The sequence below is a fragment of the Eumetopias jubatus genome, unplaced genomic scaffold (assembly GCF_037043125.1).
Source record: "Eumetopias jubatus isolate StellerSeaLion01/CBP00866 unplaced genomic scaffold, mEumJub1_p1.0 scaffold_5, whole genome shotgun sequence".
Lineage (NCBI taxonomy): Eukaryota > Metazoa > Chordata > Mammalia > Carnivora > Otariidae > Eumetopias > Eumetopias jubatus.
This window is the reverse complement of record NW_028274811.1, coordinates 128447599-128519277: the sequence shown is the minus strand read 5'-3', so window position 1 is coordinate 128519277 and position 71679 is coordinate 128447599. Positions and strand designations below refer to the sequence as shown.

At 43.0% G+C, this 71679-nt stretch overlaps 1 protein-coding gene and 2 pseudogenes across 2 annotated transcripts; 2 read left to right on the top strand and 1 right to left on the bottom strand.

Annotated features, from left to right (window-relative positions):
• Window positions 1-5951: 5951 nt before the first annotated feature.
• On the bottom strand, window positions 5952-9381 carry LOC114204748 (large ribosomal subunit protein eL21 pseudogene; annotated as a pseudogene).
• Window positions 9382-20852: 11471 nt separating this feature from the next.
• SUB1 (SUB1 regulator of transcription) lies at window positions 20853-37662 on the top strand. 2 transcript variants are annotated; one of them, XM_088023527.1, is made up of 5 exons: window positions 20853-20924; window positions 23666-23738; window positions 25604-25723; window positions 32798-32906; window positions 34617-37662. In XM_088023527.1, the coding sequence occupies exons 2-5, from the start codon at window positions 23667-23669 to the stop codon at window positions 34694-34696; spliced, it is 381 nt and encodes a 126-aa protein (XP_087879653.1). In that variant the 5' UTR covers window positions 20853-20924; window position 23666; the 3' UTR covers window positions 34697-37662. The 2 variants fall into 2 exon arrangements, with proteins under 2 accessions (XP_087879653.1, XP_027953837.1); XM_028098036.2 differs by having other exon boundaries at window positions 20863-20945.
• Window positions 37663-56299: 18637 nt separating this feature from the next.
• Window positions 56300-56742, top strand: LOC114204843 (COX assembly mitochondrial protein homolog pseudogene; annotated as a pseudogene).
• Window positions 56743-71679: the final 14937 nt, after the last annotated feature.

Here is a 71679-nt window from a genome sequence, read left to right as displayed (position 1 = left end):
GATGGATATGGCAGGAGAGATGGGATGCCAGGACCTGAATGCTGGCCTGTTGACAAGTCTGATTCATGTTTATTCTAGGATTGGGTTGTTGTTTAGTGCCTACACTGAATATCTATCTATCTATCATCATCTATCATCTCCAGGTTCCTCACATTGCCACTGAAGTAATTTTTGGCCTAGACCCATTTGAAGGGTCTAGCCAACACTCCTTTTTTTAAAAATTTTATTTATTTATTTGACAGAGAGACACAGCGAGAGAGGGAACACAAGCAGGGGGAGTGGGAGAGGGAGAAGCAGGCTTCCCACGGAGCAGGGAGCCTGATGTGGGGCTCGATCCCAGGTCCCTGGGATCACGACCTGAGCCGAAGGCAGACGCTTAACGACTGAGCCACCCAGGTGCCCCTAGCCAACACTCCTAACTTTGAACTAGTGACAAAACCCAGCAAGCCTTCATAGAGGGGAAGGAAATTGTGGACTCCAGGAGGAGTTATAGTTTTATTTAGCTATTTTTATTTATTTGAGACAAGAGAAAGAGCACAAACAGGAAGAAGGATCAGAGGGAGAGGGAGAAGCAGACTCCCCACTGAGCAGGGAGCCTGATGTGGGGCTCGATCCCAGGACCCTCGGATCATGACCCAAGCCAAAGGCAGACATTTAACTGACTGAGCCATCCAGGTGCCCCGGGAGTTATAGTTTTAGAACAAACATGAACAAGATGAGAATGGGGAAGGCATGTGGCAGGCAGAACCTACCATTTATCCAGTTGGGTTCTCCAAGTCTAGACCATTGCAGAGGGGCTCCCTGGAGGCAGTTGCCTATACCTCTGCTCTGATTCAAGCCCTATTGAATCCAGTTCTATTCCACTAGGTGGGAATTTAAGACTACAGCGATGTATTACCCTCCATAATATGGGTGGGCCTCATCCAATCAGTTGAAAGCCTTAAGAGCAAAAAACAGAGGTTCCCCAAGGAAGAGGGAATTCTGCGTCCCATCTGCCTTTGCACTCAAGACTGCAACATGAGCTCTTCCCTGGATCTCCAGCCTGCCTTGCCGATTTCAGACTTTCTAGCCTCCACAATCATGTGAGCCGTTTCCTTAAAATCTCTCTCTCTCTCACTCTATCTCTTGCTATGTGTGTGTGCATGCATGCGTGCATGTGCACACACACACACACATCCTATTGGTTGTGTTTCTTTTGGAGAACCTTGACTAATAGAACTAACCCAATGTCCAAAAATATATGGCTCTGTGCTCCTATAATTTGGTGTTAGGGTGGAATTTACAGCTGGTGGGGGTAGCTCAGCTCTCAGGCCCCATCTTACTGGGGACAACGCTGTAGGAAAAACCAACAGGAGGCACAGAAGGAAATACAGTGCACGTTGACAGCCCAGTTTAAACAGTACACAGAATCCTTAAAGCAGCTTGTTTCGAAAGAACCTTTTATTAAAATGAAAATCATGGTCTTTTTTCTGATTATAGCTCTTTGTCTATTTATCTTTCTGATGCAGTTTGTTTTTCCCACTCTGGTGAGGAGTCTGCAAGATAGCAGGCCCCCGTCCCCAGGCTTATTCATGGGGGAACAGTCCAGGCAAGGTCCATCTCTGTTCTCTAGCAGAGCTCATCACCCCACCAGCTGTACAGAAGACAGCAGGGAAAGCGCAGGGAAGGTACTTTACGGATGCTCAGAGGCCGGCTTGAAGTGGTTGAAATGGACGTTCTGGGAGGAGAGAGCTGCAGAGGCAGCTGCAGGCAGAAGCAGTAAGGGAGGGCGGGGGCTAGAAGCAGGAGAGAAGACAGGCCTGGAAAGCCTGGCCTCCTTTCAGTGATGCCCTTCCCTTAAAATCCAGGACACAGAGTGCAGGAGCTGCAGAGGGGGACAATCCTGACTGGCGATTTCTCTCCAGGCGTCCTGCACATCCCCTCCCATGACAGAGGTAGTGCGGGGCCTATTATCCCTGGGGCCATCATGGATGCCAGATACACAAGAAATGACGCTAATCACTTTCCTGCCTCATTGTGGGCGTCCTGAGAGATGCTGTGTGTGGAAGCACGCAGCTGTACCAACAACACCCGTTTTACTATGACCTTTGGTACCTGGAGAAAACGAGCTCCTCTAGCCAGATTGCCGTGCCAAATGGAATAAGACCTATATTCGCTATCTATTTGCTTTTCTATACATAGATAAATATTTATAATTATATATATAAATTCCCTGCATTATAAATTTTAAAAGGTTATTAGTTGGGGCGCCTGGGTGGCTCAGTAGGTTAAGCGTCTACCTTCAACTCAGGTCGAAGGGTCCTGGGATTGAGTCTAGCGTTGGGCTCCCCTGCTTCTTCCTCTGCCCCCTGCCCCCACCTTGTGTTTTTTCTCTCTCTCTCAAATAAAGAAGTAAAATCTTTTTTAAAAAAAGGTTATTAGTTGTAGCTATTGGCATCATTTTCAGACAAGAGGGAAGGAAGAGGGAACATTTGTAGGTGAGTTTTGTGGATGGAGATGTGTGTGGTGCCTGGAAGTCTCTGTGAGGGGCACAGCAGGGCCCCTAGCTCCCTCCTCCTACACAGCCTCAGGGGTCCCACATAACATATAAAATATATCATTGTAATATACTTTTGGATATAACTTTAGGTTGACTAGAATAATGAGTTACTGTGATATGTCATCTTCTTATTCAGAATTCAGGAGAATGAATGTCCCACGATGGGAAAATTGCTTTGATTAAGTCAGCTGAGGCACTGACAGCCCCCAAAAGCAGCTGTTCTCAGATGGGGACTATTCTGCCTCCTGGAGGCTATTGGGCAATCTTTAGAGCTGTTTTTCGGTTGTCATGACTGGGGGAGAGGTGTCCTTGGCATCCAGTAGAGGCCAGGGATGCTGCTAAGCCTTTTACAATGCACAGAAGAGCCCCACCACAGAGAATTACTCCACCCCGTAGGCAATAGGGTCGGGGTTGAGAAACTCTGCCCAAGGGCCAATCAGCAATCCTTCAGGCCGGCCCCTCTTCTCAATCTTTGTGGGCAACAGGGACATCGCTGGCTTCTGTCTTTCTCCTGCATTTTTGGACCCCTTTGTCCTTTCTCTGGGATAGCCTCCTCAAGAGAAGCTACATGTTCTTAAAAGTAATGAAAACAAACAGTCCTGTGTAGACTTGGATAACATCAACCCTTAGTTCTTCTTCGACTTGCTTTGTTTTACCAGCACGTTAACAGGTGGGGCATGCAGGGGCAGCCCACATGATGAAGGTCACACAGAGGCTTGAGGGCCTGGCCTCCGACATACCTCCCTTGGTCCCCAAAGAAACCTGCTTGAGGCCAGGCAGACCCCGGTGCAGGAAGGGATCCTGCAGGCAGGGGCCTCCTTTTGCATTTTTAAGGGACTTGAACTTTGAGGGAAGTTAACCTAAAGCAAATGGCGGGAGCCATTCAGCTTCTGTTTGAGGGGTCCCCTGTGGGGAGGAATGCCTTGTTTCAGCACAATTGTCTAGACTCAGAAATTAAAGTGTTTGTAGGGGGCCACGGTAGGAGGAAGGCTGATAAAGTATACAGCTTAAAAGGCCCTACTTGACCTTGTTCAGGTGTATGCCTCAAGGCCCAAGCAAGCCTTGCTTATCTAGAAGCTCCCCAGGCCTGGGTTTAGGGGAGGAGAAGGCAAGGGGCCTAGGGCACTAAATCCACCGAGGCATTCCCTCTCGGGTCCTGTGAGTTCAGGGGCACAGCAGGACTGACTTGAGAGTGTTCCAGCTTCTTCTCCTGCCTCCCCTAGTCCGGGCCTCTGGGTCCCCTGCCTTCAGAGGGGCCGGAGCTGCTTCCGCTGCTGAAAAGTGTATAGCAGGGTACAAAATGCGAGTAAGCAGACATCCTCAGGGGCCTGAGTGATCTTGAATCTCCTTTTGTCCAGCTTTGGAGATAAACCCCAGCAGTCTTTTGGTCTCAGATTCTTCCTTCTAGTTCTGACCCAGCCTATTCTTAGTCCAGATTATTTTACTTGGTTCCCTAAAATGTCTGTATTATTTTTTCATTTCCAAATCACTTATGCTCCTCTTTCTTTCTTTTTTTTTTTTTAAAGATTTTATTTATTCATTCGAGAGAGACAGAGCGAGAGCTAGAGAAAGCACACACGTTCGGGGGGGGGGTGAGTGGGTTGGGTGGAGGGAGTGGGGGAGGGGCAGAGGCAGAGGAACAAGCAGGCTCCCCACTGAGCAGGGAGCCTGACTCCGCTCGGACTCAATCCCAGGACCCCGGGACCATGACCTGAGCCGAAGGCAGACACCAAACCGACTGAGCCACCCAGGCACCCCTATGCTCCCCTCTCTGATTATCCAAGCAGTATCTCTCTTTGACCTGAATTCCTATGGTTCTTTGTGAGCTCTCTTAAAATTCTTTTTTAATTAAGAACAATTTGTTGTTGAAGTATACTTGACATACAGTCTTATATTAGTTTTGGGTGTACAACGTACTGATTCAACAATTCTACACACAGTGCTGACCACAATAAGTGTCATCTCCATCTGTCACCATGCAATGTCATGACAATATTACTGACTATATTCTCTATGCTGTACTTTTCATCTTCATGACTTATTTATTTTCAACCAGAAGCTTGTACCTCTTAATCTCCTTCATCTATTTTACCTAGCCCCCTTCCTGTGGCGAGACTAGCTTGTTCTCTGTATTTAAGAGTCTGTTTGTTTTTTGGTTTGTTTGTTTAGATTCTACATATTAATTTTGCTCTTTATTCAAGGCACTTGCCAATGCTGTCATCCTTTTTTTCTTGCACTTATTAATTTATGACTTACCATTCCTGGCAGGCTGAATAATGGCCACTAAGAATATCCACCTCCTAATCCCTGGAACCTGTGAAGGTACCTCATGTGGCAAGAAGGACTTTGCCATTGTGATTCAGCTTGGGATCTGGAAATGGGGAGGTTTTCCTGGATTATCCGGATAGGTTGCAAGTGGGATGACAAGGATCCTTGCAGAATTGATTATAGCAGGAGATGTGATATTGCAGGGACTCGAGGAGGGGGCCAGGGGCCAAGCTCCGTGGACGGCCTTCCGAAGCTAGAGGCCAGTACGACCAGGAAACATATTCTCCTTTCCAAACTTCCAAAAGGAAAGATACCTGCCAACACCTTGCACTGAAGCTCAGTGGGAATGATTTCACTCTTGGCCTCCAGAACTGTAAGAGAATAAATCTGTGTTGCTGTGTCACCTAGTTTGTGGTTATTTGTTACAGCAGCAATAGGGAACTAGTGCGCTACCCTTGTATTCTGGTAAATAGTATGCATGTTTTTCCAGACTATATGTCTACAAAGGAGTCAGCGTGGTTTGGGATTAAGAGTCATGGCTCTGGGACAATCAAACCTGGGTCCAAATTCTGGCTGCCCCTTGCAGTGGACATTTGCCAATGTTTTGTCTGCTCAGGTTTTTTGAACTTTCTTCCTATGTGAGGCAGACCGCGTGACCTAATGTTCTTTTTCCACTTTCCATTACCAACAGAACTCCGATTTTGTACGGGGGTAAGTGTGACTATCTTAATCACATTTCACGCTCTCCTCTGAAGCTACAGTAGCCGCTGACAGTTCTTGCCTTGTGGTCATTTCTGGGAGGGGCTTCAGAGGAAGCTCTTTAAAAGGAGATTAATTCTGACTGGCATGCACCTTTGTCTTTTGACTTACCCTTTTTTCTCAGAAGCCCACATGCTAAGGATGGTGGAATGGAAAGGTAGACATATCTGGGGTCCCTAATAGAATCCTGGAAACAGGGTTCCAGCCCTGCTCTGCACACTTCCAGGCTTCTTACTTTGTGGGAAGAATAAGCCCTTTATTTGGGGAAGCCACTGTTTTTTGTTTGTTTTTGCTTTAAATATTTCTTTGGGGGAGGAGGCACCACACTTCTCAAATAAGAGAAATATTTCACAGTCTAGAGGTCTTTTATTTCTTTTTGCACTAATCATGCCATAAATTCATAGGGAATGTGTTCCAGCAGCTCAGGCTCTTTTCTGTTGCTTCTCACAGAGCGTGCTTCTTGGGTGGAGCAGCCTGGCCTTTCAGTTGAACCCAAGTACCTTCTCTTTGGCTTCCTTCTTTTTCTGTTCATTTTCCTTCAGACGCTTCAGCAAACTCTCTTTGCTCTTAGAGTGCTTAATATGCTCACTACGTACATCAATTCTCTTGGCAAGGCTCCTGCCCTTCACTTGTTTGTTTACAGCAATGCCAACAGCACGCTGGGAACCACTGTAGACTCTTCCAGTTTTGCCATGGTAACGTTTGTGGGGCATTCCCTTTTTGAACAGTGCTCATTCCCTTGATGTCCACAATATCACCTTTCTCATAAATTTTCGTGTATGTGGCTAAAGGAACAACTCTATGTTTTCCAGAAGGCCTAGAGAACATATAGCCGGAACCCTTCCTCTTTTCTTCCTGTTGGTCATCTTGGGGCGTTCCTGGAAGACGGCGGATCTGGCTGAAAGGCTAAGCCACTGGTTTCTTGAGTCCTCTTTTACATTAACCCTGTGATTTATCATTTGTTCCACTCTGTAGAACTTAGCCATTTCTATCTTTGATTCTAGTATATTCTAGTCCATTGTACACCACTTAGGATGAGTGGTGCTAGTGTCATAGCAGACAAAACTCAAGTTCGCTGTGGCTTTGTGCAATAGAAGCTTATTTGTTGTTCACAGGAAGCCCTTTCTGGTGTGCATTGTCATTCAGGGAACTAGGCTCTCACCATCTCATAGTTCTTTACTGCCTAATCTCCCCAGAGTGGTTTTCCCATGTGCACAGCTAAGAACTTGGACAGATATAGCTACTCATCAGATTGAGCTGTAAGAAACTGATGATGTTTGAACACAAAATTAGCCTACAAAATGGCAGTTTCACATGATTCGGCCTAATTTTACATGTGTGATTTTATTTTATTTTATTTTTTTAATTTTTATTTCAATTCAATTAACATATAATGTATTATTGGTTTCAGAGGTAGAGGTCAGTGATTCATCAGTCTTATATAATACCCAATGCTCTTTACATCACGTGCCCTCCTTAATGTCCATCACCCAGTTACCCTCTCCCCCCAGTCTCCTCCCCTCCAGCAACTTTCAGTTCTACATGTGTGATTTTAAGCAAGAGACTCTAAATCCATTTCCTCAGCTGCAAAATGGGGTACTAATACTCCCTCTCTCTAGGGAGGTTATCCAGATTAAATAAGAGGATGAATGCAAAGGACTCAGGAAAGGCTCTAACACGTAGTAGGTGGCTCAAAGGGCTAATGCTTAGCACAGGATCTCTGGCACATACTAGCTCCTCTTTAACTATCTTTAAAGAAATTGAGATGCAATTCACATACCATAAAATTCACCCTTTTAATGAAAACTCACATCAACGTGGTTGGAACTGGAGGGGATTATGCTAAGTGAAATAAGTCAATCAGAGAAAGACAATTATCATACGGTTTCACTCATATGTGGAGTTTAAGAAACAGCACGGAGGACCATAGATACGGGAAGGGAGGGAAAACTAAATGGGACGTCATCAGAGGGAGAAAAGCCATGAGAGACTCTTAAATATAGGAAACAAACAGAGTTGCTGGAGGGGAGGTGGGATGGGGTAACTGGGTGATGGACATTAAGTAGGGTATGTGATATGATGAGCACTGGGTTTTATATGCAACTGATAAATTATTGAACATTACATCTGAAACGAATGATGAGTACTATATGTTGGCTAATTGAATTTAAATTAAAAATTTTATTTTATTTTTATTTATTTATTTTTTAGAAGATTTTATTTATTTATTTGAAAGAGAGAGAGCACACAGAGGGAGAGGGAGAAGCAGACTCCCTGCAGAGCAGAGAGCCCGACACAGGACTCGATCCCAGGACCCTGAGAGCATGACCTGAGCTGAAGACAGATGCTTAACCGACTGAGCCATCCAGGTGCCAAAAAAAAATATTTTTTTTTAAAACTCCCCCTTTTAAAGTGTACCATTCAGTGGGTTTTAGTGTATTCACAAAGTTGTACAACAATCACCACTAATTCCAGAACATTTTCACAGCCCGCAAAAGAAACTTCATAACCAATTAGCAGTCACTTTAATTATCTTTTAACTGCTAGCTCTGGAATCAGTCATCTTTTTTCTTTAATATTATTATTTATTTACTTGCTTTTAATTGAAGTGTAGTGGACGCACAATGTCACATTAGTTTCAGGTGTACAACATAGTGATTCGATAACTCTAGATGCTATGCCATGCTCAACACAGGTGTAGCTCCCATCTGTCACCATACAAGATTATTAGAATACCACTGACTGTGTCCCTATGCTGTGCCTTTTATCCCTGTGACTTTATTCATTTCATAATTGGAATCAATTATCTTTTGAAAGAATAAACTTTGCTGAGACTACCCTGCTGAGAGGACTCACTCAGTATTTATTAATTTTATTGGCATGTCCTATAGAGTTAAAGAAACATTCCTTGTTTATTCAGCGACAACTGATAACCCAATTTAATGTGCGTGCGCATGTGTGTGTTACATGTAATCACAGACATCTCACACTGAAGCTCAGGAAATCAGATTCTCCCACGCCAGAATAATAAAAAAGACAGAAATAAGAACAACAAACAATGTTGGTAACAATCCTGGCTGTGTTTTTAGGAAGACATAAGGAAGGCTTTGTGAGGCTCTGAGGCTTATGGGGACCTCCATGTCCAGGTCTGGGAGAGAATCACGGGGGAGACTAGAAGGAAGAGCTCGGGTTGCTGTGTTCTTCTCCCATGCAATGACCTTCTTCTTTCCCTTCCCGGTGGCAGCCACTGCAGCTCCTGGAGCCTCAAGAGAAGAAACAGAACCAGTGTTTAGGAGGGTGCCTCGAAAGCTCCTCAATTGTATTTAATCTTTTATTTCAGAGCATTTTATTATTTATTTATTTATTTATTTATTTATTTAAATTTATTTATTTGACAGAGAGAGACACAGCGAGAGAGGGAACACAGGCAGGGGGAGTGGGAGAGGGAGAAGCAGGCTTCCTGTGGAGCAGGGAGTCTGATGCGGGGCTCGATCCCAGGACCCCGGGATCATGACCTGAGCCGAAGGCAGATGGTTAACAACTGAGCCACCCAGGCGCCCCCAGAGCATTTTATAAATAGCACTCTTTTGGGCACACACAACGAAGGGCAAGTCAAAGTGAAAATAGTCCTTCTTTGTAGCCAAGAATGTCTACGTTCCACACCTGTCAGATTGGACAGGATGTGTCACCGGGAGAGTTTGCCTGATTCGGTGCAGGCACAGCTGTAGAAGCAGATGCATTTTTGCCTGCTTTACATTCTTAAAGAAAGGTCATCCTGGAAAACAACCCACTTCAGTATTTACATTACTCGGCATGGTGGATGGTTTCAATAGCTAATCACTGTACTATATTTATTTTGGAGACGGTTCATTGCTCTGATTTCGAAACAGCCCTGCCGTTGCACCTGCTGTGGCTACCAGCACATTGTTCCGGCTCGGGTCCTTCCTTAAAAGTTATGAGCTGTCACCTCAGAAGGAATAAGAAATACTGTGCCACTGTGTTAAAATTAAAATAGTTTCATTATTTTAATTTCTGCTGCCTAGGAATGAACAGACAGATACAAGAGAGAAACTTTTAAATGTGAATGTGACCCATTCAGTGGCAAAGCATTTAAAAAAATGAATAATCAAGATAAAACTTGCAGACTAAACAAAGCAACAAAAGTGAAATCAAAATATCAAAATAACCCATGGTGGGGTCCCGTCAGCTGGTTACGCAGTTGTCTGGAATCTCAGGGAATATTTAGTTTGACTGCTGACAGAGCAGGAAACTGAGACCCAGAGAGGTGAAATGACTTGCCCCAGCACTATTCCGGTTGATATCACTATTGGTCTCTGGACTTGGCTCTTTAGCATTCTTTCTATTACTCTATACAGCTCCCCATGTATCAATTCTGAGTGACAATAACACGGAGTTTGGGGACCTGTAGTTCTTACCTTGAGTTCAGCCAGCCTAACATTTCTACTTGGCTTATGAAGTCTGGAGCAACCCTGAGTAGACTGGGGAGTCAGATGGCCACCAGAACCACTGTTGAAAGCATGGACTATGGGTTATGCTTGATATTTGGGATGCAGGCAACTGAGATCAAACTCCAGGACCTCTACTCACCAGCTGTGTGAGGCTGGTGTCCCCAGGTTGCCTTAGCAAATGACTGGCTGGCTTGAAGCAACCGAAATTTATTCTCTCACAGTTCTGGAACCAGAAGTCCAAAATCAAGGTGTCAGAGGCATCATGCTACCTCTGACGGCTTCAGGGAAGAATAGCTCCTCACCCCTTCCTAGCTTCTGGGCCTTCCAGCAATCTGGTGGCTGTTGGCTTGGAGACACTTCATTCCAGTCTCTGCCTAGGTCGTCACATGGCTCTCTTCTCCATGTCTCTGTAGCCAAATCTCCTCTTTCCTCTTAGAAAGACACCAGTTATTGGATTTACAGCCCACTCTAATTTAGTATGATCTCATCTTAACTTGATTATTTGTGCAAAGACCCTATTTCCAAATGAGGGCACATTCACAGGTACTAGGAGTAAACCAGCAAACCAGCCTTAGGTCAGAATACCAAAGAATTGATAAAAATTGCATAAATGACCTGAATAAATGTAAATTTGTGTAGAGTGTTTAAAACAGGCAAGTTTTATTACAAAACTACTGGAGAAGACATGTTTGATTTCATAGAAGACATATCTCGTTTTATTTTTAAAAATCTTTAAAAAGATTTTTGTTTACTTATTTCAGAGAGAGAGAGCACAAGCAAGGGGAGCAAGAGAGGGAGAAGCAGACTCCCCGCTGAGCAGGGAGCCTGATGCGGGGCTCGATTCCAGGATGCTGGGATCATAACCTGAGCTAAAGGCAGACACTTAACCCACTGAACCACCCAGGCACCGCAGACATATCTTGTTTTAAAAAAAGATCTAGATCTTTAGAGCAGAGACATTAGTAATCTGAGAATATACTTTTGCAGAATCTAATGGGATAAGGGGTCTCCAGAAGTTTCTTTAAAGGTAAATTTGAGCAACGGCTAAAAAACAAGAAAAAGCGGAGAAGTAAAACAGCAGAGTTGTTGAATTTGCTTAATGGTTATAAGAGTTGAAGTTCTTTTAGAGAATAAGTTGAAAAAAAATATTTGGGAAGAAATCACTTACCAATGACTTTTAAATCATTTAAATTTTAAATCGTTTAAAATTATTCATTCATGTTTTTCATTAAAAATAATTAAAATAAAGATGATGGTGCTGATTTCTTTACCTTGCTATGTCGCTCTGTGTTTAGGTCCCTGTTTTCCTTATTTGGTTCTTTTTTTTTTTTAAGATTTTATTTTTAAGTAATCTTGGCACCCGACGTGGGGCTTGAACCCACAACCTGGGGATCAAGAGTTGCATGCTCTATTGACTGAGCCAGCCAGGTGCCCCGATTTGGATCTTTGTCCCAGTCTGACATAGTTAGATATACTTCTAAGTGACTTTCTAAATTCAGCATTGTCATATTAAGGAATATAAAGTCAACAATATCCTAGGCACCACCGTGAAAGAACAGAACTACTTAATGCTTGCAGTCCAGGCCTAACAACCTAGCAGAAGCCACTGAGGGACAAGGATGTCCACATAAGGTGTTCCCAAAAAGTAGATCTTTTAACAAACAGAGAGAGATACTGGAATCTATATACCTGTGTTGGTTACTCAATCATAGTTAAATGTTTGAAACTGAAAGTAAGAAGCTGATTGCTTTTGAACATGTATTTACTAAAGATAGAGTGATGTGAAAAGACCATAGTTCTGAATGAGATAAAGTGGCATTGTCATGTTGACCCTGGTCTGTAGGTTTCTGTGATGGTCCAGAGTCAAATATCCTACACAGCTATCCTGAACTCTAGTACTGAGGTATTACCGCATTGGATTATTTGGGTTTCTCAATGCAGGCATCACTCAGCCCTGTGGTCTCTGTTTAAGTGGCTTCATAGGGCTGTTGGCAGATGGGGTTCTTGCTTTAGTAGAGACCATGACGGTATTTGATTGTTTGTTCAATCACTATGCTTACCCTGTTGCCTGATAGAGCTCATGCTGTGCTCACTGACAGTCTCCCTAGGGGTGTGATGGTCAACCAGCTAAGTAAACCTTATTGTTGGGCCCCAGCTAAAGAGGAAAATGCTTGGATTGGATTTTCATATTGGTTTCATTGATTATCACAGGCCTAGCAACATAGGATGCGTGTTAAGTATAGAGCACTCCAGAAGTTTGATTAAGCAATACAACACCTAAATGGGTTGTCCTCCAGGGTAGTCTCCTTGGGAGGTGATGTACTTGTTTATACAGCAATACCACATTTACACTCCAATTCTTCTGCTTCTTCTTCTTCTTGAGTTGCCACCAGGGCTAGTTAGTGATCCATATAGGGATATCATTTTATGAATGTTTTAATGACTCATATAATCATGGATCTGAGACTTCTTTTGCTCTTTACAAATAGAAATTGACCTCAAAAGCTAAGTATTTCCTGTTACCAGGGACATATAAAAGACTGTGCTTTAAGCTCTGACAGCTATTCTTTTTTTTTTTTAAGATTTATTTATTTATTTTGAGAGAGTGAGAATGAGAGAGAGAGAGTACATGAGAGGGGGGGAGGGTTAGAGGGAGAAGCAGGCTCCTCACTGAGCAGGGAGCCCGATGCGGGACTCGATCCTGGGACTCCAGGATCATGACCTGAGCCAAAGGCAGTCACTTAACCGACTGAGCCACCCAGGCGCCCTCTGACAGCTATTCTTAAAACAGAGTTCTGGAAGTTAACTCTGACCGATGTCAGAGTCTTTGTGATAATCGTACAACTTCTAAAAAGATGACTTCTGAAGGGAAAAACATTCATTCAGATGTAAACTTTGGCATATTTACCAGAAACTAATCACACTATTTTACAGAGCATTCAATAAGCCAGGTATAGATAGTAAGAGGAGTTATACTGTTCACCTAGTAAAAATGGCATGTATATTTTTGCTATTATAAAATGCATTCTTTTATAAAAGGTGACATAGAATTTCTAATGAAAGTTTGATCTAAGAATAGCTCTACTACCAAGTTCAGAAAAGTCACCCTAGGGGAAAAATGCTTAGCAGTTTGTATTTAAATAGCCTCCTTAAATACATTCCTGTTACTCATTGCATATGACCTTACATATAATTCATATTTATTTATAATTACTTGAGTGAGAAGAAGTATTAAACTTTGGGAACTATAAATTATTAACTTTTTAATGTTCTACTATGAAAGCGAATTTCATCAGATAAATAGGAAAAAAAAAAGCCTGTTGCAGCTTGTTTGGTAGAAGAAAATTCTGGTGAGTAGGGCATAGCCCTGCACATTCAGGAGCAAACACAACCCTCCCTCTCTCCCCGCATTCCTATCAGTTTGTCCACTTTGGTCTCCAGCTGTCCACAGAGGAATTTTGCTCTTTGCTTTTGATTGCTGTTGGCTCTTTGATCTGATGTTACTTCTCACTGAAGCCAGGATCACATAACACTGAATGAATATTCTGACTGGTTCCTTCCCTCTCTGTCCTTAGACCTAACTTTCCAGACTCTTAGCAGGGTGGGAAAGGGAGAAAAGAAACTACTTTCTCCGTCTTCCTCAAAGCCTGTGAAGCATGACTTCTCTCCCCTAGCTTTTCCTCACTTCTCGACATCTGAGGGATGTCACTCATATCCTGTGAAGATAGATGCTTCCAGTGTCTCCTCCTAGGGAGAGGGTGCACCACCCTGTTACGTTGCACCCTCTCCCTTCCCAACTCTCCAGCATCCCCAGGCTTGCTTGCACTTCTTTTCTCATCAGATGCTCTCTTCTAGGTGTTTCCAAGACCTCTAGATGCCCCAAACCACTAACGCTTTAAAATTCAAATGGCATGGTGGTTGCTATCACTTTATTTGCTGCAGGATCTCCAGCAGTCTCACTAAGTTGTCCAAAAATCTTCTTGAGAGAATTATGGTCTAATCCTTCCAGTCTGCTTCCCTGTTTTAGCCTAGATGCTCTTGACCAGGGCCTCTGGACCTCCCCTGGTGCGCAGCCCATCCCTGGCACATGACTCTGCTCCTCTTCCTTTATTTCTTGTCCCCTCTTCTTTGTGTGTTACAGGTACAGCTCTTGTGCTACAAACTCAGGCTCAGGAGAAATGTGACTTTCTTGATCCTTCTATCATTGTATTTAACAATCACCATTTGTTCCGTCTAGTGGCAGAAACTTCATCTTAGCCAATTTTAGGTTAAACTCATGATTTCTCCCCTTCCTTCTTTCACCCATTCTAAATTCTGGGCAGAGGTGGGGTGGGCTTATATGCTGTCAGAGCATCAAGGGTGGTGGTGGGGGGGTCTAGCCTATTTCCTCCCTTCAGCCCATGCAGGTCTTTGGTTAAGAGTTGGTCATGTCTGGTTCTTGTCTTTCTTCTTCACACTGGTATTTGTTGAGATGTCCTTTGTTCTGTCCAGTCTACCCAGATCATGGCTGATGAGATCTCCTTGCCTTGACTGCAAGCCCAGATCTGCTGGTTGCCAGCACCACATCTGGGCTACTCTTGGCAAGGAGTCCTGCAGCACCTTGGTGGGTCCCAGAAATGAGTGAGGCTGCCATCGTTGGCACACAGACATCTTTACCTATACCCTCTGGGGTACAGAGCACCTCTGGAAGCTTGCCCACCTGACTAGCTAGTCACTGGTTTGCTTTGCTCTCAGATCCTCAAACTCTCTGGAGATCATCCCCCAGGGCTGGTCTGAGGACAGGGCACAGGGGAACTTCTCAAAGACACTAAAGAGAACTTCTATCTCATTCCTCTCTGACTCTCCCTTTCCCTAGTCTGGAGAACATCTCCAGGGGTTTGGGTAGGGACAGAAAGAACAGGATTTGACTCATGACATATTGTTTTAAACCTATAATTTATGCTTGGATTCCTAAGATTTTAACAGTCAAAAGCCAAGAATGCAAGCCCTGTGCTCTGCTCTAACATCCTTCTCCTGTTGGAAGGCTGTAGCTGGGAAAGTGGGAAGTCGGGGAAAGGATAAGGGTCAGAAAGTGGGAAGTGCTGGGAACGGGAACTATACTGGGTAACATTTCAAAATAATATCCTGCTGCCCGAATAAATCTTTTTCCGAAGTTTTGGAAGAACCGAATACTGGAGGTGTTCGCAGTGCAGTGCATGGCAGGGAACCACTGAACCACCCTCCCCACGCCTCCTAGGTGTTACTCCCTACCTGTCTTTTCCTCAAGCTCTGGTCGTCCAGCACAACCAAACCGTTTCCCTCACTCTTTCTCTTCTCTTCTATCTCTGCTCCCCAAACCACGTCCCTTTCTGGTCTACCTACAGACACTCCAAATTCAGCTCATTTTGTATCATCTGCTTCTTCTAGAGCAAGACCTGGAGTAGGAAAATGGGGTCCATTCACATCCAAAGGTTCCCTCTAGGATTTTTCCCATAAAAGGAGCAATTCCCAGGGCGCCTGGCTATCTCAGTCCAACGAGCCTGTGACTCCTGATCTCGGGGATTGTGAGTTTGAGCCTCACGTTGGGTATAGAGATTACTTAAAATAAATAAATTTTTTTAAAAAAGGAGCAATTCCCCACCCTATCCTGTACAAAGGTACATGAATTCACCTCCCTCCTATTATTTGAAAGCAACTGCAGTCTTATTTTGCTGTAAATTAAAAAAACAAAAAACAAAACTTCCTTCCTCTTCCACTTAAATGTAAACACTTATTTTTGTTAACTTTTTGAATTATATATATATATTTTAAGGGATGGAAATCACTTATTTTCAAGGATTTGCTAACAGTTTCCCCAAATATCAAAACCCAAGAAAACAGCCAACTACATTTGCATGCAAAGGCTCACATTTCCCTGCTTCTAAAAATTCATACTTCCTTCACAGTTCTCCTCCTCCCAAAGCTCAGAGAATCGAAACCCAAACCCGCTGCAGGCATAATGCCCAGTTCCCTCAGTGACACAGAAACTGAATGAAAACTTTTGTTAAAGGGGGAGAGGATGGAGACGCAGAGGACGCTGTATTTATTTATTGGTGCTTGGTTTACCTACAATATTAAGCACGATTTTGAAGGAGACCAAACTATGTCATCCCAAAATATGCCTCAAAATTGACATCAAAATTATTTTGAGCTAAAAGCACTTAAAAAAAAACCCAGCCAGTACAAGAAGGGCACTCTGACTATCCCCTATTTCTTCCTAAATGCAGAAGATAAAACCCCCCATATGGAAGATGTCTTTCCCAAACCAGAAGGAAAGTAATGTTCTTATCATCAAGACAGGAAGTTGAGACTCAGAGAATTCTGTGCAAATAGGCCTTGTTCAAATAATTCTTACCTTTCTTTAGCCTCCCCACTTAACTGAGTTACTTTTCCACAGTTACCTCTACTTCAACCTAATAGAAAGGCTTGGAGGTTTTGCAATTACTTTGAGTCTTCATTGCCTTATGAGAGCTGCCGTGCCACGCAAAACTTACATTAAATACATGTGTATGTTTTCTCCTCTTCATCTGTCTTCTGCCAATTTAATTCTCAGAGTCAGTGAAGACCCTAAGAGGGTGGAGGTGAATTCTTGCCTCTCCGACAATTTTGTTAGGTAGGTGCATGCGAGAGAGAGGGGAACAAGTGAGTATCTCCCACCCCCCTCCCGGGTCAGCGGGCTGTGTCAGTGTTTATTTACATGACTACTTTTATTTCATTATGATTAGAGTTTCATACACACACTATATACACACACACACACACATACACACACACATATATATGTATATATAGTGATTTATTTATTTATATACTTATTTACTTTTATTTTATTTTATTTTGAGAGAACGCATGCACACGTTTATGAGGGTTAGGGGAAGGGCAGAGGGAGAGAGAGAATCTTAAGCAGGCTCCACGCCCAGTAGGGAGCCCCACGTGGGGCTCAATCTCATGACCCTGAGATCATGACCTGAGCTGAAATCAAGAGTCGGACACTTAACCCCCTGAGCCACCCAGGTGCCCCACAAAATATATATTTTAAGGAATTAACTTGTGTTTTTGTCTACATTTAGTCTTTTAAAAGTGAAATAATCCTAGAAGGGGAAGGGTCTGGGGAGTGATGTTATGCATGAGTGTTCAGACTTCAACGCAGCTTATCAAGTCAGTTTGTTCCTCAAGCCCTGCACACATGCCATCCTCCCTCCAGTTTCTCCAGAGAAGATATGACTCCCTTCTGTGAGACGGGGTGGGTGGGAACCACTGATTTTGCTCCATATAGAGTCCCCACCATTCCCCACTTTTCTCATTCCCATCCTGCACCCCCTACCCTCCCATGGCATCTCAGGCCTGCAATTCTGAGCTTCTGTAGGATTCCGCATCTACTTTGCCAATTCCCTTACCATTCTTCTACCTGCTGTTCTTCTTCATATTTTGGGATTCTGCGCCATCTCTGTTCTCTGCTATGGCAGCCATGAGAATGCACGTCTCTGTTCTCCTACCTACACGGAGTGAGATTGACCCAGGGCCTGGTGGTCTCTGCCGAGTATTGTTTTTCACCAAGCGTTGCTCTGCTGGGGTCGTGGCCTCCTCTCTCTCCTGGGTACTGCGTCCTCTCTTGTGGTACACTGAGGCCTAGGAGTTTATTTTTGGTGGTCACCTTGAGCCCACACAATTCCACAGTGGTGCCGTAATCAGGGGCAAAGAAGGAAAGTCGACTGTTTCCTCTGCATGTAACGCAGGCAAATGGGTTTTACAACAGAGTTGCTTGGACCCAGTAGGTTTAGGTTCAGAACAGATCTTTCTTCTCCTTATTACTCCTAGTGGTCTCTCTGTTGGACCCAGACACGTGCACAGAGAGCTCAGCTGGGGCCGAGTCCATATGACAGTCACTTTGATATTCTAGAAATGTATCATTTCTTATTTTAGCAATCAGAGAAACCTCCTCTACAGTGTTTCCAGCCTCTAGCTCTTCTTTCTTCCTTCTTTAGCCCCATGTTCATATGACCCCAGACATTCCCATTTTAACTGCCCTGGCTCAAAAATGTTCCACACTTCACTGTCTTCTTTTTCATATGGGATGATCCAAACTCCCTGGACTTCATTTAGGGCCCTTTACCATCTGGCTTCCTCCTACTTTTCCAAAGAATTGCCTCCTCTTCCTCTGTGCCAACTCTACTCCGATAGGATTGACACCCATAGCTTCTCAATGTGCGTTACTCCTTTTGTGGTCCCACCTTGCAGAGCGTTCCTCTTTTCCCAGTCCACATGTTCTCTCTCATCCCTGCTAAGGCTGTCCTTCTCTTCAGAATGTCCCCAGTTTATTCCAATCTGGAGGCCCAGCTATCTGCGGGATTTTACAGTATTTGCGGCAGTAGCCGTCATTGGATGGTTGTACAGAGCCTTGCGCTCTTTCATGTAGATTGGTACTTCAAGAAACAAACCCCTGGCTAACACAGATCCATTTCTCTGGGCACAGACACCGCTGGAGGAAAGCTGTGGGATTCCTTGCTGTTGATTAGCAGTGATGAGGAAGGTGGAAAAGGCAGAGGGGCTGTCTTGGATCTTGGAGGAAGGCCAGAAGCGGGCCCCGGCCGCTCTGCAGAGCCAGCCCGTCCTAGGACTGGGGCAGCCCTGGCACCGAGCCTGGGGAGCTGCCGGGCGGGCCACACCTCTTGTAGGCCCTTGTCTCTGATGGACTTCTACATCAAGAGAACGTTTTGATCTTCAGACTCATCTGGACCTAGGGCCTTTGGTCTGCTTGAAACTCCCAGCACCGGGGCGCCCGGGTGGCTCAGTCAGTTAAGTGGCCTGACTCCTGGTTTTGGCTCAGGTCATGATCTCAATGTCATGAGATTGAGCCCTGCATCTGGCTCTATGCTCAGCGGGGAGACTGCTTGAGATTCGCTCTCCCTCTCCCCCTGCCCCTCTGGCTCCTGGGCTGATGCTCCTACATGCATTCTCTCTCTCTCGAATAAATAAATAAATCTTAAAAAAAAACAAACAAACTTCCAGCACCAGAATTTTTAGCCCAGCTGTCCCTATTCATTCAAGTCCCTATCTAAATAGTTCCATTTCATCCCTAATCATATCTAAATTAACCTCACCCAACACTCTGTATGGCATCATCCTGTTTTTCTTATCTGAAATTATCATCTCTATCTAACTCTTTGCTTATTTATGGTCTGTTTCATGTGTTTACAGCGGCCCTATCAATCTTGTTTATTCCTGAATTCCCAGCACTCAGAGTAGTGCCAGCATATAGTAGGTGCTGGACACATGTTTATTGAATGAGTGAATAAACTAGGAAAGAACCTCTGGGTAGTGTCTCGCGTTTGAGTAAAGAGAGTTGTAACTCTATTGTGGAGAAGGAGGAGGGGAGGTTGGGAGTCAGATGGCTACAACCAGTGCTCTGAACCCTGTCCCTTCTCAGCCAGCGCCGGATTTCCAGGGAGAGCCGCATTCATGGCTCTCAGGGCCGGGGCAGCCCAGTGATCCTCTAGTTACCCCTAGTTATATGAGTTCAGTACAACCAGATACCCCCACAATGCCCCAGGGCACCCGTTGGCCTCAGGGGAACTTTGGTCAACTGGCCATAGTGTTGGTGGGGGAGCTCCCCAAACTTCCTTTGGGTGTACAAGCCCTAGGCTAGCAAGCAACCATGCTGGAAGAGTGGTTGGTGAGTACGTTCCATTTTTTTTTTAACAAATTAATTTAAATATTTTTTACTTTTTCATTGTTCCCATTGAAGTGTATCTTATGTACTGTGAAATGCACAAATACTAAGTGAAATCATACATCTGTAGTACACCTGTGTAACCACCACCAGACCAAGACATATTCAGCATCCTAGCAGATTCCTTCATGCTTGCTCCCAAGTGATATTCCCCATGGGTAACCTGACCTAGATCCCCATAGATTTTTTTTTTTTTGCCTGTTTTGGAACATCATATAAAAGGAATTATACAGTAAGTGTTTCATTTTTGAGAAGTGGTCATCTAGCCTGATGCTGCATGAACAGGAGAGGGGTAAGAACTTTTGCATTCTCCCCCAGCCTGCAGCAGTCTGAGTCAGGCAGACCGTGCAGGGTTTGAATTGTGACTCATTCCCATAACCTCCAGCAGCTTATTCAACCTTGTTGACCCTATAATTCTTCATTATAAAATAGAGTAATTATTCCTACTTTGGAAAGTGCTTTTTAGGATGAATGATATATGCAAAGTGTCTCGTGCAGTGCCTGGCACATACTGGGTGCTTGATAAATGTGTGTTGGATAAATAAAACTTTATATATATTCTTGGCTATAGTAGGCATTCATTAAATATACACTCAAATACTCTATTGGTCATGTTCCTGCTTGTACTGTAGATTTCTCTTCTGTGAACCACCCCCAGGACTTCAGTTTAAGAATAAGGGTGTGTGTGGCCAAGGACTTCTGTAAAGACTTCTTGCACTTTCTGGAATTAAACATGTGACTTTGGCTTCCTTCCTTTGGATTTTACCAGCCAGAGTCAAATATTGGGAATGGGGGTTAAGGACCATTTCTGGGAAAAGGGGCTTTTTCAGTATGAACACTTCACTTTAGTACAAGAAACATTTACGGAACAAGTGCAAAGCTCGATGTTTCTCATTCATGTTTTCTTCGTGCCCTCATTCACTCACAGGTCATACTTAAACTTTGATGCATTTCACTTTCAAGGGACTGGCTGAGGACGAGGGCCGGTCCCTTTAAGGCCCTGGAAAGGGTCTCGGTGTTGGTTTGGGCAGGGAGGCCACGCCCCGTCATGTGTGCGCAACCCCCGAGGGGCGGGGCCGGCGTCTCTGGGCTTCCGTCACTTCCGGTTCTCTGTCAGTTGCAAGCGAGCGAGCAGAAAGAGGTTCGGCTGCGAGAGTGGAGCGTGAGTGCTGGGGGACCCCGCCCCCACCCCTCGAACCCCTGCCTAGCCGGCCCCCACCCTCCCAGCCGGGCCGCGAGCCGCCCGCGGCCTCCACCCCGCTCGCAAGGCGACGGCCGGGGGAAATGGCGGCGTTGCCAGACCTCCCCGCCTCGGCCTCCCTGGATCTCCTCCTCCGTCGCGCCCCGCGCCCCATGCCCTACAGGCCTCTCCGCGCCAGAAGCTGGCTCCCGGGAATGGCCCCGGCGCGGCGAGTGCGGCGGCCCCTGGCGGCGGGGCGCGGCCGGGCGGAGGCGAGGAGCCGTGGGGAGGGGGCCCGGGCGCCCCCGGGACAATGCCGCGGCGGCCCGGGCCACGGCACGGGCGCGTGCGGAGCCTGCTTCTCCTCAAGGCCTGGCTGGGGCTCGAACCCCGGCATCCAGGGTTGGGGGGGCGCTTTCTAGGGGGGGAGAGAGCGGACCCCGTCGGAGGAGGGCTGGGGGGGTTGGGGGAAGGACGGCTGGTGTGCTGGGGGTAGCTAGCGCTTCGAGAGAAGAAAATGGCGCTTGGTGCAAGTCCCTCCTCTTCCCATAAGGTCTCCTCGCACTTCGCCGCCTCCCACGCCCCCTCCGACCAACCTGTCTCCCCCTGCCTCAGCGGTTGCCAGCCCCAGGGTTCCAGAAGCTTCCTGGCACCGCGCGACCCCCTTCCCCGTCTTGGTGCTCATCACCCTCGTTTTGTACCGAATTCCTGTGCCCTTTAGTCCAGGTTTATTTTTCACCTCGTCTTTTCTAATCTTCCCTCCACGCCATCATCACAGACCGAAATTCATTTTTTCAGTTGCGTTTTGTATATATTCTTAACTAGCGTTTTAGTATCACCTTCCCGAATTACTGGCCTGCCTCCTTCGAACAGTAAAGATAAGTAAAAGTAAAAATCTGTCAAAAGTTCAAAGTGGTGTTGGTTACCATTATCTTTTCTGTTGTTGAATGATCTTCTAATTTGGGTTAATTACGAGGTCGTTCTTTGAAATGATCTTAGGCAGCCCCCCCCCCCGCAGCTATTATTAATAGACCGTATAGTTATGCTTGACTGTTTCAAAGTGAAAAATAGGTTATGTCCGATTTAATTACCTTTTAAAAAATGTTTCTTGGCATTATTAGCTGCTAGCATTAAAAAACCTAAATTGCTTTTGGAGTTTGGGTTGTAAAATGGAGCAGTAACAGGAATAGTACATAAAATCTGGTTCTGAACGTTGCTGGTCCCCTCAGAATTTACTCTTCTCCTCAAGAAATTACCAGTTCAAATCAACATGGCTGGTTGTGCATGTTTGAGCTTTTTGAAATTAGTCGCTAGAATTGGGATGGATGGCCCACTTCTTTTACCTTGACCTCCTAATGTGGAACACATTTAGTGTTAGTGCCAAGGAAGTTTAGTCTAGAGAGCTGGATTACTTAGGATTTTTTGAGGAGGAAATGAAGACTTTTTTTCCTTTATTCAACATTTGTAGACTGTGTTGTACATATTGGGCCCTTTAGGGCATACAAAAATTAATAAGACTCAGTCTTTCTGGAGATGGGGAGGGCTAAAGATCCTTTAATAATAAGTGGTTTACCACCTGGTATTGTTAAGTGCCTTGAAAAGAGTGCTTTGGAATTCCTTGAAATTTGGGCTTTAGCTTTTTTTTTTTTAATCTTCTGCAAAAGTAGATGCACAAGGTTCTCTGTCTTGCTGTGCTCAGGCACTCAGTAAAGATCCACCTGAAAGCAAGATATTGGGTTATGTACCTCTATTTGGGGGGAGTGAGGGTCATAGGTGAATTTGAGAAAAGGTTTTGCCCCTCCCATAAGCAGATTCTTCAAAATGTAGTTACATTTCAGAGTAGAAAAATCAGTGTAAAATGTAATGAACTGTAAAAAATTGTTTAACTTTGTGAACTCTGAATTAGTGCTTGTCATTTTGATGGCATGATCAAAAAGCCAAAGAAAATTAAGAACATTTACAAAATATGAAAAAATAGGATTATACTGGCAAATGAATTACATCTGTATAGTGCAGCTGTTCCCCATGTTGTGTGAATGTTGGGGTCAGTTCCTGCAGCGAATAATTCTGTTAGGTCTCATCAGTGAGAAATATAAAGCAGTACTGAGAATATTCCTATTCCTGGTTTTAACAGATTGCTGTCAGCTTCCTTCTTACAATTTATTCTACGTATAAACATCTAACTCCTCTAAAATGAAGTATAAAAAGACCCAATGGCTTTGAGAAAGAGGTGTAGGAGTATGAGATATGTGTGACATTTAGTTCTTTCTCCTTGCTGGATTCTCCTTGCTGGGTTCTGGGTGTTATTTTCAACTTGGAAGAGTATAAATTAAGAGTATAACTTCTAGGGCGCCTGGGTGGCTCAGATGGTTAAGCGTCTGCCTTCGGCTCAGGTCATGATCCCAGGGTCCTGGGATCGAGTCCCGCATCGGGCTCCCTGCTCCTTGGGAGCCTGCTTCTCCCTCTGCTTCTCTCTCTCTCTCTCTCCCTCTCTCTCCTCCTCTGTCTCTCATGAATAAATAAATAAAAAAATCTTAAAAAAAAAAAAAAGTATAACTTTTAGCATTGTGCTTAGCCTAACAACTCCAGTACCACAAAATGGTAGAACCATGGAACTTCTTGAATTTTTGCTTGGGAAAGAGTCAAGTCGAAGGTAGGAGAACAGTTTGTAAATTATTGTGTATAATGTATTTTTCTTTCAGAATGCCTAAATCAAAGGAACTTGTTTCTTCAAGCTCTTCTGGCAGTGATTCTGACAGTGAGGTTGACAAAAAGGTGACTATTAATGCAAGTCATTTCTGTGATACTTAATTCAGCAGTATTGTCCACATCCAGTTCTGAAGGACAGCAAGGCATATCAGAATGGTAAAATGAGCGCCTAGGTGGGTGTTTCTCAAAGTGCAGAAGGCTCCTGGACCACTTGACCAAAGGGCCTAGGGTACTTGTACATGCACACTTCCAGCCCCTGAATCAGACTTGAGCAAGTCTTCTAGGAACCCCAAAGCTACAGAACCACCACCTTATTCCCTCCGGGGAATAGCATTATAATGAGGCCAATTTGCTATTTGCCATTATTGAGAAATCTGCCTAAACTCTAGGTATTGTGTGTTGTAGTTGAGTTAAATTACCTGAACTCTTTGAATGCAGATGTCAGTTTTGACCGCCTTCTCAGCGGTTGATTTTTATCCAGCCCACTAGGATTACTTAAAATGTAGTCTTGGTACATTCTAAGTTAGAATGTTATTTACTCTGGTCCCCTCCTTTTAGTTAAATCAACACCCAGCAAAACTAACATGAAATTCCCCATTTTGACAACAGCCTTTTTCTACATTGGATGACAACTGTGCTGGGAGTGGTGTATTCCGCTTAACTGAGCCTCTCACACTGTAGTCAGAGCTTCTGTGCAGAACTGTTTTTTTAATTCCTAGGAGCTTACATAATTATGTGTCTGAGTTTAGTTGGCAGTGTTAGTTAAAAGAGCTTATGGGAGAATCTTGGAGAAGATGGACCTGTATAGGGAAATACAGAATATATAACCTAAAGGTTGCAATAAGGCCTCAACATACATAGCTATACTCCAGAAGGAAATATCTCTTAGGTTTTTTATTCACACCCGGTATGGCCTTTGAATTTGAAAACAAATTTTTACTGAACTTTTATGTGTCAGTCCATGGAGAATATCCAGCTCCTATATAAAGAATAATCAATCACTTTCTACTTTTGAGCTGAGGTGATTTTTGCTATTTTTGCTATTAATAGTACATTAGTCCTGTCAACACAGTAATACATTCACTTTTTCAGTTTATATACATGTGTACATTCTATTTTACGTAACTTCATCTAATTTAGTAAGACATTAACATACTAGTTTATACTTTCCACTAAGGAGCATGACTGCCCTCTGCTGTTTAGGTTGGGAGGAACTCTACTAGTTTCCATAGGCTGTTAGGTCATTTTAAGAATGAGGCTATATAAAAAGTTTTTACAATAATGTTGCTTTATTTAAGACATTGTCTTGATTTTGGATGCTAATCCAACACATTGCTGTCCACCTTCAGTGATTTTTATGATGAAGTTCTTGAGTTGTTGACTTCTAGTGCCCAGTACAAAATAGTTTTCTTAGCTTTGCATACTCAAAAATTTTCAAAGTCAATTTAAGTCCCTTTTGGAATAGGCAGGGAATAAATAACATATCCTGGGTTGGAATAAGTTGGCTGTATTCTTCCTAATTAATATATATCTTTTGTAAAAATATAAGTTGCTGACTAACTTTAGTAGACTTGGGGTTTCCAAAATTTATTCAAAAGCAGCAGTCCCCCCCATCGCTTCCCCCCCCCCCGAAGAAATTGGATGTGGGATCCTGGTCTAGAAAAGAATTGTTTCTCTGGTTATTACCAGTATGATGCTTGAAGTATTTTTTGGGTTTCTGAGAACACACTTTGAAAACACTGTTAGATATTAGGTTAGCTCCATAGTTCTATTGTCAAGTGAAACTTGCCTGTGTATATATTTATGATTTTTTTCTTAATAAATATAGTACTTTGAGCCTTTAAGTCTTAAAAAGTAATGAAGTGTTTGAACCTGAGATGTGTCTTATTATGTGTGCAAATTTTAACCATTGTGCTTGTTTTTCTTTCAAGTTAAAGAGGAAAAAGCAAGTTACTCCAGAAAAACCTGTAAAGAAGCAAAAGACTGGTGAAACTTCAAGAGCCCTGTCGTCCTCTAAGCAGAGCAGCAGCAGAGATGATAACATGTTCCAGGTAGTGTCCGAGATCCTGAGGACTTAGTGTCTGGCTTGATCTGACAAATGTGGAAAGTACCTTAATTTAATATAAGGATAGTTGTTGAAATATAGGAGCAGGTTCATTGAAATGAAAGTCATTTATAAGATGCTAGATTATTGTTAAAGTCTAGAAACCTATAGTTTGGCTAAGTGTTAATTTAAAAGTGATAGATACCCAAAAAAGATTGAGAAAAGCACATTTAGGAAGCAGTTTGGAGGAGATAGGTCTAGTATTGGGCTGTGAAATACGGGTGGGGTATTACTGGAGAAGCAGCAGCAGTACGGCCTGCAAAGTTTGGGCTTGATAAGAGCAGGAGAGGTGAGGGGCGCCAAGGTGGCTCAGTTGGTTAAGTGTGGGACTCTTGGTTTCTGCTCAGGGTTTTGAGATTGAGCCTGTGTTGGGCTCCGCCCTCAGCAGGGCATCTGCTTGAGATTCTCTCCTTCTCTCTCAGGCGCCCCCCCCCCCCCAAATGCTCACTTGCTTTCTCTCTAAAATAGATATTTCTTTAAAAAAGAACAGGAGAGGCAGGTGGGTTTACTGAAATCGGCGCTCTGTATATAGTGGGGAATAAGATTGAAGATCGAGGTATAGCAAGGGAAATTTTTCAAGAAGGGGGCATAATTATTAGTTGAAGTACATGTATATAAAATGCATAGTTATGTATAAAATTGATACATATTTTTAATTTTCTGATGGCTTTGAAAGACTGTATTTTATCAGGCCTTACTGAGTTTTGGGTGTGCAGTGATGAGCCAAGTAGACATGGTTCTCTTATAGTGAGGCAGTTTCCATTACCCCAGAAAGTTCCGTCTTGGCCTCCCTTTGCAGTCATTCCCTCTGCCTGAGGTAACTACTGATCTGATTTCTGTTACTATATATTTATTTTTCCTGTTCTAGAACCTCATATAAATGGAATTGTTTGGTTTGTATTGTTTTGTGTCTGGCTTCTTTCGCTCGGTGTAACAGCTTGGGGTCAGTTCTTACTGTTATTCGTAGTTCCTTTTTATTGCTGAGTGGTATTCCACTGTAGGATTATACAACAATTTGTTATCCATTCACTTGGGATAGACATTTGGGTTGTTTCTATCTAGTTTTGGGCTGTTAGGAATAAAGCTGATGGGAACATTCTTGTAAAAGTCTTTGAATTTTTTTTTTCCTCTTTGGATCAATATCAGATGCATTTGCTGGGTCATAGGCTAAGTGTATGTTTAGCTTCGTAAGAAACTGTCAAACTGTTTTCTCTAGTAGCTGTACCATTTTATGCACCCACCAGCAATGTGAGAGATTCCAGTTGCTTCATATCCTCACTGGGTTCATTGTCAGTATTTAATGCTATTCACGTAAGTTAACGGATGTGTAGTAGGAGCTCATTGTAGTTTACTTTGTGCTTTGTTCAAGTCTTTTTTGCCCATTAAAAAAATAGAGGACATTTGATTTATTGAGTTGAAAGAGTTCTTCATGTATTTTAGGTACAAGTTCTTTGTCAGCTATAAGTATAGTGGATATTTTCTTTAGGTTTGTGCTTTGCCTGTTAATTTTCTTTCTTTCTTTTTTTTTTTAAGATTTTTATTTATTTGAGAGAGCACAAGCAGGGGGAGTGGCAGGCAGAGGGAGAGAGAAGCCGACTCCCCACTGAGCAGGGAGCCCATGCAGGGCTCAATCCTAGGACCCTGGGATCATGACCTGAGCCGAAGGCAGTCGCTTAACTGACTGAGCCACCCAGGCTCCCCATCTGTTTTTTTTTTGTTTTTTTTTTTAAAGAAAATTTTATTCATTTGTCAGCGCGTGCAGGCAGGGGGAGCGGCAGGCAGAGGGAGAAGTGGGCTCCTCGCTGAGCAACGAGCTCGATGCGGGACTCGATCCCAGGACCCTCAGATCATGACCTGAGCTTGAAGGCAAATGTTCAACCAACCGAGCCACCCAGGCGTCCTTTTTTTTTTTAAGAGCCTCTTAATTTTCTTAAGCATTTTTAGAAAGCTTTAATTTTGATTAAGTCCATTTTTATAAATTTTTTTCCTTTTATGGTTAATGCTTTTTAATGACATTACCTACCCCAAGGCCACACAAATTTTGCCACTGTTTTTTTCCCTAGAATTTTTATAGTTAATAACTTTCATGCTTAGGTGTGTGATCCACGTAGAATTAGTTTAGTTTCTCTGTGTATGGTGTGAAATAGGTGAACTCATTTCTTCCCGCAGAGAGATCCAGTTGTTCTGTACCATTTGTTGAAAAGACTTTTTTCCATTGACTCATGTTGGATCTTTATAATGAGAATCCATGAATATATAAAATACATGTCTATTTCTGATCTCTGTTTTATTCCATTGAATACTTTTTACTTCAGTATCACAAGTCACAACTGCTGCGCTTTTATAGTGAGTCTTGAAATCAGGTAGTGAAAGTCCTTTAACATTATTCTTCACCTTCAGAATGATTTTGCTCTTCTGCGTATTTTGTATTTCCATACACATTATAGAATAAGGCTTGTCAGTTTTTACCAAAAAGCCTACTGGGATTTTGATTGGGATTGGGTCAGGCTGAAGATCAGTTTGGGGAGAATAGGCAGCTTGGCAATACTGAGTCTTCCAGTTCACGAACATGGTGTCTCTTTGCATTTATTTAGATCTTAAATTTGTCTCTTTTGTGAATTTCATGATAGAGGTCTTGCACATCTTTTGTTAAATTTATTCTTAAGTATTTTACATATATTTTTTAAAGATTTGAGAGACAGCATGCATGCGGGGGGGGGGGAGGGGCAGAGGGAGAGAAGCCTACTCCCTGATGAGCATGGAGCTCGATGAGGGGCTCCATCTCATGACCCTGAGATCACGACCTGAGCTGAAACCAAGAGTCAGAAGCTTAACCGACTGAGCCACCCAGGCACCCCTGGTATTTTATGTTTTTTGGTTCTATCAGAAATCTCTGCTTTCTTAACTTGATTTTCCAGTTCATTGCTAGAAAAGATGTTATAGTATTACTAATATAATGTAAATATATATGTACTGTGTATTTATAATAGGTTGCATATGTACTTTTTAGAGACTTCTTAGAACTTTCTGTGGTGGTGTTGATTTTGTCTGTTTTACATCATCCTTTTAATTCTTTTTCTTTATTGCTAATATTTCTAGTATATTGAAAACAAATGATGAGAGTAGACATCCATGCCTTGTTCCTGATCTTAGGGGCAAAGCATCCTTCTAACTTTCTCCTTCCTCTGATGCCATCCACTACTGCTTAAACTCTGGAGTGAATGTACGTACTGCTATGGTTTTGCTGCTTTGGTAACGGAGAATGAAGTCACAGGGATAAACGTGGTGCATTTTTCTGTAGGGACCCTCTTGGGAGATTTTCATTAAAACTTTTTATGTTAAAATGAACACTGATACACTGGAGATGAGCTACAAAATGCATAGTAAGTTTCAGATTATAATCAGACTCATTTGGGTAGAACAGTGTGAGTGGGTGTTCCCACAGTTGCCCTTTGTTCCAACCCCACAGCTCTTTGGTGCTGCTGTTCTCTGAAACGTTGTTAGCAAATTCTAGAGTATCATTTTACTCATCTGTACCTTTTCTCACTTTGAATAATTTCTTATTTACTGTACATCAAATAAAGTCACTTGAAAAGTGATTATGGACTTCAGATTGTACGTTCACAAAGTTTTGGATATGTGGATGGTCAGCCATATTTGGGAGGAGGAAAATGCCTTTTCTGTTAATCTGTGGCAAACAATATTTATAGCACACCTCATTGAAATCATGGATAAAGGAGCTTCTGAATAGTTCCTAGGGAGCAAGAGTAGAAATTAAAAGTACCTAGCTAACCGTTTGTTGTGTATTTATTGTATTCAATTTTTTTTTTTTAAAGATTTTATTTATTTGACAGACACAGCGAGAGAGGGAACACAAGCAGGGGGAGTGGGAGAGGGAGAAGCCCGATGTGGGGCTCGATCCCAGGACCCCGGGATCATGACCTGAGCCGAAGGCAGATGCTTAACAACAGCCACCCAGGCGCCCTGTTCCATGTTCTTTATGATAAAATAATTAAATAGTTGTTAGTACTAATTTAAGACTGGTAAAATACCATTAATATACTTACAACGTGCTTGTCTCTCTTTTAAAAAAAAAGATTTGCTTTCAGTCTTGATTTTAATTCTTTTTCTAGTGCGATTTTATTTTTTTTATTTATTATTTTTAAAGATTTTATTTATTTGTCAGAGCACACACAAGCGGCGGGGGGGGAACGTCAGGCAGAGGGAGAAGCAGGCTCCCTGCTGATTGTGACCTGAGCCGAAGGCAGACACTTAACTGACTGAGCCACCCAGGTGTCCCTCTAGTGCGATTTTAAAGTTTTAACCCTGTTTTCAGATTTTTAGATTGTCAGGAATACAAGCCTTGCAGAAGAGAGGAGTAGTAGTATTTTTTCTGCTTCTGTGTTTGGCCCTTAGTTCAAGAACCTATAAAGGCTCCAGGATCTCTTCCTGGTTTTTCAAGTCCTCTTCAGTATAGCTCCATCTAGTCAGCCTGTCCTTGAGTCTCAGCAGTATTGAATCTTTCTGCTTAGTTCCTTCTATGTCCTTGTCATTTTGGTCTCTTTTACTTAACTAATAGGCTGTCATATTTCAAGGTTAGATCCTAATATCTAAGGTCTCTTCCACATGCTGAAGCCCACACCGAACTCGTACTTGACTTAACCTAATCAATATCACTTTAGTAGGTTTTCAGTACATTTTAATATTATATACTGAGCTAGCTCATGGGCTTACTAGCTAGAGGGCTTACTAAAAACCAAAATGAAACAATGTTCAGATCTGTGGTTGGCTGCTTAAGATACTTACACATTTCTTAGAGTTGTTAAATCAGTATTATAAATCACAATTAACAGTTTCATTGTGATAATTATTTTGGTCTTATTTAATTTATTCACTAAAACAGTTTATGGGGAACCTAGTATGATAGGCACTAGGGGGGTACAAAGAAGATTGATGAAAAAATAAGCCATTAAAACTGCCCATAAGATCACTGGTGACTTTAGAGTAGGCGGTGGGAATTCAATTAGTAGAAACAGTATTTTTTATCCTTCCAAAATTTAGCAATAAAAGGAAGAATGAAACATGGAGAAAGTTACAGAATACTGCAGATTAGGGAAAATGCTTTATAGAAAGAGGGGATTGAGCATGTTAGGAAATGGTAGATAAGCCATTGGAAAGGGAAAGAATGCATAAGTAAGAAATGGGATAGAAAAAGTAAAAAGTTAAGAATTGATGGTGTTGTGAGTACAGAGAAGAGAGATTTGAAGGCATTTACCCAAATTGAGTGGACTTCATTTTCTCCATAAAGCATGGGGTATAAAGTAGGGATACACCAGCAGGATCAGAAACTTAAGGATAGAAAACTAAAGGAAAATGAACCAGACCTGGCTGAGACAAGAAAAAGCAGTCTAAGGGGACATATGCAAGATGGAAACCATTAATAAGTACTGGGTCAGCACAGCTGTGATTCTGCTACAGTAATACTTAGTATCTTAATTAAAAGGATTATTAATAATCAAGGGACCCAGGTTAGAAGGAAAAGGAACATAGCCATACCCAGAATCTTTACATGTTGAGATGTTCTAAGCACAAAAATCATGGCCAGTTTTTAGTAGGATTGAAGAGTAGTTTTAGAATGAGTAAGAGAGAGATATAGGCGTTAAAAGTTTTGATCAGAAAGTATGACGTGTTGAAGTGCTAGACAGTAAAGACAGTGTCTTACAGCGTAAGACATCCTGGAAAGTGCTTACAGACACTTTGTTGAGTAAAACCTTTTCCTTCTCTGTGGAATTTGTAGTTTGTTAAGCACAGTATAAAGTTCTTGAAAAATGGTTTTCTGTGGGTAGTTTTAAGTTCTTAATTTGAGACTATGGTGAAGTGTATTAAAGATGTTAATGTCTAAAAGGAAAAGCTTTCTCATGTTCTATTGACTGGATCTCTGGATTTTTAGAATGGTATATAGGTAGTGGGGTCTGTGGATTCCTACTGATTGTAGTTTGTACTGCAAAAGTTGGCTTTCTAATGATTTTTGTGGTAAAAAACACAACATAAAATTTACCATCTTAACCATTTTTAAGCAGTAGTGTTAAGTATGTTCATATTATTGTGAGACAGATCTCCAAAAGTCTTCTTTTAGCAAAACTTAAACTCCCCTCTCCCTCTTCTCCTGACCCCTGATAACTACCATTCTGCTTTCGGTCTCTGAGTCTGACTAGTGTAGGCACTTGTATAAGTGGAATCATGCAGTATGCATTTTTTTTTAAAGATTTATTTATTTTAGAGTGGGAGCTTGAGTGCGGGGGAAGGGCAGGGGCAGAGGGAGAATCTCAAGTAGACCCACCTAGCGCAGAGCCCCATGTGGGGCTTGATCTCACGACCCTCATGACCTGAGGTGAAATCAAGAGTTGGACACTTAACCGACTGAGCCACCCAGGTGCCCCAGTATGCATCTTTTTGTGAGTGGTTTATTTCACTTAGCACATGTCAGTAAGGTTCATCCATGTTGTAGCATGTTACAGGATTTCCTTTTTAAAGGCTCCACGGTATGTATATATATCACATTTTGTTTATCCATTCATCTCACGACGGACATGTGGGCTGTTTCCATCTTTGGGCTGTTGTGAGTAATGCTGCTGTGAACATGGGTGTATAAATAAGACCTTGCTTTCATTTCTTTTAGGTTCATACCCAGAAGTGGGGCTGCTGGATCAGTTATTCCATTTTTAATTTTTTGAGGAACTGTTTTCCAGTTCTAGTGTTGCTCTGTTTTATGATTTCTTTAATGTAAAAATGATTGGAAGTGTGAGATGTACTTTGTTTTTTCCATGTTTTTAAGAAAGATTTCTTTTTTTTTTTTTAAGAAAGATTTCTTCTTAACAGTGACATTTCCTTTGGTTGTAGTTTTGATACTGAGAATAGTTACTTTGATTAAAAGTAGAGGGAGTGTGCGGCAAGTTGTGAATATAAATAGGGACACCACTGTTGAAGTGAATACCTTTCTGTGTTTTTGTTTCTTTTGCAGATTGGGAAAATGAGGTACGTCAGTGTTCGGGACTTTAAAGGGAAAGTCCTAATTGATATTAGAGAATATTGGATGGATCCAGAAGGTGAAATGAAACCTGGAAGAAAAGGTGAGATTTAATTTCCTGAATTTGGTTCTAATAATTAGAACTAAACTAAAAAGTAACCTACCTTATTTAAAATTGAAATAATGTTGGCAGTGCATTTGGAACATCCTCATTAAGTTGATTCTTTGTTTTTTGTATGTAGTCTTTTAGACATGATATTTAACTTATTTTAATGACATGTCTTGAATAGCTGTTGGAATAAAACCCAGAAAAAAATAACCCTAATATCACTTCATTTGGTTGCTAATTTGCTTGGATGTGACTTTAGAAAAAAAAATTGACGTGAATTCTTAAGTAGAGCAGGCATGATCTGGGAAGTTGTAAAATTGGGAATGAAAAATTCTGGCTTACGGTGTTTTCCTTTTGGTTCATCTGAAGGATATCCTTTGGGAGGGGGCATCCAAAGCGGGTCTTTGTCCTTCTTCTGTTTGTGCTTCACCTAGTCCCAAGCATATCAGCATCATAGAAACATGCTTTATTTATTCATCATATACCTAGAGAATATATGTACTAACATAAATTCATATATTGGGGTAGTTAGCTGCTTTAGGTTGATCCTTAGATAAAAAAGATATTTTTATCTTCTACTCCGCCTGTTTGTCATCTTGAAGGTACCACTTGTTTGCTTCATGCAGTTCTTAGTTTGTTAAACCTAACCTCTATGTTTTTCTACCCTTTAACCTTTTCTCTTTCAAGGCCACTTCTGGAGTGCTCATTTAGTTGTTTCACTGTGGCCAGTGCCAGATTTCTTCTCTTGTTCCTGCAGGCGTTTATTAAAACAATTTAATCAGCTTTAAAGCCCGTCCAAGGTGTTGACCCAGTATGTTCTTCAGCCTTCCTCTCAAGTTCATGGCCTCCCAGTAGTTTTTTGAGAAATACACTAATTCTTCCAATTCTAGTTTATTTTTGTTTTTATATGGGTCAAGTATTAGGACATTAGAAGTTCCAAGTGCAAAGTACTTTCTCTTCACATTTTTACTTTTTAAATAGAGAAGACATGTTATTAGCTAACATTTTAAGTGTTTACTTATGTGTCAGGTCATACACTCAGCTTTTTCCTCAGATTAGCTAATTTATTGATTCATAATACCACTTTGAGATGTAAATACCATTTTACTGGTGAGGAGACTGAGGCTTAGAGATTTTTTTTTTTTTTTAAGGTCATACAGTTAGTGATAGGGAGGCTGGGATTTGAACCTTGACAGCAGGACTCCAGAATGCATTTTTAACCACTATGTATATTCTGAGAAGTCCTGTATGGGTCACATCCCAGGAATTTTTCCAAAGTGAAATGAATGCTTCTGGAAGAACTCATCACAAAGTTGTTCACCTTGAGTTCCTATAGAAATTTTGAGCAAATGTTGGAACCAACTGGATGTAGAAATGGAGTGTCACATAGGAAATCTGGACCTGGCCACTTAGCCTGCTAGTTTGAAAGGTTTTGTGAGATACATCTTCACATCATCATTTGTTCTCACAGGTTATAATTAAGTATTGTGCAGGATACAGTGTTGGAAGTAAAACTGGGCGTAAGACTGTTGCGCTCAGGTAATTGTGATGAATCTGTAGTAACGAGATTGGACTCTCAATATGGTACCATTGTGCCGGTCAAAGTGGCAGTTGTCGATTAAAGCAGTTTTTTAGTTGGAAGTATGAAAATCGTCAGAGCTTAAAGGGATTTCCAACTTTTAATTTTTTAAAACTTTGTTTTAGGTATTTCTTTAAATCCCGAGCAGTGGAGCCAGCTGAAGGAACAGATTGCGGACATTGATGACGCAGTAAGAAAGCTGTAAAATCAGAGCCACATGAAACCTGTACTGTTCTAGTTGTTTTAATCTGTCTTTTTACATTGGCTTTTGTTTTCTAAACGTTAAGCTATTGTATATTTGGATTGCAGAACAATTTGTAAGATGAATACTTTTTTTTTATGTGCATTATTAAAAGTGTTCTGAGTGAAGCTAATTGTCAACTTTATTAAGGAGGATTGCTTTGTGCCCGCCACCTAGTGTAAAATAAAATCAAGTAATACAATCTTAACTGTTGTGGCCTTTTTTGATCAAGAGTTGGTACTGTTTAAGGCCAAAAGTAACAGTTTATAGACCTGTTGGTTTCACCTTGGCTTTTACATTCAAAGGATTTGTATTGCATTGAATTTATAAACTCTTGACTTGTGAAATCCATAGTTGATCTGTTTTCTTCCAGCCCAATGTCTAGACTTGTTGGATTTTTCTACCCCAGTGATATTTCACTTTCCCTTTTTTTTTACTTCGTTTTCCTTTAATGTTATGTTCAGTTTTCATTTCACTTTTTTGTTCTCTTTCTTGAATATATTATACTAATTTGGAAAGTCAGTGAAACTGTCAAAATGTTAGTTATCTCAATAAGGTACTTGTAATTAAAATATTATATGAGAGCTACAATCACTAATTCTACTGTATTAAATATTAGGAGATATAGTTTGATAAAAAAAAATGACTTGTATGAAAACTCTGGCAAGTAAGTGTATGTTGTTACCTGTAGTGTTCTGTGTAGTTACCTTATTGCTTAGTCTGCAGAGAATAATGACTTCGATGTCTGATTTACTTTCACTTATTAAACATGTTCACCATGGGATGATGTCTATAAAATCAGATACTGTTATATTAGATTAGGATTTAATAAAAATTGTGAAAGCTTACTGGCCTAACATTTCATTTTATAACATTGAGTATGGATTATATGTAGCCAGAGAAATCACTGAGCTTTTAGGTAATTTGGTCAGTTTTTGGAAGAAAGAGTATATAGAACATATATTTCTGTTTTTTGGCCTTCTCTTAGTAGACTTGGTTTTTTTTTTTTTGCAGTTAATCTACTGGACAATAGTATTCTAGACTTAATGTTACTAAGTTTTAGCAGGTACTCTGAAGTGATTTTCATTAAAGTGTAGTGATGAGGCAGACCCAGATTGAGGCACAGATTTCAGGGGCTTTGCAGCAATAAATAGGGCAGGGTGTGCCTTAGGAAGAGAATTTAAGGAACTATAACTGAAATGAAAGAATGTGGCAGTGAAGAGGAAGGAATTCTCTTCAAACTAAATGAGACATAGGATATTTTGAGCACATTGCTAGGACATAATTCTAGATGGAATAGTAAAAAGAAAAGTTTAAAGACATGTAAAAAAAATTCTTGTTAACAAATTATTTTTGGTAGCTAATCTTAAATGGTTTACTGCCATGTCGGAGAGTTGCACTATTATACAAGTTTGATTACTGCGTCTAAAACGTTTTATAGTGGAATTGTCAAGGACTTGGTTTCAAAACTAGCTGCCAGGACACACATAGTTACTAAATTTTTTTCTGGCAGCTATTCTGTTTTAAGTATGTTTTTACATTTTTTAGATGATTTTTCTAATGTTTTTAGCAGTAACCCTAATAGGTGCATAATTGGGGAAATAAATCTTCTCTTCTGGTATTTTAGCCTCCATCCGATAATAGGTACTTCAAAATGGCATTTTAGACAAATAATACTTGACTGGTGGCTTTCCCCTTATTTGGGAACATATATGTGTTCTATTAACTTAATAGGGTGGATTTGTAAAGTATTCCTTATATATACAGAAAGGGTAGTTAGAACACAGAACTTTGATTTTGGTGTAGTTGAAGAGGGAATAACGGGAAAGTTTCCTAGGTATATATGAATTCAGGGTTCGGGTGCATTTTGAAACAATCTGCTAATACAGAGATGGTGCTGAAATCTGTTACCTAGGCATTTTCTAGTTGTATAACATTCTGTCATTAAAAGCTTCATATAAGGAGTGTTTCTCTGGCAGAATTTGATAAGTTGACTGTTAAATTCATTTAAATCTGTTACTGGATATACAATATACAGAAATTACTGATCTTTTTTTGGGTATAGGAAATGATGAGAACTGGGTTTAAAAGAAGAGACCAGTTAATTGTACTGAGAAGAGAGGAAGATAGGGAACTGAGGTTTTCTGTTTAAAATTACCTTCTTGGTAAGATTTCTTCCAGGAAGAAAGCTTGGCACTTTAAGGCAGCGGTTTCTTACTTGGTAATGCCAGAATGCATTTAATTAATGCCAGCCTTGAGTGAACTTGTAGCAGGGTTTTTCCAATGGGGTTTTCCTCTTTGTCTTTTCAAGTATGGGTAGTTTTGACCAATTTCCAGTGCCCTTGGCATTTTACTTAAAGAACAACCACTAAAAAAACAAAAAACAAAAAAAACCTCTTTATAATTTGATTATTCTCTTAGTGCTTTTACTTTATAAATGCTTTTGAAGAATACTCCTACCTCATTAGCTAGTCAAGTTGCTGTGATGATGGACCTATTTCTACATAGGAAAAAAGACTTAGAAAAAAAAAAGTACATACATCCTGGCTTGGCTATTGAGGGGAAAAGAGAAAGAATTGAGTGTTATTTAAGTGTTCCCGACAGGGATGTCAGAAAGAGCACTGTAAAAGCTTGAAATTTTTAAAAAGCGCTGGCTAATATTCAGGTATCTCCTGAAATTCTTTGCTATTTACTTTTTTATGGAAATTAATCCAGTGAAGCACTTAGAAGTTTTTTTTTTTTTTTTTAAAGTGGTATTTTCCGGGTAAAGTCCAGGGGTAAACATTCACATAGTCACAAATATGTAATTCTGTAATTGTGGAATAACCTGTATGCTTTGTTTGGTACATCTTCCATGGAGATGTCAATGAATATAATACTCCATCTGTGAATATTTTAAATGTTGAAATAAAAATAAGAAATGTGCCCTACGTGTCATCCCAGTTTCACAGACCTAAAAATGAGTGGCTTAGTTATCTGTTGAATGGGTTTTGTTAACAAACAGAATGCCTTCCTGTGTGAATGCTTTTGGAATGTGAATTCGCCTTAGCATGTTAAATCTTCTGAGGACCTCTGGGACCAGACCGGACTGGACCAGATGGGACAGGGTGGGTGGGACAGGCAACGTGGGGGTGGTGTGGGCCTGTTTTTCCCATCTACCTGATCCAGATGGAAAAATGCCAATAGGTGTACAGAATCTCTTTTCTCTCTTTTTTTTAACCTTATTAATGTTTTGCAGTCTGATTATTCCTTGGTATACTTAACCATATTGAATGCTGGACTCCGTTGAGTATTTTAAACTTACATTTTCATTTAGAAAGTGTCTATTTTTTCCTTCTTGCTTAGTACTTTTGCTTTGTTATATTTTGAGATCTCATTGTTCAGATTTCTGTTCAGAGAAACTTAATACAGGGATAGAAAGACCCATTGAAGACTACCCATGACTCTTCTTGCCCCACCTAATCAACGAAGTTTGTTAGAGTGTACGGACTCAATACAGTCAAGAGGAAAAATATAGTACTTGGAATTTACATAGTCACTGACTTACAGTTTTGTAGTATGGCTCAAAGGAATTGTGGGATTTAAAAATGGTTTTTTTTTAAAGCATGAAACATTAAGAAATTATATTGGATTTACCATGTAACAGTTCATCCAAGACTTAGTCCATCTTAGTACAAAATCTTGCCTCACAGGACTTTTTCCCCAACTCGCTTTACCTAAGTCCTTTACAGAGCTTAGACCATCCTGGACCTGCTTTTACAGCCATTTCAGCCCTAGATTAACAATGACGTGTTTCTGAGGAAAGGGAAACACTCCTCTCCTTGAGGTTAAATAGTTTATCTTTCTTCTTGGGTGACTTATTTTAGCTTGGAAATGATTTTAGGGCATTTTATTACTCCATCTCTACCAGGAAAAACATGTGTTCTGAATCTCAGCATTTGGATCCTATGTCCCAGAGTAACAGAAACACTGTGTGCAAAGTGCTTCTCCCACCAGCCACGCCAGACCTTCACTAAAATTGTGCATGTCGTGGCTCATGTGTCTTGGAAAGCGATGTGAAGTTCAGTTTGGCCCTCTTCTAAGTAAGACCGAGTCTTCTAATAGCTCCTACTCTGACTTCCCCCACCCCCAAATACGTAGTTGTTTTAAGAATGGTACATACGTATATGTATTCTCTCCATGGGGCCACTTATCCCTTCACCCAGAGGTCCTGTTCAGATTCCGCTGATTGTTCCAATAATGTCTTCATAGCAAAAGCTTCCAACCCATTTGAGAGTTGTGTCTCTTTAGTCTTTGTTCTGACACGCTTCTTTAGGTTTTCCTTGACTTTTGCAGCCTTGCCATTTCTGCAGATCTGGTCATTTGTAGGCTGCTGGTGGTGTTGACAAGGGTGGGGAAGGCAGAGCCAGGCTGAACGAGGAGTGGAGACTCAGCAGCTTGGCTGTGGGTGGGGGGAAGAGCAAGGAGGGGTGCTGCCGGAGGATGTGGGATCAGGGCAAGGCTGTGTGTGATCGGAACAGTGCCCCATCTGGGTATGGCTGCGTTCAGTGCTTGTTGAAATTGACCTTCGCGTGTCATCTACAGTTTCAATTTCCCACTGTGGTTTTCCGGTGATTTCTTCCTAAGTGCCACCTGAACTGTGAGTACTTTCAATGATTTTAAAGAAAAAATTTATACCTACTCCGTTTTAATGTGACTATGACCATTTGGCTCTCACTTTTTGCTCCTCCAGTTCAGCTGCTCAAGTTCAGAGAGTGGACTCGCCCAGCATGCATGTGGGCACTGTGCGGTCATGCTTGGTGCATGAGCTGGTCATGAGACTCTCTCGTTTATTGTTTTTAGACACGAGCTCTGTTGCCTCTATTCACTGTTGGCCTTGGAAGATGAAGAGGAGAAAGAACGTTTTCATCTATTCATGCTTGAGTGATATAAAGGATGAAAGGGTAGTGGGAAGGTATATAGTAGAAATCTGAAGATTTTGAGGAATTTGAGGGTTCCAGCCTCAATCCAGAGTCAGGTCTTGTATCTCCTCGTGGTCAGGTTTGAAGACCAACACTATATTAATTGGGAGAAGTAATTTCAGAAGCTTTATGGTTTTCCTTAAAATTCTTAATTCGGAAACAAAGGTTTTTTGGCATCCAAGCACTGAAATCTGTTTTTGATCTAGGACTACCCCACCCCCCCAAATATGGGGAAATGCTTCTTGCTCAGTATAGAGTCATTAACTGGTAGGCAAAGAAAGCTCTCAGAAACAATTGAGAACATTTTCAATGCATTAGAATCCTGTAACAGTGGTTCTTAAATTTTTAAATAGAAAAGAAGCTATTAACTTGCTGTAAAGCAATGTTCAGAGCAGTGTTGTCACAAGCCATTTCCATTAGAAAACTGCCTCCAGAAGGTCAACGGGTGTGAAAACTTGGAAAGAAATTAAAAAATGCACTGAAGTCTGGGTCTATAACCTTTTCAACTCCAGCAGTCTCCAGGGTGAGAAAAGAAACGAGAGTACTTAAAATTCTTTTCTGTAAGTATTGAAAAGAATGTGGGTTAGACTCCTATTCAGAAATTTTTTATCTTAGGAAAGGCAGAAATACTACGTTTAACTCCCAAGTTCATGTACACCATCCCTGCCTGTAAACTGCCCAGTGGAGTAGTAACAACTCCATTCGTTGAGTGCCCGGGGGAGAAGTGTGGTCAGTGGTGGGTATTTTATTCATTTTCCCATTTAATATTCGTCATTCCACGAGAAGATACTCTTCTTCCGTACTTTACAAGCGGAAATTGAGGTTTCCAGAGAACAGTTGACTTGGTCAAAGCAACGCAGAAAGTGGCAGAAGCAGAATTGGAATCCGCATCCGGCTAACTCCAAAACCTGAGACTATATGTGTTCCTGTGGGGTAGGCCTTCTGCCAGTGGCTGAATTCTCTCTTGGTTCATTGATTTTGCAATGGACTTTACCCTGATCTTCACTGGTATTCTAAGCTTGGATCGGTGTCTGACCCGGGGAATCTTTTTCATTTTCTTCAAACCACATTTCCAGCAGCATTAGGAAGGGCAGCTGCTCACACTTGCCCCCCAGCAGATAGTAGCTAGGTTTGGGTTGACTTTGCTGAACCCTTTAGTCAAGGCTGAAGTCCTCAAAAGTCTGTGTTGATTTGCACCGGTTAGGTTTTACCCCTGGCCAGAACTCCTAAATACAAGCAGGTTGAATTTGTCTGTCTGTATTTATTTATTTTTAAGGATTTTATTTTTAAGGAATCCCTGCACCCAACATGGGGCTCGAACTCAGAACCCTGAGATCAAGAGTCCCGTGCTCCACCAACAGCCAGTCAGGTGCCCCAGGTTGAATTATTCTTGTGTCTAGGGACTAGGATTTCCTTTTGGCCTGGTCGCTACTAAGTTCTAGGCACCGTGGGCCTTGTGATATGTAGGAAAAACTTAGCCAGTAATGATAATACTGGGGAAAAGAGGGTTACATGAGATACGGACTTATTTTCCCTTCCCTCTTGCCCTCTTTTTAATGGGTCTAATGGAATTGGCCATGGAGGCTCTCTACACTGTGTGGGCTGTCTTGTGGAGCGCCTCTAAATCCACTCCATACTCCGGCCCTGCAGGCTGGCCTGGATGGACAGAGCTGCGGGCTCCCCCGCTCTCTGGCTGCCGGCTGGCTTTGGTCAGTGCGGAGCCTCCCACTCTCTGGCTGCCGGCTGGCTTTGGTCAAGGCGACCTCTCAAGGGACCTTTACCCACTGCTCTCCTGATTTGCAGTAGTCACCCCCTTACCTTATCCCCTGTAGTTTTCCTATAGTTGACTCATGTTTGCAAATGGTCTCTACTCAACCCTCATGTTGATGGGAGTGTGCCATGTGCGCACCGAGTGAAACGGCCCCAGCAGACATCGGGCACACGTATCTGGAGAGGACAGGGCGAACGGGAGTGTGGGGGCAGCGAGACAGGAGTGAGGCGCATTTGGCAGCGCCACACCCTCTGATGCGGACGGCGGTAACGTGGAGGCACAGTTGGAGGGCAAGACCGCCATAGACCCAGCGGCTGGGGTGCTTCTTTGTTAGGGCAAGTGGGGCCATGACGATGTTGCAGACGCCTTACTTCTGGCCGCCCTGAGAAGGGACACGGGCAAAGAAAAAGTGAAAGCAATGAACATAAGATACGAACTAGAGAGGCCCCATGGCAGCCTTGGAGGGGCCTCAGCTGTGGGGGCAGAGCAGTTCTGGGATGAGCCAGGACTGGCTGCGAGGCTGCCCCATTGTGGGCACCAGTTACATGCTCAGTCCTGCTAGATCTCTGAAGGGTGCTAATGGGGAGAGGAGATGGCCTTTGTGCTGAGGACTTCGAACCTCCAAATTTCCCTGGACCTCCATTGCTTGCAGAGGCGACCACAGCATGCCCTATTGCCTCTAGCTCCCCAACCGGAGCGAGATCCTAATGTCTCCCTGTTAGAGTTACAGGGCTTGCTTGGGGAGCAGAGCCTATACACAAACGAAGGAGGGGCTTAGCATCTGTGGGAAGAGCTCCTAAGCAGGTTAGACCAAAGGGGTCTTAGATGGGAGTGGTCCCTCTCACTCTTGCATCCAGTAACCACTAGAAGAGTGTTTGCGGTTCATCCCAGTGACCCTGGACTTGATCCCCCCACCCAACAAACACACATTTTTATTTTGGGAATTTTCAGACCTACAGAATAGTGGAAGGAACAGTAAAAGGAGCATCCTTATATCCTTTACCTATTATTTTGCAACTTTTTTTTTTTGCTGAACTGTTTGAAAGTAAATTGCAGATACGTAACATATATAAATACATATGTGTACAAACATACTCATATATCCATCATGTACAACTTTTTGGATGGACTATTTGAAGTGAACCGTAGATACTCTATTATTTCGGTACCTCAGTATGCATTTCTTAGAAATAAAGACATGCTAAACACAAGTAACAGCACTGGGTATTGTACGCAGCTGATGAATTACTGGACACTACATCTGAAACTAATGATGTACTCTGTGTTGGCTAATTGAATTTAAATAAAAAATTGATATAAGAAAAACAACCACATTTTCCAAAACAAAAAATGAGAAGGGTCACATTATTTTACCTATTACCCTTCTCTTTAATAGAAGATAGCGGGACTTTTCCCTACCTGCTTCTGCAGATAATCTTTTGTGATACGTTGTTTGGTTTGAACTATGTGAAGAAAGTCCAGCCTCACAGAAATATGTAGTTGGAAAAGAGAGGAGTATTTTAATAGCCTTTTCAGATAACTGTAGATAATGTTTAATAAGAGCCACAAAACTTGACAAGTGGTAGTTTCTTAAGGGTTAGTTGCACTATGTAATTTTTGCTTGAAAGCTTGAATTCTGGGCGCCTGGGTGGCTAAGATGGTTAAGCGTCTGCCTTCGGCTCCAGTCATGATTCTGGAGTCCTGGGATCGAGTCCTGCGTTGGGCTCCCAGCTCAGCAGGGAGTCTGCTTCTCCCTCTGACCCTCCCCCCTCCCCATGCTCTCTCTCTCATTCTTTCTCTCAAATAAATAAATAAAATCTTAAAAAAAAAAAAGCTTGAATTCCACCATTGGCAACAAATGCTCTCAGTTGTTTTCCTTGAAGTGAGAGGCTCAGTTTATTCATATTTGAGAAATGTCTGCCAAATCCACAAGTCTGAATAATCATAGTTTGGCAGTCATTCTTGCAAGTAAAAATGGTGCTCCATGGAAGAAAACAATGGTTTTGGTTTATAATCTAAATGGTTGTGTTTATGCTTTTCCTTGAGACAGCCATTGAACTTCAATATGCATCTTCTAAGAATAAAAATATATTCTTCTGCCTCACTTCACTATCTATTACCACAACTTGGGAAACTTCACTAATTTTATTCAGTATTCAGTTTATATTTAAATTTCTCCAATTGTTCCCCAAAATGTTGTTTCTTCCCCTGATGCGGTCAGTATCTGGTTGAGGTTCATGCCCTTCAATTGGTTACTAGTCTCTTAATCTAGAATAATTACCTACTATCTGTTTTCCATAACATTGATTAGTTTTTTTTTTTTTTAAAGATTTTATTTATTTGACAGAGAGAGACACAGCGAGAGAGGGAACACAAGCTCGGAGAGTGAGAGAGGGAGAAGCAGGCTTGCTGCTGAGCAGGGAGCCCGATGCGGGGCTCGATCCCAGGACCCCGGGATCATGACCTGAGCCGAAGGTAGACGCTTAACGACTGAGCCACCCAGGCGCCCCCATTGATTAGTTTTTTGAAACAGTACAAGCCAAGTGTCATTTTTTTTTTTTTTAAGATTTTATTTATTTATTTGACAGAGAGAGGGAACACAAGCAGGGGCAGTGGGAGAGGGAGAAGCAGGTTTCCCGCAGAGCAGGGAGCCCGATGTGGGGCTCGATCCCAGGACCCTGGGATCATGACCTGAGCCAAAGGCAGACGCTTGGTGACCGAGCCACCCAGGGGCCACCAAGCCAAGTGTCTTGTAGTATGTCCACATTCTGGATTTGTCTCTTCATTTCCTCATGGCTCCATTCAGGTGAAATGTCTTTGGCAAGAAAACTACATAGGTGAGGTTCTGTATGTATTGCAACACGCCCTAAAGCCCATCAGACCAGGTTGCTTCCCTCTGATCACTAGGTTAGTTTAAGGTAATTGCCAGATCTTTCATTTTAAAGATACCTTCCCCCACCCTTTTAATTCTTTGAGAAGCATGTAAGTTTGGGGGACTTTGTGTGGGAAGGAGGGACGGTTCTAGTGAATTGGTGGTGGAGATTGTGGCCATCTTGGAATTATCATGCTACTAAACCAATGGACTTTCTGTGTTGGCTGAGTTGACTGATCTTAATTGTGTAGAGGAAGCTGGGCTGGGGAGAACTATGGAAACCAGGAGATTTATTGATAACCTTTTATACCCCCTTGACCAGTTGTCCTGGTGAATGAAAACTGCAACAACCCATAAAGAAAATACTTCCAATGTGTCAGACACTGCAGCAATGCAGCGTTTGAACCCTGGTCTGGCCAAGATGCTGGGAGAGGTCAAGGGGCACATGGAGTGGGCAGTGGGACCCGACACGGGCCTCGTGGAGGTCAGGAGTGTTGCAGCGGTGTTCCGTTTCTTGTCTCCCTTCTCTCTTTTTTTTTGTTTCAAGTTTTTATTTAAATTCTAGTTAGTTAACATACAGTGTAATATTATTAGTTTCAGGCCTTTTCTCTGAAATAAGTTATATGGATAACACCGATGTTGGCTAAAGTTTAAGGTTTAGGGGGAGTATGAGAAAAATCAGTATCGACTTGCAGTGACATGGTAGTTGATAGAACTTCTTGCCCATTCTGTGATGGGGGCTTAGTCTTGCCACCAGATGAAGGACCCGAGAGGATGATAAAGTGTGTGTGTGTATGTTATATGTTCCATCCGTCCTTCCAGATCCATCGTACCTTGTTCTTTGTCCTGGGAGGCTGATATGTATGGGTCACATTAATAGGTCATCCATCCTCTCTAGTGTCTGGTTGGGTTTGGTCCATCATCAAAGGAGAATGGGGTGGAAGGGGGTCACTTCAGGCTGACTAGGTCTCTCATCACTGCCCCTCTCGAGGTGACTTCTATGTGGGTTTCTTCTTTTGGGTTCCAGTAACTGCTCTTTCCCCCACGTTTTGGCTGTGGACGGTAACAGTTCCTCCATTGTTACTAGGCCAGTGTTAGAGCATGGTGACCTTTGGTTTTCCTGTGCCTTTGCCCACGCCTTTATAAATAATCTGTCTTAATAAACACACTCCATGAATTAGCTTAATTTACGTGTGTCTTTTCAAATTGGGAACATGACTGATAACAGGCAAATAGGATTAGCAGAGAGAACTAATACTGGGGGGAAAGCTCTGTTGCTTGGTCCCCTGGATTAAAGTCAAAGGAAGATCAGGGGAATGTCTTCAAACCTTTGCCTTTGACCTTGCAAAGAACTTTGTTCAGTTATTTTTGGTGTGTTTGTTCTCTGGGCGATGAGTGGCCTCTAAAAACTGTCATATCACTGATCAAAAACAACTGCTAAAATCAACTGAAAATCACCAATTTCCTAAGAAAGATAAGTTTTTCAAAGTTGGGTCCACCAATTTAATTAGGCAAACTCCTCTACGTGGGCCACAAGTTTTCACCATCTCAGTTCCAGAGAACCAAGGCTGTGAGGAGGAACATGAGAGAAGTGGCATGCTCATGTTGCTGTGCATATATGATGATCAGCCGCCTGCCACTGCACTGCGCACTTGCCTTCACGCGGAAGCGGTTCCCAGCACGCCCGGCTTCCGCAACTGTTTCCTGTGGCTCAGGCAAACAGAGGGAGGGGAGGATGTTTCAGAGGACAGGTATCTCCGGCTTTTTGAAAGGTCACATGATGCCACTTCGCTTTTACAAAAGACCTCCTTACTACCCGTTTTTGCTAACTCAAAGAAATTCAAAGAGGATTTTCACTTTTATGAAAAAAGACAAAAAGCAAAAACTGTGCTCAGGGTTCGTTTTGCAGCAAGCTCTCACAGAGGCAGTGAGCACCCGGAGCAGTGAGGGTGGCGCCACCCAGCGCCTTCCCTGGGAACTACATGCAACACCTCAGCGTCAAGCAGCCAGAGCTCCAAACTGTGTCTGTGAGCACCTGTGCTTTAGCTTGATAGATCTTGTGCATCTGTTGGCAAGATGTGTACTGAGGCATCAGTAAAGCCTAAGAGGTTATTTTTTGGGTCTGGGAATGCTTCACACTTTCTCCATTATAAATTAATGTTCCACATTTTTTCCATTCTTTGCTTTACGCCATTTTGGCTTATGAAAGATTTCATGGGAGTGTTCTCCTTAGCAGGGGAATCCTGTACTTGAAAGGCGGTGGGAGATGTTGGCTGCCTTGGAAAAATGGCCAGAGTAAATTGTCAAGGCAGGTATACAAGTTGGACATCAGACTTGTAGTCCCAAGTGTCAGGCCTGGAAGCCTTGACAATTCATCATGTGAGGTATCAGCTTTTGCCATAGACAGGTTTTTCTTCTCCTTGCCGTCTGCCGCACTGGTGCAAATCTCTCTACAGGGAAGGAATGCATTGAAAGCTACGGGAGTTGGCAATTTATAAAAGTGTTGGTGATAAGCAGGTCTTTGTTATGACCCTGCCAGTGTGGCTGAAGGCATGGATGGCTTTGGTGAACTTTGATATAGGTCATGGGTTATGGCTGGGCCCATCAGGGTTGGATTCCCATACCTGTGAATTGAAAGCTTTGCATATTTCACTTGTGTTTTTAATAGAACCTGGCACATCTTTAAATATAGGAATATTCTGTTGTGAGTGGCTCCTGAGGGGACAGCAGCAAATGTCATGGGCCATGTATTAATGCGGGGAGATTGTCTTTCTGTTGGCTGTGGATCTCATATTTGTGAGAGCTACATGCAAGGCATCTGGCCTCGGGTCTGTTCTATGGACCAATTTTAGCTAGTTGTTTTCCAGAATTCTCTTCCACTATTCCACTGCCCTGCTGATTCTGGGAGCTATGAACACTGAAAAGGCTTCAGAGACGTCCTTTGTAATCTAACTTGGATGTAGTTGGCGCCTGTTGTTATTATCAGACAAAGAAATCTCAAATAGAATCTTCTTGATAGTTGTTCTAACAGCTCTGATGTATGGAGTTGCTTCAATTCATGCAGGAAGGCTCTTTGCAGCAACTAGCACAATGTATTTATATGAAAATATATATCTTCATTTGTTCCCACCTCAATGTTTACAAATGTCCCATACAAGGGAGACCAAATTGCCTTCTCTGTGGCCTTGACAATTCTGCCAGACGACACTGGAAAAGTTTGTAGCATACAAAGTGCCTATTTCTTCTCAATTGGAGGTGCCATTCCAAAGGTCACAGAAGCCCTCGGTGAGAAGATCCTTGGGCACCACCTAGTGGCCATCTAGGGACTGCTCAAATTAATCTGTGGTGAAAAACGTGTCATCTCCAATTGGTTGTGGACCAATACTTTCGTAAAATACAACAAAAAATTACTAGAAAAGTTATATAAAAACACAAGTCACAATTTTTAATTAGTAGATTCAACAAAGAATAACATTTTAATAAAGATAATCAGAACAAAAAGTAGGGAGAAAATAAAAAGTATCCATCATTTACTGTAAATGTAAACAAAACTAAACAGAACGTTAGGGTGGGATAGCTGTCTCCCTGTGTTAAATGCCTAAATGGGGTTTTGGACAAATGCCATAGGTGCCAGTATTTTAGTTTTGCTCCAGATATTTGGTATAAACATGTACCAATATTTGCTCTGTATAAAAATTAAATTTTTAGTGTGATAAATGAACTTGTTTTCTCACTTGTTCAAACTCTAATCTAGATTGAAAATTTATCTAATCTAGATTTATCTGATCACTTGTTAAAATTTATCTAGTCTAGTTAACTAGTTACTCACTGGGAATAACGTATATTAAGCTGTTTCTATGTTTTGTTTTTAATAACATACATAGTAGGAAAACCAGCTCACAGGGGCTAGTTTGAGGTGCTAATTTCTCACTTTTATGCAGATTGAAACAAGTGAAACAAGTTATAGTTTAAAAATCATCACCAATCCTTCACAAGTAGTCAATTCTAACAATATAGCTATAGTTAAAATTAATTATCTTTTGATGAAAGAAATGAACTCAAGATCCATTTCCATATTTTGATGGAAAATAAAATTCAAAACATTCTATCCAGTATCTGAAGTATTGGTAATTTTTGTTAAATTATAGTAAATGTTATTACAGACTGTGTAAGTTTTGTCTTTCCAAATTACAACTTTTGCTTTTGCCCTTAGATCTTATTTGCAACTGGAGAACATGTTGCATAAAACTATTAAAATCATTAAAACTACTGATGTTACCAGGCAAATAAGTAAATAAAGCTGTTCAAGTCATATCTTTAAAAAGTAGGAACCAGCTTTCTTTTTTTTTAAACTAAGAACTTGTTCCTGAGTTCAAACATTGTCAGTAAAATTCCCCTCTTGAGTAAACACTGTGTCTCAGCAAGAGATAATAATTGTTTATGATCAGCTTCTATATTATCACATAATAGAGAATTTATCATGTCAAAGCATTAGCTTTTATGTCATTCACAATTTTTGCTATGTAATAAACATCCTATTAGGATTATCTTTTTTTTTTTTTACTATAGCAAGATTTACGTGGGGAACTACAATAGGGTAAGGGGTAAAGGGGGATTGAACTCCAGGGATTTAGGGGAAGACAACAGCAACATACACACACACACACACACACACACACACACAGACAAAGAAAATTATAAAGCGAACGGGCAAAATGTTAAAGATTGGTGAATCTGGGTAAAGGGTATGAGGGAATTCTTTGTACTTGCAACTCTTCTGAAAAGTTGAAATTATTTCAAACTAAAAAAAAAAGAAAGAAAAAGAAAAAGATGATTATTGGACTGGGAAGTAACCAAATTGCCAAAATCTTCTGTCTACTTCATGATTGCAAGTATTATTAAATCCTTCAGAAAGGTAAAAATAAATAAATTAATTAATAAACAAGATAAATTACTTCCTATTTTAGCTAGTAGTATGGACCATAAATTTAAAAGAAAGTTAACTTGACTAAAAATTAAAATTATTGTTAAGATTACAAGTTGTCAAAAGAAACGCTTACGTTTTCTCAGAACTGCACATGCTTTAGTTTACAGCTGACAAAGCAGTGTCAGATAGTATATCCTCGAATATGGGAGGACTCCTACTCAGGACTCCTACTCAGCCCTGGCACGCAGCTCGCCAGGGAGTGGGACAGCCCCCGAATGCTCCATGCCCTTTGTCACAGACCCAGTGCTTGCGTGTGGCACCCATGTCAAGTTACTTTCGGTGTTCCTGGCACCCTCTTTCAATTTCTGTACTTAATTCATTTTGGACCAATGAACTGTGGACCACACGCTGGTTTGAGGGACACTGTAAGGAAAAAGTCTTCTGTTTTCTTTCTCTACACAACACACTCACATTTCTGGTCTCCAAGTATGTGGGGCTTCCCAACCCCCCCTCCCCCAAGTGATTCTCCAGTTCTCTGGACAACAGCTAGGTGTCCTCCAATGAAGTTCAGTTCTGACACTACCTGGAGATAGCATCAGACCTCGCAGGTCAAGGGCTCAGTCCCACAGGACCAAGCCCCTCCCTACTTCAGATGCTGCAAGTTTAAGTTGTCACCTGTGCTTCAGTTTCTGTAATTTGCCAGAATGGCTCACAGACCTCAGGAGAAGAGTGTAGGTACTAGATTACCAGTTTATTATGCAAGGATATAACAACTTGGGAACAACAGGATGGAAGAGCTGTGTAGGGCAAGGTGTGGGGAATGGGAGCTCCATGCCCTCTCCAGACATACCGCCCTCCCCGAATCTCCACGTATTTACCAACCTGGAAGCTCTCCAAACCCCTGCAGTTAGGGTAGTTGGGGTTTTTTTATGGAGACTTCATTACTGTAGGCATGATCGGTTAAGTCATTGGCCATTAGTGATTATCTTAACTTCTCCCCTCTCCCCTCCCAGGAGGTGGGTGGGGGTAAGGGGGTAGGGCAGAAAATTCTTCTTCTCATTACATGCTTGGTTCCGTTGGCAGCCAGCCCCTGTCCTGAGGCTCTCCAGGAGCCCCCAGCCACCAGTCATCCCATGAACATTCAAAAAGACACTACTTCAGGGCGCCTGGGTGGCTCAGTTTTGGTTAAGCGTCTGCCTTCAGCTCAGGTCATGATCCCAGGGTCGTGGGATCAAGCCGCGCACCTGGCTCCCTGCTCAGCGGGGAGTCTGCTTCTCCCTCTCCCACTCCCCCCGCTTGTGTTCCCTCTCTCGCTGTGTCTCTCTCTGTCAAATAAAAAATAAAATCTTAAAAAAAAAAGACACTTTCAGAGATTCCAGGTGCCAGGAAATGAGACAGGCACCAAATATGTATTTCTTATGTCACAGACATCCTGTTGTTTTTCAAGTCTTTTCTGAATTTGGGACTTGATCTCGTAGCACAGCAATGTTAGGATTGCTAAGGAAGACTGCTTGGTGCATGAGAATAAAGACAAGAGTTGACCTAAAACTTTCGGAATTCATTTTACAAAGTCCTGGTGAATTTTTATTGTTGTTCCGTTTGCATCATGACAATACAATTATCCAGATGAAAAAGGAAATGAATCACAAAGACACTGTGTGCCCAACTTTCACTTTCTCCCAGCAGTCATTGGAATGCCGGCAATGAAGTCTCTTGAAAGTACTGATCTAAACACAACCCAAAGTTGGTTTCTTCAACAGTGGGATTGCACGTTTCCCAGGGACACGAAGAAGGCTTGTCTAGGAGTGTTAGTGACCACTTGAATATTAGTGCCCACTTGTGTGGGACCAATCAGGATGTTTGTATAAATTTTTTTTTCCCCTAGCAACAGTGAGCTGTTTGGGTGGATCGCGAGTTAACGTGACATCGAGTTTTGCAGGTGAGTGGAACAGAGGGTGAGGTGGCCAAGGGAGTTGAATGTTTGCAAGGGAGGATTTTAAGTGTTGGACGTGGGATAGAAGGTGGGTGAGGTAGGCAGACAGTGTATGGTGCTGAGGGTGAGGGCGGGTGGTGGATATTGGAAAAATGGTCATGCCAATAAGTTGGAGGTCTCAGTGAACTCAATGTTTGGAGTGGGACTTGGGGTCAATAAGCTATAGTTTGGATACTTCAGTTCAAGATTTACAAGGCGGCTGAGGAGAGGTGGAGGAAAATTTGTTTGAGATGAGTGGGCTGGGGAAAGGAGGGAAGAAGATATTGAATGAATGGAGTCGTCTTTGATGCGTGAAGAAAGGGTGACCAGAAGGTCAGTAAGTGACTGACACTAACGCAGAGGCTTAGTGAGGGATCAACAGACTTCAAAATCATCTGTAGTTTAAAAAACTTTTGTTTCTGAAATAATTTCAGACTTTAAGAAGTTACAAAAAATAGCACAAAGGATTGCTGTAAGCACCTCACTCAGATTCCTACGATGTTAATAAAAATGTCAAATCACAATATAATTGTCAAAATCAGGAAACTAACATCAATACAATATAATACATCGTCTTACAGACATGACTCAAATTTCACCATTGTCCCACCAATGTCCTTATTTTTGGTCCAGGTTCCAGTCCAGGATCACACACTCCATTTTCTCGTCATGTCTTGTTTCCTCTAATTTAAAGCACTTACTCAGTCCTTCTTGACCTTGACATTTGAGAAACATACTGGCCAGTTCTTTTGTAGGGTATCTCTGAATTTGGGTTGTCTTAATGTGAGTTGATGGTTAAATTCAGGCTCTGCGTTTTTGGCAAAGATGCAGCCTTTTTAGTACATCTTATCCGGAGGTACATGATGTTTATTTGTCCCATTATTGGTGATAACTTTGACAGTTTGGTTAAGGGGGTGTCTGCTAGAGGTCTCCCGTGTTGTTTCCCCAGCGGAAGGAGGAATAATATGGGTGAGACAAGGAGAACACTTTGGAAGGAGCAAGGAGGCCTCTACCCTGCCTCGTGCCTCCGAGCTCCCCTGCAAGTGAGGGAAGCCCCAGCATCAGTAAAGAAGGCCGCGGGGTAGCATCCTCAGAGGGTGTCTCGTTTCTGTTCAAACAGGGCCATGAAGGGAATGCTGGGAGGAGAGGGATTTGCTGACAGAAGCTGATTCCAGAGGGCCTCGGAAAGGATGGGAAATTGGGTGAGATGGGGCCAAGTGCAGAGCCGCCTGGGGAGTAGGAGTCCGTGATGACAGGCGGCCTGGGGGCTCGGCCTGCAGGTGGTGGCCCAGGGGACAAGGCCTGTTGGACTTGGTGGGCGCAGGCTCATGGCCACGTGACCCGAGAGCTCATCGGAGGTGTGGAATTCGGGCCCAACTTCAGGCACTGAGGAGCAGAATCGACAGTTTTCACAAGACGCCCGAGGGGTTTGTAAACCTCTCAAAAAGCACTGTCTCAGCGGACGGGGAGCAACCGCGCCCGCATCGCTGGCATTGCTGATGTCCCCCGCCCGCGACCCCCACCGCCGCCAGCCCGGTGCAGCCCCGCGGCTGCAAGCGGTCTGCGCCTCCGGATGCTGAGCGAAGGAGCTCGCGGTGGGTCAGCCCTACCGTGAGGCTTGGCACTCGTTCACGGAAGCTCAGCCTAGAAGAAGCTGTTTCTTTAGCCCTCTCAGTGATTCTGAGATATAGATCCACAAACAAATCTCTTTCTACCTAAACCGAGTGGGCCGGATTCCGTTGCCTAGCACTACGAAGCTTGCGCAGCACACGTGTCCCCTGGAAGTGGGTAGTTAGGACAGTGCTCCACGGGAGGTGCAGGAGGAAGCCACCTGCGTGTGGGTCCGGCTTCACGGATTTTCTCCTCGCGGGACAACAGCCAAAGGGAATTGAGAGGTGGGATCTAGCAAATTCACAGGCTGGAGCCCATGAGACTCCGCCCAGGAGCTGACCTCACTAACTGTTATGAGCTGAATGTGTCCCCCCAGTATTCAGATGTCCAAGTCCTAACCCCCAGGGTGGCTGTATTTGAAGATGGAACTTCTAAGGAAGTAAGTCAGGTTAAAGGAGGTCATCAGGGTGGGCCCTTGATCCAACAGGATTGGTGTCCTTATAAGAAGAGGGACCAGAGCTCCCTCGAGCTTGAGTGCTCTCTCTCTCCCTTTTTTTTTTTTTTTTTTTTTTTTTACAGATAAGAGGTCATGTGAGCGCAGAGAGAGATATAAGCTAGGAGGAGAGGTCTAGGAATGAAACCTGCCTTCCTAACACCTTGATCTTGGACTTTCCAGCCTCCAGAACTGTGAGAAAGAAATGTCTGTGGTTTAAGTCCCCCAGTCTATGGGATTTTGTTATAGCAACCCAAGCTGACCAGTACAATTACTCTAGCTGTCCCCGCACATGACTTTCTGCAGATTCAACACTGTTTATGCTGCACAATGAGGTCTTTGTTATAGTGAATAATGAATAATATGGTTCCATATTGTATTTTCAGTAGGTAAAGATTTTGTTACAGAATTGATAAACATATACACCAAGATTTTATATACATATATAACATATCATATATAATATAAAATAAATATATGTATATATAATATGGTGTATGTAAATATAATTTATGTATATATTTATTTTAATGTCAACAAGAAGCGTACAAAACCTTGGGTGAAAATGTCAGGAGTTGGGGGGTGGGACGAGCTGTTCACCAGAGACAGACATGCCTGCTTGCTACAGGGTAGTCTGTCTCTGACTTCTCACAGAGGAGTCTGGATTTGCCTGTGTGGCTTTAATGATCTGTGAATAGCATTACACAGGTTGCATCCTTTTGCATCAGATGTCTCTCCCTCAGCATTTGGCTCGTGAGATCCGTCCCTGTTGTCATGTATGGTTCTAAGATGGCTCACTTTCATTGTGTTCGTATTCTGCGTGCCATCTCTGCATATTGTTAATGTTTAACATGGGCAGTTCTGTCTAAACCTACTTCCTCTTATATGTACAGCGTGGGTAAATCTTCCTTGACGTTTGCCCGTCTTGTTTAGTATCTATTTATCTTGCTTCCTTCGCATGACAGTTGAATGGTTGGGTATTCTTTCCCTTCCTTCTTCTGTATACCAGCAGTGTGTTTTCCTTGTGCAGGACAAGGTCAGGTCTTTTGGCACCAAGTGCAGCCATTGGTGGAGATCTTGGTCTTTTTTTCTCTTCTGAGCCATTAAAATGTTCTGTCCGGGGTGTATTTCACACAGCCGTTGGTGTGTCCCACCCCAGTGGGCATAAGCTCAGTCCCCTGACTCAACCTATTGCTCTGGATGAGCTACGGCAACACTTCCTGCTTCAGTTTTTAACTTCAACGGATGCAGGGGAAGTAAATACATAGACAATATGGATTAAACAAAATTGTGGACACTCATTCTAGTCAAAGATCGTAAGATGTTCATTATTTTGCCAGAAGATGGTAGCAAAGTTACAATCAGATGTTGGGTAAAACATTTCAACACTCAATGAAAACCAACCAAGCCAAATAAAAACAAAAAATGGAAACAAACTAGGAAAATGATAAAATGGCACCTGCTTATTGAATATGTAACTTTTACGTTATAATCCTATTATTGGAACTCAGTATTATTAGAAGAAAAAATGTACAAAATAAAGACAATTCTTACCTCATAAGTTTGATGAAATAAATGATTCTAAAAAAATTCTTGAAGAGTCCAAAATCTTTATCAAACTATATTTCTACCTTCTCAATAGTATTTGCTACTGAATTAAGAGATTGGAAATGAAAACGGTAAAGTAATAAAGTTCACAACATGCTATAAATTTTCACAGTGGTATCCCATTTGGTATCAAGTTACATTATTCAACACATTCTCCAACAGGAAAAGGTGTGGAAAGAAACTCAGATCTAATAACTAAAATGTTTTCTATTGAGACGATGATGATTAATTTATGAAAATTAAAGTAGAAAATGAGATGAGGAGAACTGAAACAGATACTTTTCTTGCTCCTTTCTTGCCCTCCTGTTCAGGATATTTTCAACATTCCTTCATTTCCTTTCCCACTCTTGCCTACCTAATGAACCCCCCAGTTCATTCATTCATTCGTTCATTCCTTATTCTTCATTGAGTCTAACATATGCCAGGCACGTTCTAGATGCTACGGAAATCGCAGTGACAAAGGCAAATAAGGACTCTGCTTTGGTTATAGTCATGCTAGTGTATCACTAGTTGTCAACAGACTAAAACAGAAAATTTTGTCTTTAAGATTTCCAGAGGCTAAGCCTGTCACCTAAAACCTTATATGACATGAACTTTGAAAAAATTTTATGAAGCCTCGTCTCTTTTTGCTGTCAATCAACAAGCAAGTTCCTATTGAAGATACGATTGTCTTCTAGACATGAATGCAAGAACCAGCTCCTCACGGGGTCTTTCCTTTTACTTGTTAAGATTTTTCAAGGCTGGCCTATTTGGCATGGGTTTTGGCTAGCAGGGTAGGGATGAGAAATGCCTTTGAGCTAGGTAAAAACACAGAAGTGGAGTTGTTGAGAAAAAGTGCACCAAAGTTTTAGAACAGCCTATCTCAAAGGATGACTTCCTAAAATGCACTTTTCCTGCTCTATTTCTCTAACTTTCGTAAGCACCCTGTGGGCCGACCCGTGAAAGCGACACTGGATCCAAGAGTCCCTTCTCTCACCTGCCTGTGGGATCTGCTTTGTGTTTGAACGTGGAAGCCGGGGGAGATCACTGTGCTTTCCTGAGACCAACAATCCCATTTTTAGAAGTCAGGAAGTTTTCAAGTGACTCTCCATACATTGAGCTGTAGTTAGTTGCTCCATAAGGTCACCCTCGCTTGATACTTTGAGAGCTAAAAGGGAAAGATCTACTTTTCTTTTCACATGAGGAAATTCACATGTTGGGAAACCCACGGACACGCCAGGTGAAATCCACTCGACGTTCTCCCAGGGTGCTAGAGTCTCCACTGCGCTCCTCCTCCACCGCCTCTTCCTCCCGCGGGGAGCTCCAGGCGGCTGCACGTGCCGCCCAGCCCAGGCTCCTCCCCCCCCCCCCTGCCCGGGAGCGGCCAGGAGCTGCTTTCCTCCGCCCGCGGAGATGGCGCTCGACCCCGCAGGGCAGCATCTCAGACATGTCGAAAAGGATGTTTTGATTCCTAAAATAATGAGAGAAAAAGCCCGAGAGATGTTCTGAACAAGTTCAAGATTTTACCAAACGTTGCAAGGACTCTGGAATCCTTATGGTAGTAAAATGCCGGAAAGAAAATTCTGCATTGAAAGAGTGTCTAACTGCTCATTATAATGATCCAGCCTTTTATGAAGAATGCAAAATGGAATACCTGAAGGAAAGGGAAGAATTCAGAAAAACTGGAATTCCTGCCAAGAAAAGGCTACAGAAACTTCCCACAAGCATGTAGGCAAATACTCAGATACTTAGCCCTGATACTCATGGAAATCATTATCACCTAAAATAATGGACTCAAGGAAGTGTTTGCTTTATCCTAAATTATGGAAATAATAAAGATTTCCTTTTAAATTTCAAAAAAAAATGCTGGTGCATTTCTCCCTGAGACCCCCTTGCTAATTGTAGCCATCACCACCTTGTTGGCCTTATGGGGGCCTTGTCTCCCAACCTATGGGGGGGCCACATCCATACCAACACTTCCTGCTCCTGCCGTCAGTCCTTAATTGCCCATAGACAGCCAAGACCAAGAGCAGTTACTTCCCATGGCTCCCACCTTTTTTGGTACACACAGTGATTTGCAACAATGTCTTTTGTTTACTCTCTGGAAGCCACCTGCCCATCTGATCCTCCCAGGAGGGCAAGGAAAGAGGGCATGTGCAAAGATTTTATCCAAACCCCGTTCTCTTTCAAATTCTGTCTTGCTCCCACCCTCCTTGTGGCTTGTGGCCAAGGCGCCCCCCCGCCCCCCCCGCAGAGCGTGGTTTCCCCCTCAGGCTTGGAGGTGCTGTCGCTCTCTGGGGTTCTGGGGAGATGGGAGCCAGAAGTGTGGGAGGCAGCGAGGTGGCTGGACTGTGTCCTTGCCACCCTCCCCCACATTCTCAGTCACATCATAGTGACTTCTTTTCTTGATTTGGCAAGGACAAGGTGAAATCTACTTAGGAAACCTATTACGGCATAGTTACTGTTTCTGAAAGGAAAATACATAATACAACGAAAAGATGAAGAAGTGAATTGAGTAAAGAAAAAACGCTAGGGGCATGAAACACCCAGGATGGGAAGGGGTAGCACGTGCGCAGGTGCGTATCTATTAGAGGAGGCTTAGCTTTGGCCCAGCGTCTGGCAGGTATGGACTTGGAAGCTTTCTTTTAGCCCTAAGATTCTGTAATTCTGTTTCCACTGAACAAAATTCCACAGACGCCTCTGGCAATTTCCAATGTCTCCCAAGTCTTAGAGTCAGGAAATTGCATGGAAATCCTCAGAAAAGAAGTTATAATCCATGGCACACTTGCCACACATGTGGGAATGTGGGCTGCGATGAGCGCCAGGAATTAAAGGACGCTTCTCTGCATCGATGAACTTCTTACATGTGACTTTTCAGCCTGGAAGTTGGAATGTTTTAAGGGACGGGAAGAATACCTCTGAAACAGAAACTCAAGGCACATGGACCAAACCCGCCTTTCAAAATGCTAGCACGCCAGAGAGAACCTTAGAATCCCTCCCTTTAGCTTCCGTGGTGTTTGCTTTCGGAAATGGCCCCGTGTTTTACAAGAGGATAGCTGGTTTGCTTGGATAGTGTTGTCTTCTATATACATAAACATAGCACTTGGAGTCAGGAGACTTGGAATTCAGTTTTAGATCTAGAAAGACTCATTAGCAGTAGGGCCTTTATTAAGTTGCATAACTTAACAGAACCACGGTTTTCTCACCTGTGAAAGGGGATGAAATTAGCAATAGTGTTTGTTGTTGGAGAGCAACGGATATTTTATCATATCTGAGCATGTATCGTAGACACTATGCAAGGGGTTATTCACTATTAATTGAATACAGTAAGACAAGCAGCTAATCGAACTAGCTCATTATGTGGTGCAACCAGCCATACTCCCAGGGTTCACGAGCTGGTCCTCCTAGTTCATGTTGGTTGGAGTTTGTTATATAACCACCCAGAAGGGTTTGAGAGGAGAGTGTAGGTCCTTTCTTGGAGCAGAAGAAGGCAGTAGAAGAGCTTGGGTTCTAAGCATTTTGTCGGAAGCACAAGCACTACCCACTTTAGGAGACCACATCTGCCTGCTCAGGTGGCTTTGGTCAGTCCCCTTCTCTACGCCCCCTGCCTTAGCAGCTGTCCCCTCTCCCTGAGGGTCCCCGTCTTCCACAGAATCCTACTTAGACCCTGGACTCTCTCAGGAAAAGCTCTGAGATCAACTCCTGCCCCCTCATAGAAATGTGTTTTGTTCCTTTCTTTCAAGGTTTTACTTTGTTTTCGAAGCCGGTCCCTGCCTGCGTCTGAGCACAGTTTAGCTCAGTAAGCAAGCAGGGGCCGCTGCATCCTCTCCCAGCTCCCTTCCTTGTTGTCCGACAGATATCCTCGCTAGTCTGGGCGACGGGAAGGTGAGAAGGCCAGCAGGTAGAGGAGGAAGGCTCTGAAGACGGGGCACTTTTATCTGCGTTTCTATTCAGCACGTGAAGGGCATGCTAGTGACTTTCTGCACGCTGCTCCATGGGAGCGGGAGAGACAGGACGAGAGCTTGGGACTCAGTCCTTGGGCCTGCTTGGCTTGTCTGTTCAGAGGAGGGGAGCCCTTGTGGGAGAGGTGCTAAGGCAGGAGCCCCCAGAATGAAGATGCCTGCTCTGACCCCACGGAAAGTCACAGACTGACATGTGCCCATGGCGGACAGAATCTTTCAGTCTTAGGATCTCTCTTGGTCTAGACCAGCACTGTCCAGAAGAACTTTATGCTATTAAACAATTATGAAAAATTAAATAAAAACATTGTAAAGTCTGTTGTGGTCATGTTAACCACATATCAGGTGCTCGGTAGTCACGTGCAGTTAGCGGCAACCATTTTGGAAACATAGGTTCAGACTAGCCGCCCTGGGGGTGTGGGATGTCCATTACTGTGCTCCCAGGATCTGCTAGTCGGTGTCCTGATACAGACGAGAGATCGTGGACTGACAGGCCTCCAGGGGCCAGGCGGGTAAAGAGAGAGTGTGTGGTGGGTGGGTGAGCTGAGGGAGGGTGGGCCCTGGGCCAGCTCAGGAGTCTGTGCCTCGTCCCAAGACCAGCTGTTACTTGGCTTTAGCTAATGGTTGCCATTTGGAAATGTAGGTCCCAGCGGGGGGCGGGGGTAGGGAGGGCAGATCTTTCTTTTTTTCTGTTTTGACATTGATAAAGGAATTTCTAAAAAGTCAACATTGTATAGGTTAAAAACAGCGAAAACTTGAAAAGCCAAAAACCTCACCACGTGGGAGCCTTGACATAGTCCATGAGCCACCAATTTAAAGCTCTGCAGATGGACCAAACCACTGTCCCCGAAACAGCTTCTGTGGGATCCGCCTCATGTGGAGAGAGGGCTGTGGGAACGTTGGCTGCAGGAGGACAGAACTTGGGGGTGAGCTTCTAGAAACAGGCAGACTGAATGAAGGAGATGGTGGTAGGAGTAAGAAGGAACCAAAAAACCAAACACATTTGTTTGGTTTTTTTCTTTTAAAGGTCAAAAGTCAGAGAAGCTTCCAGTATGAACACAGGTTGACGGAGAAGGCGGCTCCCTCGCATCCCGCGAGGAAGAATCTCTGATCAGAGGCTGTGATTTGCCCCGGGGATCCCAGTTTTCTCCATGTCAGCATTTTGTAAGTGTGCTGTGGCTCATCCACAGGCGGGGGGCGGCGGGGGGAGAAGGCTTTCCTTGCCCCAGTGAGCACAGCTGTCTAGTTGCCCCCAAATCTTCACTGTATGGCCGTGGCACAGGAAAGCATCTCAAAATAACCATGCTAACATTTCAGTGGAAGGAATGGATGGCGGGGTGGGGGGGTGGTGGTGAGGGAGAGATTTAGTTTAGTTACAGAGATGTCAATTATCTCAATGAATAATTGTCCTGCTCTTCTATGATGAACGTTATCCGTATTCAATTCAACCAGTTCTGACCATATAAGGGTTAGAGACAGCTTTCAAATTATTAAAAGTAAAATGCATCACAAAGAAGGGATCCGTTTTATAAATTCAACACTGCAAAAAAACTTGCTAGATCTTTTTTTTTTTAAGATTTATTTATTTATTTCAGAGAGAGGGAGAGCATGCGAGTGACTCCACATGCACGAGCGGGGGGATGAGCAGAGGGAGAGAATCTGAAGCAGACTCCACCCTGAGCGCAGAGCCTGATGTGGGGCTCCATCTCACGACCCTGAGATCATGACCTGAGCCAAAATCAAGAGTCGGACTCTTCATGGACTGAGCCCCCCAGGTGCCCCCCAATTGCTATATATTAAAGTCCCAGTCTCTTTAACCATATGTATTATTGGATTGTATTTACTACGTATTTTGGTTCAGATACTTCAAGAAAAATGATTTATTTGCATTTCAAATTCCTGGGTTATGTCTTAGTTATGACTCAGATGTTCTGCTGATCATATTAACACTGCCGCTTTACAATGCTTTCCCCCATGATGCCAGGAATGTTGCATAAACCAGATTGAGAAACCTGAGTCAAACTGAGGCAAACATGAGCAAACTTCATCCAAATGAAAGTAGAATTGGCAGTTTTCAACCAGATATTTACAATGGCTGAGTTTTTGTTTTGTTAAATTTCACTGGAGGCAACATTTATGGAGTAACTATTGTATACTCTCTCTTACGTGCCCTGGGGTTGGGATATAAGGATAAATTCAACACTTCCATTCTTGCCCTCAGCAAGTTTGAAACTCAGAAATGCAGTCTTTGATATTTCCTTCTGAAGTTCAATGGAAGTTGACAAATAATGACCGAGGGCCTGGGGTGTTCCAGGCAACATGCTAAGCATTTGGAAGTTACTGCAGGAGACAAACAGGAATACAGAACTTGCTGAGTAATATTGTAAAATACCGACAAGGTGTTTGCAGATACAAGAATTAAATCCTCTCTCAGAATGTGGATGTTTTCTGGAAAAGAAAATGCTGTTAAGTGAAAAGAAGTTATTGCCTTTGGAACCCGGAGTCCCTTTCCCCTGGAGCTTTGGAGCTTGTACTTTACTTTATTCAAACCATCAGCAGGTTTGTTGAGATGCCTCTTTCCCCAGAGGAACAGTCCTCAGAGAACTTGCATCTGTGAATACAGTGTTTTAACAGGCACCTCAGCAAAGGGCAAGACTATTCTGGGAGCTCGAGGCCTTGCCTCCTGTGTTAGTCCACCTGGGCTGCCAGGACGAAATACCACAGCCCAAGTGGCTTAAGCAACAGAAATTTATTTTTTTCATAGTTTTGGAGGCCAGAAGTCCAGGATCAAGGTGCTGTCAGGGTGGGTTTCTGGTGAGTCCTCTCTCCCTGGCTTGTAGACTGCCACCTCTGTGGCTCACCAGAGAGAGCTCTCTGGTGTTTCTTCCTCTTCTTCCTTTTTTAAAAGATTTTATTTATTCCTTTATTTTAGAGAGAGCATGGGGGGGGAGGGCAGAGGGAGAGAGAAGGAGAGGAGCAGACTCCCCACTGAGCACGGAGCCCGACACGGGGCTCGATCTCATGACCTGAGCTCGAATCAAGTCAGACGCTTAACTGACTGAGCCACCCAGGTGCCCCTCTTTCTCTTCTTATAAGGACACCAGTCCTGTAGGATTAGGGTCCCACCCTTATGACCTCAGATGACTATAATTAGCTTTTTAAAGACCTCTCTCCAAATACAGTCAAGATGGGGGTTAGGGTTTTAACATATGAATGTGGGGGGGGGACAAAATTCAGTCTATAACAACTTCTTTCATTTTAGATATCAGATCATTTCATCTAGAAAACGGTAGTGCCTGAAAGTAATTGTCGCCCTCCCCTAATTTAATAAAAACCAACCAACAAACAAACCAGGTCCTTCGAGGTTAACCCTGGAAAGAGAATCTCCTGGAGAGGAGGAACGGCTGGATCCTATGGCCCTGTTGTTTGTCCCCCACGTTCCACTGCACTGTGGCGGGGTGTGTGGGGGGGGTCCTTTTATATGCATTCCCGCCGCCAACTCCACGCTGGCTGGGGGAGTAGTGAGAGCGGCGAGTATCATTTCCCCTTTAACAAAACCGGCCTAAACAGGGCAGCATGACCTTTCCATGCATGCCTACAGCACAGCCGAGCCAAGGTTATGTCACTTAAGAGAGGCTTTCCTGAGAGCGAGGAAGTGACAAAAGGCAGAGAATTACTGACCTCTATAGGAACCATGATAATCCTTGGGCCAAGTCTTCTCTGTTTAGGGTCCACTAGAGTGAGCCGCCTTGCTTCCTAGTTCCTGGGGGTATTAAAGACACCTAACCTTCCAAATGCTATCCCAAGAGAGAATGCCTAAGCAACTTTTTTTCTCTTTCCCATTTCCCGCCTTGCTGGTCACACCAGCAGTGACTGCCCCTCTGCAGGAGAAGTCGTGGAGGCAGAACCCCAGAATGACGACGTACCAGTGTGCCTCTCAGCATTTCCTAACAGGTCAGCCCTTTGCTGGCAATTATCACCCCTTTGTCTCCATGGATGTGGCTAAACCGTGAGTCATCTTTATCTTCCTAGTGTTCCAGATTAAGCACCGAGGTGTGCCAGACACCCTTGGTGGAATAAATGGTTCACATGCCATCTTTTTGTCGGGGTGCTAGATGATCTCTGCTTCATTCCATCTCTTCACTCTTGCATCTTTCTTCCTTCCAAGTGACAGACGTCTGGTGCCCCCAAAAAGAAGTCAGAAGGGATGAGATCAAATAATTCCACCAGATCTTGCTTGCAGAGTTCAATTTTCATAATTACTCAACAACCTCCACTCAACAACCACAGCATGAAAACCCACCCTAAAATCCTGATAGGCCCCCCAATAGTTGCACAGCAATAACGAAAGGACTAAAACAGTGTATTTACATGTAGACATTCTGAGCAGCTAATCTTGGTGACAACATTTAAAAAGTACTGTTTCCCATACATGCATTTTATCTACCAAAGAAAAATTGATGGAAAATGCTTTCATGTAGGAAAGGAGAATTTTTTTTTTAGCAGTAAAAGCCAAGGTTATTTTCCTAACTCAATCACAACTATAATTCTCAGCCTTCTGCTGTCACTCTTCAAAGCAGGCCCCCAGTCTAAGATCTGGGAGGCGATGCCAATTCCTGATTCAGCTCCTGACTCTCAGTGTGCAGGATTCCTCTTTGAGCATTCCCTTGAAGAACTGAAACCCACTTCCTTAAAGAGAAAATTACAGAAACTTAGGACACTGTGTTGTGATCTTAGTTGAGACAAATGTTCAAAAGGAGTTCCTTTTTTATTTTATTTTATTTTTTAAAGAGTTTATTTATTTGAGAGACTGAAAGAGGGTGTAAGTGTCGGGAGGGGGAGCGGCAGAGGGAGAGGGAGAAGCAGGCTCCCCGCTGAGTAGGGAGCCGGATGTGGGACTTGATCCCAGGGCACTGGGATCCTGACCTGAGCTGAAGGCAGACACTTGACAGACTGAGCCACTCAGGTGCCCCAAGGAGTTCCTTTTTAAAAAAAATTATTTTAATTACAAAAAAGTAGACAATGATAGAAAAGACCAGGAAGCCAGACTCAATTTTTCTTTGAAAATGTTTAATTTCCGTGTTTCCAATTTTGAGTATTTGGGCATGATGGTAGCTCTGAGCAGAACCTTTTCAATCCATTGGTGTCCTTGAATTAAAACAGGCCTCTCAATCATTCATTCATATAGTAAGCATTTATTAAAGGCCGCCAGGTAGGTCTGAGGGATGCAGAAGTGGGAAGGGACACTCTCCCTGCTCTCCAGGGTGCACAGTCGGGACCTACGGTGGGGTGAACAGCCCCTTCAAGCAGTGCACTCACTAGCACCGGCAGCTTGGTGGCCTTTGCGGGAAAAGAGGTGGCTGGGAGGTTTGGGGCAGTTTGGAACGAAGTGGGGTCCTGTGTCTTTCCGTATATAAAGTAGGACGTGAGGGGGGACTCTGGCTGCAGGCCTCGCTGGGTTCAGCAGATGTCAGAAAAAAAGTTATTTCGATGACTCAGTAAAAAGAAGAGAGAGGAATCCAGGCTTTTGATCAAATATAGCTTATTCGCAGGAGGCTGGGGCAGGGAGAGGAGAAAGTGGGGAGAAAAGCATACCTAGGTACAGCAGTGCAGATGCCCAAGAGTCTACCAGGCAAATGCAATTGACTGCAGGGAAGACCTCCAGGGAAGTGCCACGGAGATGAGCTGATGGACACGGAAAGGCTCCAAAACAGTGCCTGGCGCATTTATAGTAGCTCTCCTGAGAAGACTCCAAGGACTTAGTGATGGTAGGAAATTCATTTTTATTGTCTGTAACACTCAACAATGCTTTTTAATATCGGTGCTCCCCCTTCTCTATTAATCTCTCTCTGGGCCACCCATGGAAATTCCCCCCCCCGCCCCCCTCCCCTTTTGCCTTCCTTTGAGTCTTCAAAGCTTCGCTAATTCCCCTTTGACCTGTAAGGTGGCGGTGTCTAACACAGTCAGTAGATGTCACTGTCAAATAGTGAAGGTGTCTAACCAACCAAGCCCTGAGGTCAGAAGCTTCAGGTTCCCTTCGGTGGATTTACTCCCTCCTTGGTTGACTCTGAGAGGTCTGAAATCTGTGCATGTATTTACTGAAGACAGCGGTGTGGCCACCTCTCCATTTCAGATCTGACGTCGGAGGCTTGGTTTCCCCGGGGTCTGTGATCCCAGGCTCTCACCGGCGTCCAGCTGCAGCGCATTGCCTCATGCCCTAAGAAGCCACAGTTGCCCTTCAAGGCTGATTCAATGGCATTTAATGGTATCTAACCCTGGCCCTTCGCCCTCTGGACTTAGATCTTTAAGTTGTGGCCAAAATCTCAGCTCCGAAGATGGAGACAGGATCAGGTCCCACATGGTCTTGAGGGCAGGAGTCAGTCTGAATGTGTCCTGTCACTTGATAGCAGACAGACACTCTTCATCAGCTACTCAGGACTCCAGGCGCCAGGAAGTAAGTTGAGGTCAGGGAGTTTGTTTTATCTACTGATTTGGAAAAATATTTAGCCTCCCTGGAACAGGGATGTGCATTCCGTGTGCCTGAAGCCATGAAATTTGGCAAGTCCCATATCAGATGCCTAAAACTGTTATACAACTCAGTTTAATTTAGATTGTAAGGCTGCCAGAGGGAACCGGGTCTCTCATTTGGCCCAAGAGTCCCCTCTGACAATTCTTAGGGCCCAACAATCAATACCAACCCACAACAGTAATAATGATAACAGGAATAGTATCCATTTCCCAGATTCGATAACATAGCTTTGCATAATCAGAAGCTAGAGTTTGGTCCAGAGGGACATGTGAGAACTTGTGCAATAATTTGGCCCTCCTGCAAATGAAGACAAAGGTATCTGATGGCGTGATTAGAATGAAAACATTATCCAAGCTAGTGTTTCTTCTGTAATGGGCTCTGGCGACCCAAAAAGAAAAGCCATCTTTCTTAAAATTTTTCAGAGAAGAGGCTATCGCATGTCCCAGGTCATTTTTATTCAAGATTGTCTTAGAAAGATTTAATTCCACTTATTTTGCATGGTATATATGAATCTGTAAGAGCAAGCGCTCAAAACTTTGTTCTCTGGCCAAGTAACACTTAAAAGAGAAAAGCAAACTCAAAACCAGTATGTCTAACATTTACCTTCCAAATGGTGAGTGATACTTACGTTGTGTTTCTGTGTATGTGTTCAAAACTGTGAAAAGAGTGTATATTCTATTTTTTAAAAGATTTTATTTATTTATTTGAGAGAGAGAGAGGCAGAGGGAGAAGCAGGCTCTCTGTTGAGCAGGGAGCCTGACGCGGGGCTCGATCCCAGGACCCTGGGATCAGGACCTGAGCCGAAGGCAGAAGCTTAACTGACTGAGCCATCCAGGTGTCTCAAGGGTGTATATTCTAGATTCAAATAGATGTGGGTTCACCTTGTCCCACAGCATATCCTTCGGCTTTCTCATCTTTATGTTCTGCTCATCACACCAAGGTGTGTTTTGTGGAACGCTAACTTTGTAGAATAGAAAACAAGGAACCCGGGAAAGAAGAAAAGAAACAAGAGTTAAAAATTAAGTTTGGGAAGGGGCAGGTTGAATAAAGTTCTACTGGCTTTTTAGTCGTAGGGTCACTCAGAACCTTTACTATATTCACATATAATGAGATTATCAAAGAGGGGAGCTATATAAATGAAAACACAAGGAATCTCCAAGAGTTGCTCAAACTTATCTATGGGAACTCTTTTTCCTAAGCATCTCATGGGATCCAGGAACTTAGAAAAATCATGACTACACCCCTCAGGACTCTTCAGGTTGTAAATAATAGAGACCCAACGCTAGCTTAGACATTTGCTCGGGTAACCAAACCGAAGGCGGGACACGGGTGCAGCAGCTTATAACAGTTACTATTTATTGTGAGATGACCACGTGCCAAGCACTGTTCAACATGCTTCACACGTGTTAACATGCTTCACATATGTTAATTCGTTCAATCCTCACAACAACCCCATGACTTACGTACTATTATTATCTTTTTACAGATGTGAAACTCAGGTTGGGAGGTGTTCTTTCCCAAGGTTACCCAGGCAGTCTGACTCCGAGCCCACACCTGGAAGCACTGTGCGTTGTGCGTCTCCAGGGACTTCAGTGCTGTCAAAGTTTATTTTCTCAGTGTGACTCTCGTGCCCTTGGGTCTGTTTTGTTCTCTTCAACCAACTTTCCCAGTGAGATTAGAGACCAGGTTCTCATCTTTTAGCTTGCTCCTCACCTCTTTCCCAGGAAAGGGATCCTCCCCCATAATGCTTTATTGAAAACCTTCTGGGCTACAATTAGCCGACTTGAGGTCACACACCCCGTCTTGGTGGGCAGGAGGGGGAGGTGTTCTCATGAGCTCAGCTCACATATTGCTACTGTGGCTGGAGGAGTGGAGGACGTGATTGGCCACATCCACTCTATCAACATGGTCTTCATGGTGGGGGAGGGGGGGAGCAGGTCTCTGAAAGAATGTATGTTAGACTTACTTCTGAAAGAAGGAAGGTGTGTTTTCCAGAAGAAGCAGCCTGGGGCATTGGTATTCTGAATTCTGACACACCCTGGGATCTTTTAGGATCGAATGGACTATGTATCTAGAGCTGCCAACACCGTCCCTGGCTCTGAAATACGTTGTCAATTTATTGCTGGCCTCTTGAAGAATAGAAAGCCTCTTCATTTAATGGGGGCACTAATCTAACTAGTGGCATGGCTGGCCAGGAAGTGTGCTTTGTATAAAAGTCACAAGAGTTAGTCATGTCAAGGTCTAGGTCTCAGAGGTCAGACCAACCTGGAGGACAAACAAAACCAGGTCACAAGTCCAGGGAATGGGGCAGCGAGATCCAAATCTGTCATAGAGCATAGATAGACATGCTCAGATGGGACCCATCAGGAGTCCATGTCCAGAGGTTTCCCATCTAAGTAGAGGGCACAGCCAGGAGTCCAAGCGTGCAGGAAGGGGTCCAGCTCAGAGCGAGGTCTGGATGTGCCCACTGGGGTCAGAGAGCAGGATCCCGGGCGGGTGGATCCCAGGGAGCCGCCCTCAGACATGGAACAGGGAGACAAGACCTCAGATTCCAACATCAGGGGTTGACTAGGGAGCAAGTGATACCAGAGCGTTTCCTCCAATTCCTGGATGGGAAAGATCACACAAACAGCACACCAATTTACTGCAGCCTACCACACCCACAAATTCTAAAGGCCATTGACTCCTTGCAGGAATGGGCCGCCAAATCCCCAGTGGGGCTCTGTGGGGAGCACTCGCGGCTGGGGTTCTGAAGGACACTCTTCTGCAGGTTAGTCGTGGTATTGGCCACTCTGGTTCTTGGACCAGGAGGGTGCAGTGCGCCTCCTTTTTTGTGAGTTTCAACAAGGTGGGTCCTCCTCCACCTTTGCTGTTGTTCATTTCATGGCGCCGCTGTCATAAATTACCACAAACTCAGCGACTTAAAACAACACAAATTTATTACCTCTCAGTTCTGGAGCCCCAAAAGAGACACTAGGCCAAGATCACTGGGCTAACATCAAGGTGTTGGGAGGGCTGTGTTCCTTCTGGAGGCTCTGGGGGAGGATCCCTTTCCTTGCCCTTTCCAGCTTCTAGAGGCTGCCGCATTCCTTGGTTGGGGGCCCCTCCTCCATCTTCAAAGCCAGCGGCCTAGCATGTTCCAGCGTCTAACTCTGACCCTCTGTGTTCCTTGTTAAGGACCCTTGTGATTACATGGGACCCCAGCCCCTTCCAGATAATCCAGGGTAATCACCTCTTCTCAAGGGACCTTAACTTAATCATACTTTCATGGTCCCTTCTGCCATGCGAGGAAACACATTCACAGGTTTCAAGGATTAGATGTGGAAATCTTTGGGGAGCCATTAACCTGCCCACCACAGTGTCATATTCACTTGTAAACCTCCAACAGCTTTGGCTATTTGTCACATGCATACATCATTTCCACAGGGCTTCTCCGGTTCCGGGTTTCCTAAGCACCAGCCTGGGTACCTGCAGGATGAAAACTGCATGCCCTGCATGTTTTAGCTCTCCCCGTGGAGGACGATGGGGCTGGAGGGCCCCCGCTGTGCCCCAACGTGGGAGGTGGGAGTCATTGTCTATGGTAGAGGCCCAGGTCACCCAGAGAGCCCTCGCCGACGATTATGTTTTCCTCCACGAAGGGGAGAATTTCTTGGCAACCTGTTGCTAGCTGCAGCCATATAAATCTGCTCTATTTAAGCAAGCTTTATGGAAAAGCAAATGGGATGGATAGGTCTCTGGAAAAATTCTCATGCCTGTTCTCCAGGAAAAATGCATGAGACTATTCATCACTGGTTGTAATGGTAAAAAACTGCAAACAAGTAAAATTTCCTTCAGTAGCAGAACAGATACTTAAACTATTGCTAAACCCTATGGTGATCAGCAAAGTGACTTAGAAGTCTGTATATGAATATGGAAAAAATATTAAAAATACAATGTTAAGTGAAAAAAAACCCAAGTTATAGAATAATATTGTTTATGTACTTAGGAGGTAAAAGTTTAAAAATATGCTCGGGATGGAAACACTTCAGCTTCTGGAAAGTGGGCTACTCTGGACTGGAGGGACGAAATGACATTGGCTAAGGCCACGGAGGAGACAGTAGTCACACTAAGTTTCATCTCTTTAACAACAACAAAAAACTGAAGTGAATATGGCAAAGTGAAAATATTTATTATAGCTAAGTGGTATAATATATCCTACAGTATTTTTGTGTATGTTGAAATATTTGATAATAAAGTAATAATGAAAAATTCTAAGCATAAGATATAATGGTTAGATTTTTTTGAAGCAACATTTTTTATCTATAATATAATGTTAAAAAGAAATTTGAATTAGTCCCGCTATGCAGTCAAATTACATACTGAGCCAGTGAATGATTAGTAGATTTTCAGTGCTGTAGCCTGAGTTAGCGCTCGAACCTCAGGTGTTTACTTCTAATGCTGCAGCTAGTCCTCTGCCTGCTTGTCTGTCTACTTAGCACGGCCGGTGAGAATGTATTCTCTTATTTTCCTCTTATACAAAATCCCACTTGGAGAGGGGATGAGGTTTTTTTGTTTGTCTACCAACACTAATTTTCTTTTTAATGCTTTTTAAAAAAAGATTTTATTTATTGATTTGTCAGAGAGAGAGAGGGAGAGTGTACAAGTGGGGGGCAAGGGCAGGCAGAGGGAGAAGGACAAGCAGCCCCCCCTCCCCTTAGGCAGGGAGCCTGATGCAGGGCTCGATCCCAGGACCCTGGGATCATGACCTGAGGCGAAGGCAGACTGAGCCACCCAGGTGCCCCTTACCAACACTAATTCTTACTAAGAACCTCTCTAGTATAATTCCAGCATGAACTTGCTTTAGCAGGGTAAAGTCAATGTTCCAGATTTCCCCCCCCCGCCCCCCCAGGGACTTATGCAATAGACATGAATTTTCTCTCTGGAACTAGATGGAAACATATGCTAGGTAAATTTTTTATAATGAATATGGAATTATCTCTTTACTACAATCATATTGAATTTTGAATAGGACATCGTCCAAACAATGATGTAAGAATGCAGCTTCCCCAGGGCTACATTTCTGCCTTATCCGCAATGTTACAGGCAAGTTTAAAAGCAACTGCTGTTTAGAAATTTGATACAATCTTCCTGTGTCTTTTCTTTTCCAGTCACCTAGTACTTTGTACTTTTCTTCTCTCTGCAAGTCCCATGTTGTACTATTTCTCCAGTCTTCCCAAATTGCAAGGAGAGGTCCCTGACAGTCTGCACGGAAGGAGAATTTATAGTTGAAAAAAAAGATTTTAAGGAGTTGAGGTAGTGGAGTCAGAAGTGAACATATAAATGTTTTTATACAATTTCTTATTGTTGTTCACTAAGTTAGAGCGGTATAGGTAATACATTGATGGCTGCTGCTAGGCCATACAGATGCTCTGTGCAAAATTTAAAATGCACCCCTTTCTCTGGGTGGACACAGCCTCAGTCGGCCAGGTGCCCTTGTGCAGGGCACAACTTGCCCAACCATACATGGCTGCTCTGAGAGGGATTATCCATAGCACTTCATACATCCTAAAATACTAATATGGATAAGCTACAGATAATTTAAATGTCCTTGGTGGAAACTTTTTAGGGTCTTTCTTCTGCACTTGTAACAATATGCATGCAAATATCTTTGCTGAGATAGCATGTATAGTAAGAGACATGTTTCTTCCTCTGCATCTGTGTCCATCCAAATAGTCAGTGAGTGGGGACTGTTGAGTCATTTCCCACACTCACTGTGGCTCCAGGGGTGATGCCCCCCGCAGAGCCCGGAGGGTGGTGGGAGCAGGCATCTGCCCAGGGCTGATGCAGCACGGGAAGGCACTAGTGCAGTGGGACATTGGTTCAGACAGATGGCACCTATGGGTAGACATAAAATAACTTGAGCGCCAAGCTCTGTCTCCAGACTGTTCTTGCGATGCCCACGCACAGTTCCTCCAGCCAGTTAACAGTGAGCCATCCCAGCAACTGGGATCTGCAAACCAAGGAAAGCATGGCACAGGGAGTTTCGTGTGGATGGAATAAATGACGGAGGACGGATTTCTTTTATTATTTAATATGCCTCCCAATAATTGGCTAGGATTAGAAAATTCCAACGGGAAACAACTACCACAAAAGCTGGAAATGTTCTGTTGGATTTTTTCAGACCACTGACTACATTTCAGTCAGAATTGAATTTGCGTTTCTCATGCACTTTTTTTTTAAGGTTTTATTTATTTATTTGAGAGAGAGAGAAAGAGGGAGAACACAG

Bases quoted from the DNA above. Each gene is read 5' to 3' on its own strand.
- SUB1 (XM_088023527.1), top strand. From the start codon at position 23,667: ATGCCTAAATCAAAGGAACTTGTTTCTTCAAGCTCTTCTGGCAGTGAT. The intron at 23,739-25,603 runs GTGACTATTAAT...TTTTCTTTCAAG, and splicing joins ACAGTGAGGTTGACAAAAAG to TTAAAGAGGAAAAAGCAAGT. The intron at 32,907-34,616 runs GTGAGATTTAAT...ACTTTGTTTTAG, and splicing joins AATGAAACCTGGAAGAAAAG to GTATTTCTTTAAATCCCGAG.